This window comes from Haemaphysalis longicornis, unplaced genomic scaffold, assembly GCF_048455015.1.
Source record: "Haemaphysalis longicornis isolate Haplotype H1 unplaced genomic scaffold, Haemaphysalis longicornis Haplotype H1 scaffold_3, whole genome shotgun sequence".
In the NCBI taxonomy this organism is placed as follows: Eukaryota; Metazoa; Arthropoda; class Arachnida; order Ixodida; family Ixodidae; genus Haemaphysalis; species Haemaphysalis longicornis.
Window position 1 is genome coordinate 146,871,411 of NW_027526335.1, and position 72,089 is coordinate 146,943,499.

Sequence of the window (72,089 nt, forward strand, 5' to 3'; positions counted from 1 at the left end):
TCCCCAGGATCCTGTGGAGCTACTGTGGACTCCGGCCCACACTGGCTTAAGAGGCAATGAGGCAGTACATTCACATGTTCGAGAACTGATTACCCGGGCTCCTGCATCTTTTGTTCCTAACCACAGCATCCCAATTCCCCTCTACACATACACCGACATTACACTGCACCAAAGACTGAACCGTCAAACCCTCCCACCCCCCCACAGCTCCCTATCACCAGAGGAGGCCCGCATGTGGCGCATCATCCAAGCGCACGCGTTCCGTCACCGCAAGATCCTACAGCACTCCCACCCCCACCTGTTTCCCTCACCTCGCTGCCCGCACTGTGGTGCACTGGACACGCACTTTCATTCCCTCTGCCAGTGCCCCAATAATCCCTACCCACCCCTCGCCACCCCCCAGGCCTGGGTGCAGGCCATGCGGAGCTCCGAGGTTTCGGACCAGGTGCTAGCCACCTCCCGAGGCCGCCAGGTCGCTGCGGCCCTGTGGGCAGCCGCCACCGCCCCATAAGGGGGATCTCTTTGAATAAATGGTATTTCTCTCTTTCTCTCTCTCCGTCGCCGCTGGCTGTTCAGGAATCCGGAATCTTCACGCCACACCTCCTTCAATCTGTTTTCCTCCTCCTCTTCTTCTATCCACTTTGATCGGACGTCATTGCGGGAATATTCCTTGACTCATGACACCGATACAGTTCTGCAGAGTGATGGGTCGGTGAGAGGTATGTACGTGGGTACCCGTTAGGGCTTCAGAACAGGTTCTATGATACCCAATTTCCAGCTGCCCTATTAACAACCGGACTCCCAGGAACGGTTGAAAACGGTACGTGGAAATGTTTTAGACTTGTTGCCAAGCTGAGAGATTGATGCTCATGTATTGGCTTCAGGGCCAGGAGCAGATTCTCGGTTAACTGACCTAAGTGCAGATAAAAATTCGGCCATTGTGAAAGCAACGTCTCTGCTAGGAGCCTTAAATTGTGAAGTGTCGGTGCAACGTGGACCACCCGCCACGGTGGCTCAGTGGCTAAGGCGTTGCGCTGCTGAGCACGAGTTCGCGGGTTCGATTCCCTGCCACGGCGGCCGCTTTTCTGGTAGAGGCGAAAAGCAAAAACGCCCATGTGTACGAGATTTCGGCGCACGTTAAAGATCCCCAGGTGGTCAAAATTAATCCGGGGCCCTCCACTACGGCGCGCCTGATCACCTGCGTTGCGTCGGCGCGTCAAACCCTATAGTCAAACAATCAAGCAAGCAACGTGGACCAAGAGTTGAAGCGGTTGTTGGTTTCGAAGTGATTTTGACGCGACATTGTTCTGCTAAATTCACAATAATACGCAGATTGAGGGCTATAGACTCGAAGGGACGCTGCTGGCTCGGCTGTAAGCGAAGGGTTCGGATCAAACTTCATACGGCTTTCGAGAGTCTAGTTTGGAGCTGAATTTCTCCCATTCCCGTCTAGCAAATTTTTGTGGGTGTCTTTTAATATGCTTCTGCACACTCCGGGAAGCCCGTACGTCGTCTGATGACTTTGTTTTCCAAGCCCGCCATTCTGCTCTACGATGTAACGCGCGACGTTTTTCAAACTCAGCGTCAGCCAGAGTTCAGTTATGGCAGCAGTAGAATATTAGTGGAGGAACTTCGAACGCGTTTCATCTCGTTTATGAGTGCTTCACACGACGGGAGAGATGGTTTCGATTCATCAACAGCGGCAGCATACATCTCCTAATTAATTCAGCTGACTGCGCGCCTTCGACGGCTACCAGAGACACCATCAAGACAAATGTAGGCAAGTACATGATCGCTACCATGTGCCTCCACGTCTTGTTGCCAATGCGAACGGGCAGCAACTGGAGGGGAACAAACGCAACACCAAGAGTTGTTGATGTTTTGCCGCTATATAAGGGCGGCAATTACTGTTGTAATTACCGGCACTGTTGTAATTACCGCCAGTCCATTCTGATGGCAAAGATCAAAGATGGGCCTTCCTCTTACTGATATTTTAATGCTTCCCGAAGATGGATTGTGCCCGTTGAAATCACCAGCCAGGATACGTGTGGTCGGAGTAGTATGGATGATGCCGTGGAGGTGGTAAATGACAAAGCCTGCTCGATAGAGAACGTGCGCAGCGATGACGGTAAATGAAAGGCAATCGGTGTTAACAGTTACTGCCACTACTCCTTTGAGGCATCCAGAGGCACATTATGCTGTAAGAAGGTCAGGTCGTTTCTTACGGCGAGATGAAGTCTTGTGACTTCCGCAGCAGTGGATGGTCGATATACTGTGTAGCCGGAAATCCGAATGCCACCAAGCAGCCGTAATTCAAAATTTTCAATCACTGGGAAGCGGTGCCTGTACACAAAGTGCAGGAAGTCTGGAAGGCGCTGGCGGAGGCCACAAGCGTTCCACAGGAAAATAATGGCCTTATTTCATATCTCTTGCATTCTACCACCACTGGGGGAGCGGCAAAGCCCTGGATTTTCAATATGACCTGAGCGATAGGGGAAGAAAAAAAGGGGGTATAAAAACCACGCCGACTGTCCATAAGCGCGGTTACAACTGAACAGAGATTTCCGGAGTTTGTTGGTGGTGGGTTCTCACGATGCCGCTTCCCTGATGGCTGGGAACGTGAAGTGGCGGCTGAAGGTCCAGTTGCCGACAGGGGAATAGGTGCCGGCACTGGTTCTTGAGTATCTACCGCGGCTACTAGTGGTGGGAAGTCATTGTCCACATTCACACCCTGAGGAGACTTGACACGCGTTTCGGCATGCTTGCAAGCAGGCTTTTTTTACGATCATATGCCCTAGCCACAATAGACTGGTTCTCACGCTGTTCTTCGAAAGCAGCTTTACCAGATTTGTAATCAGTTTTATTGATTCTCTTCAGCTTGCAAATACCTTTTTCCTTCTGATGAACCCTACAGTGTGTGAACAGAGAATCGTGCGTCATGCCACAATTAGGATATTGGAGGTTTTCCGCTGTTCAGGCTGAACGCTCACGAAAACCAAAGCAGGGTGCCACCCGGGTAGGTTGCATGTGCTTGTCACGTGTCCTCATCGTTGGCACCTTGTGCACGGTCGCGGTTTTTCGACGTATGGAAAGACGTGGTATCGCCAATAAGCAAGGCTGACGTGGCCAGGGACTGTTTCCGTAGCGGAAACAATTCTCACATTCTCAGAGTTTACCCCTAGCTGTCCGGCAGATTTCACGGGTAACCTCTAAAGTAGGGCATCCGAAATATCCATATCGGTGAGAGCTACTGGTATTCGTTTTTTTAATGCCCACACCATACCCCTTAACCGGGAAGCCGGCAATACTGGACACTTTTATCAGGCACTTGGTGAAATCAATGGGCCGCGTGTACATGGCTAAGATTCGAGTGTACCTGAGAAACTCATAGGCCATGGACTCCAAAGCTTCTTTCATTGCAAGCAGATTGATTTTAGTTATGATTTGAGCTTCTTTGATGTGCTTGAAGATAACTGCAACGCCATACTTCGGAGGTTGTACTCTGGAGTGGCTATCTCTAGTCAAGTGTATCTTCTAGGATTCGTGGTGGCGCTTGCGTAGTAGCACAAGCTGGTAGCCTGGAGAGGCTTCCGCAGTCCCGTGGGCTTCTTCAGTAGACATGACTGGGGCCGCAGGCACGTCTGAAATGTCAGAGAATGCATCATCGCCATACGGCAGAGGGTGGTCAGGTGGTGAATCGGAATATACACGGGTCACCTGACCCGCAGGTATCGCCACTGACGGCGTATTACTGAGATCCAGGGCAGATCCGGGAGCATGTGCGATAATCAGCAGTGTAGGTGAAGCCGTTTCAGAGAAAATCACTGGCAGCGCACGCACTAGCGGCGCGGTACCGGGTAGGAGGCCGGTGGCGGCTGGCAGTATGCCAGGTGGTTGCCCAGTCGAAGAACCAGGAAGTTGCGCGTGCGGTGCCGAGCCCGTCTCGGATGTCTTGACTTTGCTTTTGCAAACTTCAGATTTAAGGACACTTCCTATAAACGCGAGAAAAGGGGAAACATTCAGACAGGCAGAACAGAATAACCACCGCCTGCTTTGTATTCTTATCCTGGCAAAGTCAAACTGGCCGTAGTGGAATTTTATTTGTTGTAAATAGAGCCATTACATGTCGATTGGGTTCAGAAAAGAGAGAGAACTTAAAAAATAAACAAAAATGTCCCTAAAAACAAAAATAAAGCCGTTACACCCAATGTGAAAGCTGTCAGAAGTGCAGAGCAGTGATTCGCCATAATGGGTAGTACCGCCGTTATCCGCTTACTGCTACCACCCCATGCAATTTAAATTTCCCGCCTTTGCAGTGCTAGCGCCCCCCCCCCTGCCTGAAACTGCGCCAGCGGGAGTACTGTTCACATTGTGCTTTTCTTCCCGAATGTGCCGGCGTTGCAGTGCAACATTTCGCGTTTATCGTAAAAACCAACCCAACGGACGTCCTTATTAAAAGAACGCAGGCGCTGCCGGTAAATAACGCATATTTTTCCTCAAATGTACCTATACTTTTCTTTGCGCTAAACAACGGGAAGATGTATGACACGCGCCAGCGTTTCCAGAGTTTCGAACGCTTCTGACTATATAAACCACTTCGCTTTCAAAGCCTCCGGGATACGCCGCGAACAACAGCGTTACCCTGGGACACCGCCTTGAGCTATATATACTTCCATCGTCCCTAGAAATATTTGCTAGTCTGCTGTCCCCGTGCCTTCTTTATGGCGAGGCATGTCCACGCCGCTGATGTACGCACGGCGCTGCGCAGAGGGCGCTGAGAGCAATCGGAGCGCCGGAGCGGCCGGAGCGAGAGCGGCCGCCGGCCGGCCTGTGCCGCGCGCTACAACCGCGGAGAGCTGGCGAGCATCGGGGTTTGTCAGCCAGTCAGAGCGGTGAAATCCAATGGCTCGAAGTAGATCAGCTCATATTAGAAGCTGCGATAGGACTACTATAACACCCTTTTATTTCGCCGTCCAAATTTTTCGTGAATAGGGCTACGGAGCCTATCTGCGACCGCTGACCTTCGCGAGTGAGACCCAAGCATGAAACTGCAGCAATGAGAGTAGCCGTTTGCCATCGCCGCTGGATCCATTCATTCGCGTAATGTTGAGACCGTGAGGTCACGTGCAAAGAGAGCCCAGCGGCACCAGACTCACTGTTTTTTTTTCAATTACTGTGAAAACTACTAAGTTGTCACCGAACATCATCCACTTACGGTGGTCGGCATGTAGCAGGCCAGGCTAGCCCGAGAAAAAGGGCAAAAAAAAGCTGTAGTGTAACGCTTTACCCAAAAAAACTGCAATTAAATACTTCGGGAAGGGGGGGGGGGAAAGCAAGGCATATGATCATCAGACAAAATAAACCTCAACAACTTTTCTTCTTAATTTCAAAGAGCCGCAAAGAAAATGATTGACCATAACGCATTCTCTCCCTTGTTGCTTTTCCCGCATGCATCGCGCGATTCCCTCCGAATATACCAATGACCAAAAAATAAAAAAGCCCTGTGCAATGAACAATGCATGCGCCGTTACTGTTTGGCAGCCGGATTTTATTAAAAATAATTTTCGCGTGCCCCTCAATTACCGAATTTTCCAAAGCGTGGAATTCACAAAAATGACAGGCACGCAAAATAAAAGGTTTCATAGTACCCCAGTGTCTGCCTGTTGAATGAAAGTGCCAAAAACATCGTATCAATGCGTACACACGTAATATTTTTATTCGACATTTATATTTACATATATTCCCAATTGAGGACGAAGACGTGCGATGGGGCATAATTACTGGACGATGCGATTTGGTGAGATCGCGTTCAAGCATATATTTGACTCGCAAACAGAGAGAAGTCAGGATGGTTCTAAAGGGCCCCAAAAGAACTTGCGGAGCGGTCACACAAACACAAATATTTTTACGCGTTTACATATCCGCGGCAGTGTACGGCGGAGTTATACAAAAAAAACGCTTCTTTCTAAGGCAAGGTAGTAGAAATTACGCGTGATGTGCCCTAGCTAGAAAAAGATGTCGTGCCGACAGTGTTTCCGACGGCACCGGGTATGTGTTGAAACCTTTTGCCCGGAAGAGGATAAAATTCCGTGGTTTGGCTCGATCGTTCATAGTGCACGAAAACGTACTGCCATAAATTCATGCTTCGGTAAAAAAAAAAACTCTTTGTATTCCTAGGGACAAATTGATTTGGCTGATTCGTTTTGTAGACAGAAATGAGGAGAGGACGAAAACTCACAGTCAAAATCGGCTGAAACCGCCCAGACCTACGAAGGCAGGACGGTGAAGCGCCGTCCGCCACACTGCTCCCCGCGCCGGCACTGGCCGGCCGCGCTCCGATTGCCTGCAACGACTTCGCTGCATGCATCACGGAAGCGCCCTCTTCGCGGCCGGCAGACGGCAGACTAGGAAATCTTTCTAGGGACGATAATACTTGAGTCGAGCGAGGGAGCCAGGACGGCAAGGCGAGCGCCTAAAGTGCTGTGCACTTAAAACTGTGCTCTCGGTAACCACAGAAACTTAACAAAACAGCGCGAAGCACGGGACAAAGGGAAGACGAAGACTACACAAGCGCTGACTAACAACTGTTGATTTGAAAGCAAAGAACAAAATCTATAGGCGAAATGTTATCAAAGAGTAGCCGCGCGCATGATCAGTTAATGAATTAGGTTATTTGCTAACAGAGGGAAAGTCACAATTAATGGAAGACGCTATCTTGACAAGTATGATTTTTCTTTTTCGAGGAGAGCTACTGAAGGGGTGCTTACACACGAGGTTCCTCTTTTGTGTATCGCAAACGCTTCGCAGATTTCGCGCGTGCGCTGACCCTTGTATCTTCGTAAGATACTACATTTGTCGAACTGTGGTGTACATCGGCAGGCCTTGACGTGTTGGGCAAGCATGCTGCCCGTGCCGGTCTTCAGTGTGTTGGCATGCTCCCTTAACCTGTCGTTGATGCACCGCCCGGTTTGTCCCACGTACGACTTGCCACAAGGCGCCAAGGGGATCTCGTAGACCGCCGCGTCCTGGCATTCGTCAAAGGGCTTGGTGTGATTTACCTGGCATCCTTTCTCCGCTGCTTTATCTACATTCACTCTCCTGCAGAGCCCGCCCAGTTTGTTGGGGGCAGAAAACAGCAGCTGTACACCCGACCGTCCTACTATATTTTTGAGTTTGTGGCTGACACCGTGAATGTATGGAATTACTGTTTTTTTCTTGTGGCTTTTTTGCGGCGTTTCCGGTGTGGCAATCTTCCTCGTGTCGCTCAAACGTTTGCTGGCTATGCTGCTAAGAAGGTGACCTGGGAATCCGGCGGCAGAAACTCGTCTCAACGGTGTGTCCGCAAGACCGGACCAGTGCATTCTTCATAACGGACGTGGCCACCCCCCGCTTCACAACCTTAGAATGAGCTGATGAGTACGGGAGCAGGTTCTTCTTGGAACGCGGAGAATATGTCCAACATAGGTGTTCAGGGCTCAGTTGAAAACAAAGGTCGAGGAATTGCAGCTTCTCACCCTCCGGCTCTTCCTTAGTGAGGACGAAGTCACAATACACTGTTGAAAAAATGTCGAACAGTTTTTCAACTTCCTGTGGATTGTGCCTTTGGGGTGCCTGGAAGATTATTAAGAAATCATCAACGAACCGGAACACCCTCACAACTGCGGTGTCCTGTAGAGCTTCAAGCAGTTTTCTATCCAGGTGTGCTAGCAGCAGGTCACTAAGGACCGGAGCTAGATAGGAGCCTATGCATACTCCCTTCTTCTGTATGTATAGGTCGCCTTCAAAAAGAACATACGTAGACCGCAGATAAAAGGCTAGCAACTGAAGGAAGCCATTAACACTCACCCCGAAGAATTTTGAAACCTGGCTGGACCGAAAGAATCTACTGCTTCTTGCACCACTTCGAAAATTGGTTCGTGTGGTAGAGAGTAGTAAAGATCTCGTACGTCTACCGAGAACGCACTGACCTTGTTTAGGTCCTCAGCCCTCAAGAAGTCCGACACATCTTGCGGTCTGCGGACGAGAAAAGGATCCTCGACAGCCAGCACTGAAAGGGACTTTTGTAGATAACTGCCAAGGCAAACGAACAATACGTCAACAGGTGCGTCAGCGAAGGCGTCGACATCCTCCCAGAGACTGTGAGGAGCAACGAAGCAGTTCGCTCTAAACGTGTGGTAAAAGCCTTGCGCGAAGCCGATCAAAAGTTGGTGCAGTCTGACAAGGAGGGACGTTTTGTGGTGGTACCTGCCGCTATCTACAGCCAGAAGGCAAAGGTTGCTATCCAGGGCAACTTCAAAGCTGCCCTTGAGGTTCGGCCACGTGAAGTAAAGTAAGAGGCAATGAAACTTTGTGAGGACATGGGGCTCCTTAAGTTGGCAGGCGTCGTGAAGAACAGCTGTGCCCTCAGTCTGAATGTGTTCTTCAGCGCGAAAACTCACAAGGCCGAGTATCCCTTGAGGGCCATTGTGTCGGAGCGAGGAACCTGGCAACGTTGCCTTGCAGTTATCTACAGAAGTCCCTTTCAGCGCTGGCTGTCGAGGATCCTTTGCTCGTTCGCAGACCGCAAGATGTGTCGGACTTCTTGAAGGCTGAGGACCTAAACAAGGTCAGTGCGTTCTCGGTAGACGTACGAGATCTTTACTACTCTCTACCACACGAACCAATTTTCGAAGTGGTGCAAGAAGCAATAGATTCTTTCGGTCCAACCAGGTTTCAAAATTCCTGCGGGGGGAGCGTTGATGGCTTCCCTCAGTTGCTGGCCTTTTATCTGCTGTCTACGTATGTTCTTTTTGAAGGCGACCTGTACATACAGAAGAAGGGAGTATGCATAGGCTCCTGTCTAGCTCCGGTCCTTAGTGACCTGCTGCTAGCACACCTGCATAGAAAACTGCTTGAAGCTTTGCAGGACACCGCAGTTGTGAGGGTGTTCCGGTTCGTTGATGATTTCTTAATAATCTTCCAGGCACCCCAAAGGCACAATCCACAGGAAGTTGAAAAACTGTTCGACATTTTTTCAACAGTGTATTGCGACTTCGACCTCACTAAGGAAGAGCCCGAGGGTGAGAAGCTACAATTCCTCGACCTTTGTTTTCAACTCAGCCCTGAACACCTATGTTGGACATATTCTCCGCGTTCCAAGAAGAACCTGCTCCCGTACTCATCAGCTCATTCTAAGGTTGTCAAGCGGGGGGTCGCCACGTCCGTTATCAAAAATGCACTGGTCCGGTCTTGCGGACACACCGTTTCACCGTGCAAGTCCAGCGTCTTTCTGCTGCCGGTTTCCCAGGTCACCTTCTTAGCAGCATAGCCAGCAAACTTTTGAGCGTCACGAGGAAGATTGCCACAACGGAAACGCCGCAAGAAAGCCACAAGAAAAAAGAAGTAATTCCATATATTCACGGTGTCAGCCACAAACTCAAAAAGAAAGTAGTACGGTCGGGTGTACAGCTGCTGTTTTCTGCCAACAACAAACTGGGCGGGCTCTGCAGGAGAGTGAATGTAGATCAAGCAGCGGAGAAAGGATGCCAGGTAAATCACACCAAGCCCTTTGTCGAATTCCAGGACGCGGTGGTCCCCTTGGCGCCTTGTGGCAAGTCGTACGTGGGACAAACCGGGCGGTGCATCAACGACAGGTAAAGGGAGCATGCCAACACACTAAAGACCGGTACGGGCAGCATGCTTGCCCAACACATCAAGGCCTGCCGATGTACACAACAGTTCGACAAATGCAGTATCTTACGAAGATGCAAGGGCCAGCACACGTGCGAAATTTGCGAAGCGTTTGCGATACACAAAAGAGGAACCTCGTGTGTAAGCACCCCTTCAGTAGCTCTCCTGGAAAAAGAAAAATCATACTTGTCAAGATAGCGTCTTCCATTAATTGTGACTTTCCCCCTGTTAGCAAATAACCTAATTCATTCACTGATCATGCGCGCGGCTACTCTTTGATAACATTTCGCCTATATATTTCGTTCTTTGCTTGCAAATAAACAGTTGTTAGTCAGTGCTTGTGTAGTCTTCGTCTTCCCTTTGTCCCGTGCTTCGCGCTGTTTTGTTAAAGTTAGGTACCAACTTGCCCAACTACAATCCCAACCACAGAAGCTCCGGACAATATTGGCGGCGTTTACTTTGAGCCGTGTCCTGTATATTCCGCCCTTATCATTTCGGTGTACGCACGTCGCTGAAGTATCCGGATGCGAGTTCCTCTTGAAAAGCCTATACGCATCCAGCGCTGCCTGTAGAGGCAACACTGAAATCCCCCTAGCGGCCTGCTTAGAAGGAAGCCGTGGTGCGCTCCGCCCGGCTCACCAATGTCGCCGCTGCTTAGTGATTAGTGACACGGAATTTCAAAGCCGGGATAACTATGTAAAATGCTTCCTTATAATCAGGAAGTATCTCCCAGCAACGTTAAACCGTAACCGTTCAGTATAACATATTTTATATTCATTTTAATCTTTGCCCGCAGAAGAAAGGCCAGAGCGGGCCAGGATGACATCTGCTTGATGCCCCAAACTGCCGACGTCGCGGCTCTCGTGACGAAGCCAACGCACTTGCTCAGGTTGGCGCGCACTGCTACGCCGTAATACACGTCATGGTTTTGGACGGACGTCATGCTCCCGGGCGCTTGGCGATGGTGAAAACCTCGGCCGGTCTGGGCGAGCTCTCTCTCTCTCGCGTGCGCGTCCAGGGCAACAGTGGTGCGATAAGTATGATGACGTCATGAGCGCCGTCCTGTCATGGCGGACGCTCGGCATTCATTTCGTCGAAACCAAAACTGACATGAATAAACGAAGCTGTTAATGATTTTTTACGCTGCGATCGACCGTCTAATGTGCCATTCCATGATTAGTGCGCTGGTAGGCACCCAAACCCGCGAGAAAAAAAAACGCGACACACACATTTCGTGTCAGTACTTCTTTAAGGCACGTTCACGACTGAGAGTTAGCGTTTGTATGCGTAAGAAATGCATATTAGCGTGTAGCAGTCACTGTTTTAGCAAATCTGATGTATTTAAGAGAGTGTAAACGTTTCTGACGAGATCCTAATTGGGTACATTTGGTCTGCATGAGCGCCAGGTGGGTGCCACACACGAGCGTAGCGAAGCCGGCTTATACATGGAGCTGATTGTCATTCCACTGCCCTGAAGTTTGCTAACAGTGTCTCCGTAAGCAGCGTTTCCTTAGAAGGTCATGATACGGCTATAGGTTATACTGTAAAACGGTTTTGTGCGCTTACATACTCTAGTGGAATGCATCTTACCTCTGATATTGATCACTACCCTCGACACGCAATGGGCATAAATATCACGAACATTCTGCGAAGAAATTACGGTAGATAATACAACTTTATACCCGGGGATCGGCACACGACAAATTATGTAATGATGGGTAGTGTTGTTAGGTGACCGTCGGCACTCTTTGTGTGCTATATATACTTGGCGAGCAGCGCGGCTACGGTCTTATAACGTAAGATACACCCGCGACTGAATTCTTTTTGTAGCCATCAACATATGACACAGGGAGCTTGCAGAAAATAGCATAAACTAAAATAAGAGAGCCATAATAGATACCACATTTTTCCAACGGCACCTTCCATCATTCCTTGACTTCGTTCCGCTTCCATACACAACGATAGTTAAACGTACACTTTCTTACCCATATTCCTTGAAAGATGAGTGAATTTCGCATCTATTTGAGTCTGGTTAGCCCTTACGGATTAACTTTATACGAACGTCTTTTGCATATCTTAAGCAGCAGTGGATTTTTTCCTCCCACTATTCGGCTTCTTTTCTGTTTTATTCCCGACTTGCCGACAATTTATTATAACATGGTTTCATTACCTGTCGTGGTTCCTGCTATAGGGCGGGAGTGGGCACAAATGTAACGACGTCGAGCCTTGGACATGCTTAACATCCCTATTACAGGCGGAGTGGTTGTCAGGTATTGGGTAATCAGATCCCAGAAACATTGTATTCTACGACGTCTATATTCGAAACAGAGCCACATTCGTTGTCAGCGCTGCAAGACGATACCAGCTTCTCGCTGTTACGTACCTACACTAAACTAGGCAAAAATAGAATTCACTTGTGCCTGACGTACTCGGAGATGACAGTGGTGATATGCAGCTGCCATCACTGACGCGCGAAAGCACGGTCAGAAAGCTAGCAAAACCGCGTTACGGGATAGCTTTTGTTTGTGTTTTAGCCCAATGCCAAGCAGAAGTTTTTTTAATTGCCCTAACCACACTGTTTTCTTGCAGACGGAACTGTAACTTAGGGCACTGAAAGGCAAAAAGAAGCGAAAGAGAAGCAAAACACTGCAAGTACCCCAATCGGCAACGAAGATCTTATTTCGTACACGCCGCGGAGAAGCGGCGGCAGCTGGCGCAGCCATCGCAAAGCTCGAGCTGTACAGAAGTTTTCAGCTGTTATTTCGAAGTAAACATATACTTCCAAGACCTAGCCGCCCAGTTATGAAACCGTAGTGTTTTTTAATCTTTTGCTAGGTTTGGAGGGGCTGCTTCTGCTTCTGCGGCTGCTTAATAGTCAGGCGCAGCCTTGGATTTTATCACACACCCTACAACGGTAGCTAGATTCCGCTTATCGCACAATACGGGGCCCGGAAAGCGACTCGCAGGGGGATGAGCCTGCGAGATTAAACGACATAATGCTGGCTTCCTGGTACTTGTCAAGGGGCATGCCAGTGAAGCCTTTGTAGCTGCTTCTATTACATTCTCTGCGCTTGGAGCTGGTGGTGCCGTCGCCAGGGGGGCTGAAACTTTGAAATTTCCTATTTCTTGACGCACACGCCCCGCTCACCGCTCTGTAAAATCAACAACTGCACTAAGCCCAATTCCACTAAACAATCCACGTGCCAGTTCATTTCAACTTAGCTATTAACAATCAAAGTATCGCGTTACGTCGATTATACGGTGTTGAGAAAATATTACAATGTGGTGGATCCCCATGTCTCTGAGGTGTCCCATTTTTTTCTCTGACGTTATTGCTAACATCCTACTCGCAAGCAGCGGGTTTCATTGCCAAATCACTGTGTAGCAACCACGGACGACCGCACTATCCAAACATCTAGCAAACGGACCAGCAGCCTATCAACCCAGCACTGTGGGATAGGCTGGTCACGCGCGTCGCTTCTGGCAGAACAAAGTAGAACATAATCCAGCCGCTGTTTACCTAAGTTCAAATACTGCCCGTAGGGCCTGAAGTAAATTTCCGCGTTGTGACTACTGCACTGCTACGGGCCATCGTGTTTGTACCCCAGATACGACACTTTTGTGAAGCACGATATATTGGAGTGCGTATCTAGTTACGGTGGCAGTAATCCTTGTTAGAAACTCCAGCAACTGTTGGGGTGACCTACGAGATTCAAATCCCGCAATTGCAGTTGGATGAAAAACGGCCTGAAAGGCGTTTCGAGCACACTGAATCAACTGGCGCAATCGCTAGGCTGGGTGGACAACGTCGTCTGTACAAATTATAACATTTTTACGTACAGCGGAAAGCTCACACTTTCGTTGCCAAAGTTTGTTTCCGTGTTCCCACCCGTTCCTAAGTGTTTTCGGGCTCCGCCATCGTCCCGTGTGTACATCTTCGATTTTCCCACGCGCGCCCCGAAGCAAAAAACTTGCAAATGGAGGGATTTTTTCTCTTCCGGCGAAGAAAAACGAGTTTGCTCAGCCTCAACGGGTCACGGCGGCGCCTTTGTTTAGTTAGTGCTTCCTCCTGTACGCTTACAGGAGCACTGACAAGATAATTTCATGGTACACTTTTATTGCTTTTATCGACGCTTTATGGCCTGGCGAACCTGAAACAGCACTTCAAATACTTCAGTGCGTGATAGTTATTTATATTGAACGGCCTGAAAATCGTTTGTTTCAAATTCCAGCGCTTTCATCCCGAACGGCGCATATGACAGATTCCCAGACTGACCTCACGGTTTTGTGCGGACGTCACCGGCGCCCGCTTGAGAGGGTTGTTGCGCCCGCTCGCCGCTCGTGGGGCCGCGTCAATGAAGTGACGTGACGAGTTTTTGACGAGCGCTGCGCGTCACTTCTTTTGGCTTTCACTGGATGATGTCACGCCGATGTCCATTTCCTGAGTGCCGCTCCGCGCCCTGCTCTGTCGGCGCTATAAATGAGATCCAATTAAACTATGTTCTTCGCGTCGCAGGCCGCTCATATTTCCGCCAGGGTATTCCGTTCAGTGAAGGAAGCGAACTGTGCATTAATAATAACGCCGAAAATTGTTGGCAGTGCTCCATTAACGCTATCGTGTTCCTCCATATTTATCTTTTTTGTTCTATTACCACGATTCCAGTTAAGGTGCCTTGGCTAGGCCGAAACGACGACGACACGACGGCGACGCTGAATTCCGAGTTGTCAGGCCGCCTTGCCACACGGCGCCGACGGCGGCACGAACACTCTGCAGATGGAAAGTCCGCGTAGTGCAATGTTACTTCTTGAATAGCTTATTGGCGTGCCTTGTTGAACGAAGACGCCAACAGTACCGATCGAACCAACGGTCGCCGGGAAACGATCGAAAAGCGAAAACTGCGCCCCGACAATATTTGTGCTGTAATAAATGTGTCTCTGTTCTGTTAGTTCTTAGAGTGTAATGAACATGGTAAGGTTAATTCTGTTCATACAACTCAACAAATGCAATACACATTTCGGATTACGGCGCTGCAGCCTTTCGCTTTGGCGGCAATTGGTTTCCCGGAGTTGCAACCGGCATATTCGTGTGGAGCAGCAACGCTTGTAGAAAATATGAAAATATAGGCTCAGTTAGGAGCAGAAGAGGAGTTACTGGACGTTTAGTAGGTAATGAGTAATCAATAAAGATAGATGGTCCTAACGTAAAGCGTAAAAGCAAAGCACGGAGAGCACGTATCCCGTTTGCGAAATCGCAGTGGCAGCCGAAACAGGGCTGTTGCTGCAGGTCAGCTTTGGCGGGGCCTTTAGGAAACCTTATTGCGCAAGTGTTATTCTGGAAATGTTCATTTAACCAACCAGGAATCTGGAAATCATGTAGAAAACAATGGTCACACAAAGGGGGTCACAATGTAGGATACACGTTGTTTCCGCGTAAACGTCGCTTATTCTGTGGTGCAGTGGGCTAAAGCCTCGCGGCAGATTGAATAATGGCGTGAGTTCGAATCTCTGCAGGTTCTTGCTTTTACTTTTTTTCTTCCTTTCTTCTAAGTGCCACGGTTTGAGAATTGTATTCGCAAATGCAAAACAAAACTTTTTGGTTTAACTGTGGAACTACCATATCAAACGTGAAGCAACACGCGCGATATCTTCCGTTTAAAGCTCGAGCTCGAGAATAAAAATTAAAGTTCATCATCGTCCGTAGAAAGGTTTTAAGCGAACCACGTGGACGACTTCGGGCCGCGTGTGTCGTCGTGCTGTGCCGGAGTCACCATCGGGGATGACTTCGTCGGTGAGTTGGCCAACACGTCGTAGAATCTTGTAGGGCCCGAAATACCGTCGCAGAAGTTTCTCACTCAGTCCGCGTCGTCGGATGGGAGTCCAAACCCACACACGATCCCCTGGGTGGTAGTCGGCGGCTCGGCGTCGGAGGTTGTAGCGGCCGGCATCCACCAGCTGCTGGCCCCTTATACGAACTCGAGCGAGCTGGCGGGCCTCCTCCGCATGCTGAAGGCATCCTTGGACGTCGGCGTTCAGGTCGTCGTCTTCTACGTGCGGCAGCATGGCGTCAAGCATTGTAGTCGGCCGTCTTCCGTAGACGAGCTCGAACTGTGTCATCTGCGTGGTTTCTTGGATAGCCGTGTTGTGCGCAAACGTGACATGCGGGAGCATTTCGTCCCAAGTCTTATGTTCAACGTCGACGTACATGGACAGCATACCCGCAATCGTCTTGTTCAAACGTTCCGTTATACCGTTCGTTTGTGGGTGGTACGCCGTCGTTCTTCGGTGATCCGTGTTGCTGTAGCGTAAGATTCCTTGCATGAGCTCCGCAGTAAAGGCCGTTCCGCGGTCCGTGATGAGGACTTCGGGGGCTCCATGTCGCAGCAAAACTTGTCTTATGAAAAACTTGGCGACTTCTTGTGCAGTCACCCTCGGAAGAGCGGCGGTCTCCGCGTAGCGTGTCATGTAGTCCGTTGCTACGACAATCCACTTGTTCTCCGATAGTGACGTAGGGAACTGGCCCAGAAGGTCCATTCCAATCTGTTGGAAGGGCCTTGATGGGACGGCGATCGGCTGCAGAAGTCCGGCAGGTCTCGTCGGTGGCGTTTTTCGCCGCTGACAGTCACGGCAGCTGCGGACGTAGTGGGTGACGTCGAATGTAAGGCGGGGCCAGTAGTACTTCGCCTTGATTTTTCCAATTGTGCGGGCTATGCCGAGATGTCCCAAAGACGGGTCGTCGTGGCACGCTTCCAAAATTTCGTCACGAAGGTCTGCGGGGATGACAAGAAGGTAATTCGTTCTCGTTCCGGGGCTGAAATTCTTCTTCACGAGGACGGAGTTTCTCAGGCTGAATGCTGGTAAGCTGCGTTTGAAGGTCCTACGTACGGCGACGTTGCGTCCCTCGAGGTAGTCTATTATGACGCGTAAGTCGGGGTCGGCACGCTGCTGGGCGGCTAGGTCGCTCTCCGTCACGATCCCGAAGAACGCGCTGTCTTCATCAGAGTCTTGTGGTGGTGGGTCGACGGGGGCGCGGGACAGGCAGTCGGCGTCGGAGTGTTTCCTGCCGGATTTATAAACGACTGTAACGTCGAACTCCTGCAGGCGCAGGCTTCACCGTCCAAGACGGCCAGAGGGGTCCTTCAAATTGGCGAGCCAACACAGCGCGTGGTGGTCTGTCACAACCTTGAATGGTCTTCCATACACGTATGGGCGAAATTTTGAAATCGCCCATGTAATTGCCAGGCACTCTTTCTCAGAGGCAGAGTAGTTTTTCTCCTCCTTCGACAGACCAGGGCTGGCATAGGCGATTACCTTTTCGCACCCGCTTTGTTTTTGGACGAGGACGGCAACCAAGCCTATGTCACTGGCGTCCGTGTGTATTTCGGTTTCGGCGTTTTCGTCGAAATGAGCGAGCACGGGCGGGCTTTGCAGGCGTTTTTGCAGCTCGCAGAATGCTTTTTCTTGGTCGTTGTCCCAGCTGAAAGGAGTGCTATCTTTCGTCAAGCGCGTGAGCGGCTCTGCAATGCGTGCGAAGTTTCCGACGAAGCGCCGGTAGTATGCGCACAGTCCGAGAAATCTTCGCACGCCCTTCTTGTCTTTCGGCCTTGGGAAGTTCGCAATGGCTGAAGTTTTTGCTGGGTCAGGTAGCACTCCCGCGGCGTTGACGACGTGGCCCAATAACTTCAGTTCCTCGTACGCGAAACGGCACTTTTCAGGCTTTAGAGTTAACCCCGACGTACGAATGGCCTCGAGTGCAGACTCCAACCTTGCGAGGTGTTCGTCGAAAGTCCGGGCGAATACGACAACGTCGTCGAGGTATACGAGGCAGGTGTGCCACTTCAGGCCAGCTAGCACCGTGTCCATGACTCGTTGAAACGTTGCTGGCGCCGTGCACAGCCCGAAAGGCATCACCTTGAACTCGTATAGGCCATCCGGGGTTATAAATGCAGTCTTCTCTCGGTCTCTCTCATCCACTTCAATTTGCCAGTAGCCGGTCTTCAAATCCATCGATGAGGAGTACTTCGCATGGCAGAGGTGGTCGAGGGCGTCGTTAATTCGTGGCAAGGGGTACACGTCCTTTTTGGTGATTTTGTTCAGTCGCCGGTAGTCAACACAGAACCTTAATGTGCCGTCTTTTTTCTTCACGAGTACGACTGGCGCAGCCCACGGACTTTTCGATGGCTCTATTATGTCGTCGCTGAGCATGTCGTCGACTTGACTCTGGATGGCTTCTCGCTCGTGTGAAGAGACGCGGTACGGTGACTGTCGGGTGCGTCGGGCTCCATCTCCGGTTTTAATTCGGTGCTTCGCTAGGGGTGTCTGACGTAATTTTGAGTTTGTCGAAAAACACTCGCTGTAGCGATGGAGCAAATCCAGCAATCTGTCCCGATTTTCTTGCGGCAGCGCCGGGTTCACCTCGAAAGGTTGCGGCGGCTTGAAAGCATCTGCGCGTGCGTATTCAAAGTTAGCGACCGCGATCACTTGACTTGCTTCTTGCGTTGCTTCGAGGAACGCAATTGCAGCGCCCTTGTTTAGATGCTGGTACTCCTTGGTGAAATTGGTGACCAAAACATGGGATTTGCATTGCTTAAAGCGCGCAATGCCTCTTGCGACGGAGACACCGCGGTTGAGAAGCAACCTTTGGTCACCCTCTACGATAGCGTCGATGTCAGGAGCATCATCATCACAGTAGACGGCAATCATCAAGCTTGCGCGGGGTGGCAGGGTGATGTGATCGTCGGCGATCCTGACAGCACCACGATAATCGGGGTTCGATTCCGGCGTCATGGAGTGATCGGAGGAAAAAGTTATCGACTTCGTCTGCAGATCGATTATTGCGCCGTTGTCCGTCAAAAAGTCCATTCCGAAAATTACGTCGCGGGAGCAGTTAGGCAAAATGACGAACGCCGCTGGGTACGTCGTGCCGTCTATGGTGACGCGCGATGCGCACGTTCCACTTGGCGTCACGAGGTGGCCTCCTGCTGTGCGTATATGTGGACCGTCCCATCTTGTCGTAACTTTCTTCAGCTTAGACGCGAATGACCCGCTCATTACCGAGTAGTCGGCTCCCGTGTCGATGAGGGCGACTACGTCAAAGCCGTCGATGGACAACTGGACGTCGGACCCCGCCTTCCTCGAGTTCCGGGTGCGTCGGGGCGTCGCGTCTCGGCTTGTGCGTGTTGACGGTCGGGCACTGTGCGTCGTTGTTGTCTTCTCAGTGGCAGCCTCGGTCATGTCGGGTACGCGTCGCGCCGTGTAGCTGTCGTCGTGTTCGGGAGTCTCGTCAGGGTTCGGTCGGGTCGTCGGGATGAGGGAATGTCGTGAATCGGTGTCTCCGGCGCTTCCTCGCGTCGTTGGAGGGTTTCTAGTTTTTCGCCGTAGAGCAACTTCACCTCCAGAAGTTGTTTCCTTTAGTTTCCCCCGCGTGGCCTCGGGGACCTTCCACGTGAGAACTCAGCATTGCTACGGTGGTTCGGCGACTGGTATGGGTAGGGTGGCGGCGAACGGTTGAAACGGGCTGGTCGACGGCTGGTGTTGGACAGGTACTCTTCGATCTCCGATGGCGCTGGCCAGTTCGGGGGCGGGGTGCGTCGACGGAGAACCCTCGCAAACCGAGCCTCCTGTAGGGGCAGCGACGGCAGACATGGTCGGCCTCTCCGCATTGGTAGCACAGCGGACGATTGTCGGACGTTCGCCACACGTCGGTCTTCCTTGGGGCAGGGGGTTGCGCCGCAGGTGGTCGGGCCGGCAAGAGGGGACGACGGTACGGAGCCTCGTGACGATAGGGTGCAGGTGGGCGAGGGCGATGTACAGCAGCCGCGTAGGTCATGGCTTGCGGCTCGCGAGGGGCTACTGGCGTCGTTGAAGTTCCCAGCGCTTGCTGCACTTCTTCTCTAATGACGTCGATAAGAGAAGCGACTTGTGGTTGCGGCGGCGTCGGGAGCAGTTTCCGCAGCTCCTCCCTCACTATTTCGTGGATGGTCTCCCGTAGGCTATCTTCGGGGATGCGCACGTTGTCGACGCAATTCGCATTGGCCATGCCAACATATTTCCGGTCGTACTGCTTAGCACGCATTTCGAGTGCTTTCTCGATGGTGCTGGCTTCGGTCACGAATTCGGCGACGGTCTTTGGCGGATTTCGGACAAGTCCAGCAAACAGTTCCTCCTTCACACCGCGCATCAAGAAGCGTAACTTCTTTTCTTCCGTCATTTCGGGGTTCGCGCGGCGAAATAGTTGCTTCATCTCCTCAACGAAGATCACGACCCCTTCGTTGGGGTGTTGTGTCCGAGTTTCAAGCAAAAGCGCAGCGCGCTCTTTTCTCACAACGGTAGTAAATGTCTTAAGAAACTCCCTTTTGAAGTGAGTCCAGTCGGTCAAAAAACTCTCATGGTTTTTGAACCAAGTTCGAGCAGCATCTTCTAAGTAAAAGAAGACATGCCGAAAACTTTCTTCGTCGTCCCACCTGTTGAAGATGCGGACGCGCTCCAGCTTCTCCAACCATTCTTGATGATGATGATGATGATGATAGTTGGGTTTTATTGGCGCAAGGCCGACTATGGGCAAAGAGCGCCAAAGAAGAAGTTACTGAATTGTGATGAGACCGTACAAACTAAGACATGCAACTAAATGTAAAGGTGATGCAAAACAAAAGACAATGGAGATGGCTGGTGTATAGGGCCAGGGTGATTACACGTGATATGACAAGAGCTGTAGAAAGTTTACCTCAGCTAAAAACTTAAAAACACGTTGACTAGAAAACATTGGTTCGTCGGCTAAAAAGTATGATGGGTGCAAAGGAATGTGTCGTCTGTATAATTCAGGGAAATGTTTGTGTCGTGTTGTGTCAAGTGCCTTGCATGTGATTAGTATGTGGACTACGGATAGGCCCTTTCCACACCTGCTACACGTGGGTCCCGAGGTTCCAGTGAGCAGGTGGGAGTGCGTAACATGTGTGTGGCCTATCCGCAGCCTAGCCAGGGCAACTTCATTGTATCTGTTGTGTGAGTCAGTTATGTAGCGTCCCAGTTGTGGTTTTATTACGTGTAGTTTGTTGTCTGTTTGTTGACTGCAGCGTAATTGCCATGAGTTACGAAGCTGTCGTCTGATGTGTGTCTTTAGGTCGGTGTAAGGTACTGTTGTTATGTCAACTTTGGTCATGAGAGCAGCAGCACCAGCCAGTTGATCAGCGGTCTCATTGCCAGGGATCCCACAGTGACCTGGTACCCAGCATAGGGTTATTTCTAGATCTGAAGCATATGCAGTCATTATGACCTTTAAAAGAACATTGATTACATAGTTTTTTGACGACCTTCCTGATGACAATGCCTGCACAACGCTTAAAGAATCTGTGTAGACGATGGACTTTGGAATCCTATGTTCGTGGATGTGATTTGACACGAGTAAAATGCCATACGCTTCTGCCGTGTAAATACTGCTGTGAAAATTCATTGTTTTGATAACTCTAAAATTTGGTCCGTGCGCTGCACAAGAGACAGTAGAATTAGTTTTGGACGCGTCGGTATAGAATTCTGCGCACCTGTACTTGTCCTGCAGGAACAGGAAGTGCTGCAGAATTGCATTCCTAGGTACCCTATTTTTTTCTACACGAATGAATAACAGGTCACATGTAACAGGACGAAGATGCCAGGGTGCGATAAAATTATGAATGGGTGTTTTGTGCGTGTCGGAAAGGGGGACATGGAGTGCAGAAGCCTCTTCCCTAACCCTGAGAGACAACGGTAAGGCCTGTTTAAAAAGAGTTGTAAATTTGATGTATTGTTCATGATAGGATTAAAAGGATGATTGGTCAGAGACACGATCTTGGATGCATACAACAGGTCAACATACTCCCGCTGATGCCCTAGGCACCATTTGTCGCACTCGACATAAAGACTTTCGACAGGGCTAGTGCGGAATGCGCCACATGAGAGGCGAAGGCCAAGATGCAGCACTGGGTCGAGCATTCTCAGTGCGGTCTTTGTCGCCGACCCATACACGACACTGCCGTAGTCGAGCCGAGACCCCACCAACACTGTGTACAGGCGCAGCAGGAGTTGTTTGTCGGCCCCATAAGATTGATGTGAGAGGACCTTAAGAATATTCATTGTTTTTAAGCATTTGCATTTGAGCTGTCTGATATGTGGGATGAATGTAAGTTTTTCGTCAAATAAAATACCTAAAAACTTGTGTTCCTTGTTCACATGAATTGGCAAATTCGCAAGAGTGATGTCTGGGTCCGGGTGGACCCCACGCCTCCTGGCGAATAGAACACAAGAGCTCTTCGCGGGATTAAGATTAAAGCCGTTCTTTTCAGCCTAGCCGGCAAGTTTCTTCACGCCGAGCTGGACTTGACGTTCGCAGATGGACAGGTTACACGATTTAAAGGATATCTGCACGTCATCTACATACATGGAATAAGAGATTGTAGGTGGCAGTGCCTTTCCAAGAGAGTTCATTTTTACTATGAAAAGTATGCAGCTCAACACTCCACCTTGCGGCACGCCATTTTCTTGCACGTGAACATTTGAGAGTGCACGACCAACTCTGACGCGAAAGGTTCTCTCCGACATATAACTACAAAGAATGTTCAACATGTTGCCCGCAACACCGATTGACTTTAGGTCACTGAGGATACCGTACCGCCAAGCGGTGTCATAGGCTTTCTCTATGTCGAAAAACACCGTCAGACAAAATTGTTTATGCACAAAGGCATCCTTTATATATGTTTCAAGAGCTACGAGTTGATCGTTCGTTGATCGCCCCACCCTGAAGCCTGCCTGGCAGCTCTCGAGAAGACCGTTGTACTTAAGTAAGTACACGAGCCTGCGATTTATCATCTTCTCGAGAAGCTTGCACAGGCAGCTGGTCAGGGCAATGGGTCGATAGCTAGCAGGAGAGGAAGGGTCCTTCCCTTCTTTCAAGAATGCTACAACTATGGCCTCCCTCCAAGACTTTGGAATGTGCCCCGAAAGAAATATCTTGTTGTAAAGGTGAAGGAGTGTTACAAGAGTGTCTGCGTGTAAGTGCTGTATCATTGAATATGTAATTTTGTCTGGGCCTGGAGCTGAGGGTTTACACGTGCTTAGAGCAGCCCTCAGCTCATGTAGTGAAAACAGGGAGTTGTAAGAAGTCTGTGATTTGTTGCTGTCGCGTAGGGAGTTCTTTTCACAACAGGCTTTATGTTTCAGGACAGTGTTTGTGTAGTGTGCTGAACTGGACACGTGTTGGAAGTGTTGTGCGAGTGTGTCAGCCTGGTCTTCGAGTGTGTACCCTGTAGTGCTGACCAGAGGCAGGCTGTGTGTTTGTTGTCCCTTGAGTTTACGTATTCGTGTCCGTACTTTCCTTGTGTCTGTGTAGGAGTTTATTGATGTTATGAATGTACGCCAACTCTCTCGTTTTGCCTCACGGCGCACACGTTTTCCTAACGCCTTGGCCCGTTTGAACAAGAGGAGGTTTCCCGACGTGGGGTACCGACGAAGGACACCCCACGCCTTGTTCTGGGCCTCTCGCGCCCGCCTACAGTCCGCATTCCACCACGGCCTCCGCTGGTTGCGCGGGGCACCAGAGGCGTGGGGAATGGACTTTTCGGCGGCGTCGAGGATGTGCGCCGTGAGGAGTTGGGTAGATTCTTCAACGTGTAGGTGTCCTATGGATGTGTGGTGTAGTTTGGATGTCTCTGTAAATGTATTCCAGTTAGCTCGTGTTTCATTGAACCTATTATGGGAAGATGGACTGCATGGGCCTTTACCTATGTATGTAAGTGAGGTGGGGAAGTGGTCACTGCCATATGGGTCAGTTCCCACACCCCACTCGAGAAGAGGAAAGAGAACTGCGGAGCCAATAGCCAAGTCAAGACATGAGTATGTGTTGTGTCCTATGTTATGATATGTAGGCTGTTTATTGTTGAAAAGGCATGCTCCAGAGGATGTAAGAAACCTCTCTATCAGGCGACCCCAGGCATCCGTACGAGAAGAGCCCCAAAGAGAATTGTGAGCATTAAGGTCGCCTGTTAGAATGTATGGTTCGGGCAGCTGGTCAACCAGCGCCTCTAAGTCAGAGCTCAAAAGTGTGACATCAGGAGGAATGTATATGGAGCATACCGTTATCAACCTATTAAATATTATTAAGCGTATTGCTACAGCCTCAAGGATAGTGTTCAAAGTGACAGGGTGGCATGCTAAAGATTTCCGGGCGATTATGGCCACAACCCCAGAAGAGTGTGTGCAGCCATCCCTGTCCTTTCTGTATACCAGGTAACTATTCAAGAAATTTGTGTGCTTGGAATTCAAATGTGTTTCCTGAACACACATTACACTTGGCTGATTAGCATGCAGTATTTCATTTACATCGTCAAGATTTTTAAAGAGGCCTCTGCAGTTCCATTGTACTATGTTCTCTCTTCCCATTATGAAGTGTTCGGAGCTACTGGACTGTGTTGTTTATGTGTCATGTGTCGTCTTTCGGGGCTGTGATTCTCGTCTTTTTTGGCTTGTCGGGAGGCTTTGGCGTCGGTACGCGTTCCTTGCGGTGCACCGCAGACAAGAACGGACCGACGTCCATTTCATCCTCGGATGTCCTCGGAGCGCCTGAGGGATCAGGCTCCTTGGACCGCGAACCCTCTGGGGTGCGCTTTTCCTTGCCCGCAACCACCGAGGGATTCAGGAACGCCTCGAATGGCGCAGGCGGTGCGGTGGTGGTGGGAGCTGCCGCTGGCTCCCCCAAGTCCATCTCCTCTGCGCCCTCGCCCGTGGTTTGGGACGCTGGAGTGGAAGTGGAGGATGTAGCATCGCTTCCACCAGACGTGGTTGCCCCCACAGCCGCTGCTGGCTCAGCGAGCAGTGCGGAGGCGGGTTGGGCTGCCTGAGGCAACCCAGGGGCGGGCGGGGGCGGGACCAAGTCCGACTCGCGGTACTGGGTCCCCGCCGAAACCTGACGCCGCTCCGCCCCCCGGCGAGCTGCGTCGGCGTACCTCCCCAGGGGGAAAGAGGCGAACCTCTTTCGCGCCTCTGGGAAGGTGATGTTTTCCGTGACCTTGATGTTTATTATTTTTTTCTCAAGCTTGAACCGCTCGCAGGTTCGCGAATATGCAGCGTGAGGTCCTTGACAATTGGCACAGAGCAGTTGATTGGATGAACAGTCATCAGTGAGATGGTGTTGGGCACATTTAGCGCAGGTTGGCTGGCCCCGGCACGAGTTGGTACCATGCCCGAACCGCTGGCACTTGTCGCAGCGACGCGGATTCGGGATGTACGCTCGAACGGAGCACGAGATAAAGCCTGTCTTAATGGATTCAGGAAGTGTGGAGCGGTTAAAAGTCAGGATTATATGTTTTGTGGGGATTTCCTTCTTGTCTCGTCTGATGGTTATACGCCTCACTGCAGTTACACCCTGATCTTTCAGGCCTTCTAACAGATCAGCTTCGGTCTCATTCAACAAATCAGTCTCCGAAATCACACCCTGAGAGCTGTTGAGGCTACGATGGGGAGTGACTCTGATGGCCAGATCTGCCATGCAGGTTTGCGACAGGAGGTTAGTGGCTTGTTGCTGCGTCTTGACATTGACTAGAACTTTACCGGTACGGAGTTTCTTAGCATCGAACGATTTTCCGAGGATGCCTTCCAGGAACTTAGTGATCAAGAATACGGACATGGAAGAAACAGTGTTTGTTTTGTCAACTGCCTCGATAACCAAGAATCGAGGATAGTTGTCAGGTTTCGGAATGGGGATTGTTGGAAGGGATGGAAAGGAAACATCGGTGCGGCCCCTTTTCGGGGGCCGATCACGTTTGGGGGGGGGGGTTTGATTTATCCATATAGCATTGGAAAAAAGTAGGGGACGGGGGTACTTTCGTCTCAAACCTTACCCTAATAGCTTGAGAGGTCCCGGAGCTCCCTGCCTGGAGAACAGACAGGGAGCCCATCCGCCGAAGCTTGACCTGGGCTCCGACGGCCACCGTTCGTGGTTTCTAACCCTCCACCTATAAACACATTGCCACGGTTGGATCCAGCGTATGTTTGGGGGCTCGGGGTCCGCGGTATCGCCAGTACCGTCACCAAGATTGCTCAAGGTGCCCCGTGCGGGGTCTCCAACCATTCTTCGGGGTCTTCAGCGGGGCTGCCTGGAACGATGGCGGTTCCCGGGGCTGCTGCAGGACGATTGGCGACGTTGTTTCTTGCACCATGGTGTTGGTTGCAGCGTTCCTTTTCTTCTTCGTCTTCTCCGGTAGTAGACCGGACTCGGGTGGTAAATCTTGCAGGCGGAGGCTGGCTCTTGTTGGACTGGCTTGGCGGCTTCCCGAGGTTGTAGTGGGCATGAAGGGTGCGTACCCAGCACCTCCACCAGATGTCACGAAGACAAGGACGATGCAGTTGTCTTGAATGAGAGACACGTTTATTGGAGCGAACTTGTGCTCCCCTAACAACTCAAAAGAATACACGGCCGCGGCGGCCGCTTTTCTGATGGAGGCGAAAAGCAAAAACGCGCGTGTGTACGAGATTTCGGCGCACGTTAAAGATCCCCAGGTGGTCAAAATTAATCCGGAGCCCTCCACTACGGCGCGCCTCATCGCCTGCGTTGCGTCGGCGCGTTAAACCCTACAATCAATCAATCAATCAATCAATCAATCAATCAAAAGAATACCGAGGCGGCGAAGCAGCGGTCAACAAAGTGACTTGCGTCGGCGAGCGTCGCAGAATCGAATGCCCCGGCGTCTGCTCTGCAGGCTTTTTATCTTTCGGCGCGCGTGGTTCTCGAACCGTCGATTCGCATCGAGAACATTGTAGATCCAAGAAGATTATTCCAGGCTGTTCACGTTAGATCGGAATGCTCTCCCTATCAGAACAGATACACACATGCGGCAAAGAAAGAAAGAATGGAACACGCGCTTCCCTTGGCACAGAGATAACACAGACCCGCGCAGCCGGGCGGTAAAAGCAAAAGACAAATAAACAAACCCAATGCATGGTCCGCGGCAATATCTATGACGGTGTACCTGTCCAGAAGTGGATAAGCAAAGGGTCACGTAGGAGTTTCCCGGAAACTAATGAAGGAGAGAGGGGACAAGGAACGCACGACACACTATAAAAATGTCTCTGTGGCGTACCGTGCGACCCTTCGACAGCATTTGTTTACGGTTATAAATGTTTACAACAGATAAGAATAACGGCTGTAATTCTACAACTGCCTGTGTACGCGCGTGTATGCCGTCACCACAACACTCCCAAGTTCGACATTCACGCGAACGAGCTGCCAGTAAGCAATATATCAACCGTCGTCGGTTCGGAACGCATGGAGGTGCTCCCTCTAACAAATTCTGAGTCGACTGTTTAGTCATTCGATCACATATATTAGAATTCCATAGGTACCACAACCTGTCGTTGCACCGAACGCGTGGCGACAGGGTCGCTCTCTTCGGCGCCGTATTTCGTCGTGGTGTGGAAGCGTAAATGCCTCTTTCGGTTCCTTCCGTCAGCTTTTCCAGCTGTACGCGGAGTGCAGGATTCATAAGAATTGTAAAACCGCTATCGCCTTTAAAAACGGCCTAAACGGTACTCGGAAAGTTAGATGGCTCCGTACTAGAGCGAAGCGACGGGGCATTGTATTACAGTAGAGTTCTTGTATATAGCTCGCCTAGGGGAGCAGAGTTGCGTGTCCAAACGCCATCTGGAGTTCCAGGTCGTGCGGGAAAGCCACCGGTCTCGCATGAAGGATCTGCCACCGGGCCGCCGCGCAGAGGCAGCACCGAGGAGGAGTGGCGAGTAGTAGCGCGGGCAAAAACGCGCATGATAGTCGGCTGCTTATCAGCTGACCGGCGGCCGCGGCCCGCGCTTCCGCAACCGCGGGTGCTCAGTGGAGCACATGCAGGGAAGATAAGCTAAGGAAAGTCCCTGACGTCACTTCTACAGCAGCCGGAAAGGCCATATTGGTCACCCGCCTTTTCTTCCTTTTATTACAGTGAACTAGAATATTCTAGTTAACTCTTCTTGTATTTTGCGCGCGAGCGCTTCCTCCTCTGACGTCGCTCGCTCCACTGTCGTCTGGTTCTTCTTTGCCCGCCGACCATTGGCTACGGGCTGTACAGTGCAGTGACGCCGTGCCTCAGTGGGCCGGCCTTCGGCGCGGTTGCTAGGACGCGGCACGGCCGGACTCGACTCTGGTCCTCCACACTCCACTTACGGCCTTCGCCACGGCCGGGCTAGAGCAGTGACGCCGCTCTAGCCAGGCCGTGCCTTGGCATTGAGGCGTCTTGTTGCCTGCCGCCGCAAGTTGGGGGTGGTGCTGCTGGCCCACTGTTGCTCCGCCGCCACGAAGCGCGTTCACAGGCGCAATGTGTGCGCCACAGCGCCGGTTACAGCCACATGTGTGACAATTTATGACACGGACAGTGCATGGTTGCACATCCTGCGATGAATATGCACTGTTTTCCAGCAAGCTGCCTGAATTCAACCTAGTAACGCTTGCCTGCATACATAGCGGCGAAAAATGTTCGTGAGGCTATGAAAAGGTGTACTGAAGATCGACCACAATGTGAAGAAATGGCTTTGTGTTCTGCAGGTTCAATTCAAGGAACCAAAATCGCTACATTCACATAGTGACCGCTGTATGGTAGTGTTGTTTCCTTCAAACAAGCTAACACTATTTGGTCAGTTGTAGCCTCATTGTTGAACTGCTATCCCCTCAACCATCGGATTTATAATTTGTCAAGGAGAATTCCTAAGCTGAATATAAATATCCAGGCCGGACCAATTTTTCCAAAAAATATCAACCGGAAAAACTCGCACAGCGGGGTAGGAACACGACAGCTCACAAGGAATAGATATTTCATATATACACTGCAACTCAGTGCACCTTGCTGGAAATGCGAATGCACGCCTCTCTTTAAAGGAGTACTGACAAGAAATTCCTCGCTTTCAGTTTTTATGCTGAAAAGAATACCTATTGGCCCAGTAATTACGATAATCGAACCGAAAGCCGTCAGCCGCCAACACAGAAATAATTATAGCACGTTTATTGCAACCAGTTTGAAATTTGGTGGCCTCGCGGGAAAATGGCCGTTCGAAGGCCAGCCTGCAAGCGGGCCAGCCTTACGTCACGGTCTCACCCGTTACGTCAGGGACGTTCGCCGCATCGTCTGCTACGATTGCACATGATCCGCACTCGCCCGCGCAGTCGACATGTCGTCTGAATCGTCAGACTCCGATGAGTCGCTGCCACCCGAAACACAGAACAACTTTATTTAGCCAGGCGGTTAGGCCGGCGATGTCTTCGCCGTCGTCCGTTTTTTAATATCACTGCGGCTCGAACCAGCGCAGACCGTGATAGCAACAGCTTGTCGCCGCTCTTCTAATCAATCTGATCGCAAAAAAATAAGTTCCACATGCGAGACAGTAGATGTTAGTGTGTTGAAAACTTGTGCTAGGGGTTGTTATCAGCGCTTAATTTAAAAGCGGCGTTCAGATATTTGCCGCGATGGTAAGCCTACGCTAACCGGCAGCGGGTCGGAGCGACCCAGCACTGCCGGCACCGTGGTGCGGCGAGCGGCCGAAAGATGGCGCCACCTGCACGATAGAATCAAAAACAGGCCACGGCAGATGTCTTGATCACCGATCGCCAAAACGGAAATTATCGCCAAAATATAGCTCCATATGCGAAATAGGGGATGATAGTGTGGTGAAAAGTTGTGTAAGGGATGGTCACTCGCAGTTGTAGATATACCAGTGATCAAATAGTCGCCACGATAATACGCCTAAAGTTCCACACACCCAAGCTGACCAGAGCAACGCCGAGCCCACTGGCTTGAGATGCTTGGGCGACAGTTCTTGCGGCCTCCGCCGCGCATGAACACAGTCCACGTTTAGCGCTACATGTCGTTGTGTGGAAAATAATGCATCTTGGCGTCGTCGTCGATTTGCTCGGAGGGGCTTCCACGAGCAGTACTTCGCATTCCGCGAGCTTGCCATAGCACAACTTGGGCGAGCTCGGCGACGCGCACCGCCGCGTTGCGCGTCGACATCGCGCACCGCGCGGTGCCGGCACCGCACAGTTTTCAGCACAAGTGCAAGGGAACACCATGCGCCGGCCACGAACTGAAGATCAAAGACGTCGAACACGCAAAGTTTACAAGCGTTGCTCACACAGCTACGCCCACGTCTCCTGCCCAAACGAATACCACCGACAACAGCAGCGCAGGATATCGTTTCCGGTTCCGAAAACGACTATATGACGTCACCCCGAACCGGCCAGACACGCAGGCCGATGTTTCGTCACGCCGAAAGCGATTGCCCTAGTGCTGCCGATTTGTGGAAGCTCGCGGCCGGGACAATCAAAATCGATTTTAGATGTGATTCCGGCCTCGGATCGCTGCAAAAATTTCTGTGAGGCATCTGTACAAACTACTGAAGCCAATTATATCGTTTTTTAGGAGTCAAAATTTCGTGTCAGTACTCCTTTATAACAGTGTAGGGATACCAAAAGCAGAAAAACCTGCTCGCAAGGGAATCCATTCGGACGGTTTAGATGACTCGCCTTCGTCCCACTCACATATGTATGCCGTCATTGGGTTTATCGGCCAAATAAATTGCGTATCTTGCTCTTGAATAATTTTAAACGCCCGCACCCTGCTTTATCTGCTTGTTTTCTTTTTCTTTTTGTGTGGTACTGGGTGTCACACAGTGGTCGGTTCTTGCTAGTCGTTATCTGTACTTAAGAACACGAGCTGCGTCAGAACATATTGCCATTTTGTTGCCTGACAGAAGGTGATATACGCTGCGGAATCTAAGTTCTCGCTGATGTGCGCATTTTTGTGTAAAATATGAGCCTTTTTACGAATAAATGCTGACTGATTGATATGGGAATAAATGCACCGACGCTACACAGGCGATTAGGCGCACCGTAGTGGAAAAATCCGGATTAATTTTGACCGTCTGGGTATGTTAAGCGTCCGCCGAAATCTCAATCACACAGGAATTTTCGCTTTTCGCCTTTATGATAGAGCAGCCGCCATGGCCGGGTATCAAACACGCCTCCCTGAGCTACGAATAAATTCCAGTCGGAAGTAGCGCTTGTGCCGGTCGTCCTTTTTCGTCCTTGGTGTAATTTTTTGAGTTTTACACGTCTACATTTGGCAGATCTTAAAGGGTGTGTTGCATTTTTATTCAGGTATAATCATACGGGATATCTTAATTTCCCAAAACTGTATAAAGCTGGGAATAAAATAAAATTTTTGTGTCACGGTGCGCCTCACATCAGGAATGTTGCAAGCAAATATAGTATATACTCGAAAAACGTTTACTCTGGTCTTATTGAGTAAACAAGTGCCTTGTATGTAAATCGCTTATATACCAGAAAAAAAATCTGGGCCATATGAGTTACACCAACTGCTCCGTTTCATGTGAAATTGCCACCGGGAAAGCTCGCTGGTTACGTTGTCGACGCTCAAGCAGCCCTGCTCTGGCCTTGCGGGGAGATGCGGTGACGCGAACCTTGCGGTGGGGTGGGGCTGCCCTCGTGCGGGCCGTCCCCACAACTACGCTTCAGAGAAAATCTCATGCGCCGAGCCGGTTTTGCGAGGGCCGTTAGGGGAGCGAGGGAGTTGGAGAGTCGAGTCCGGCCGTGGACCCCGTTGCCGTCGGCCGACGATGGCCGAAAAAAAAATTAAAATTACGTCACTTCTCCCACACTCCCCCCAATGAGCCGGTGGCTAGCGGGGCCTCTGGGCCTCTCCTGAGCTTTGTTTCTCCGGAGCAGAACCGACTGAATACAGCATGGACAAAACCTCCATGGAATACGGGGTCTTGTGGGCAGCACTGGAAGCGGGCTTGCCTGTCGATCTGGAACCGCGGCATGAGGCAACCAGACACGCAACTCTTACGCTAAGCTACAGGAACTCTATATTACAGTAGGAGACGACACCCCCGACTGGATGTTTTTGCAGACGTCATCGAGAAGAGAGCATCATGGACAGTCACGCTCGCGTGGTGCGAAGAGGTGAACGAAATGAGGGAGAATCGCTGCCCGTGCGAAAATGCGATTCGGCGAAAATCCGACAAATAGACTTCGCTTCAACAAACTTCTTGAAGGAGGTAATTAGTAGGACGTTGATTATCCTGAAATTGCGAGCACGCATGTATCGGTAAAAGCTGTTTCAGGGGCCCTTGAACACTTATTTTTTTCTCTTCACCCGGCTTACATGTCGGGCTTTTGCTGCCAATTTCTCCCGCAGTCTAATTCTGTTAAACGATGGCCGTCACATTACATAGACAAAGTATCGACATGCGAATGCATGTATTCCTCGGTGTCTCAATCGTTTGTTTCGTGTCGTCTTCTGACACCGGTTGCCTTCCCTGCACAGGGATCAAAATCCGAGAATACACGTCACTACCGCGTTATTCCAAAGTGACCGCTGTCGTCTTGGAGAATTTGGCCCCTTTCTGGGACGTCAAACTACCTCCAAAATACTATGGCACCTTCGACGTCATGAAACGTTCATCACTTCTGAATTACTTCGTTGTATTACGCTCCTTCCTGTGATTCCTTCAACTCCCAAACACCGCCATGGCACCAAACAACTTTGGTTTGTTTATGAGCCCTTAAGTCTTAAAGCAATGCTGTATTAGGTGCGGAGTACCTTAGGACCACACGATGTCCGTCCGCGTCCGTGCGCATAGCATTTACAATCGCGAAAACTCACAAGGCACGGGAGGATTCTAGCCTGTGCCTGGTAGACCAGAGAGTTATACTTGCTTACAACTCAAGAACGGCACCACCTCATGTAGTGTATCACTCCGCCAAAGCGCCGGACCCGTGACGTCAGTGCGCGCGCGTTTTGAAAGGGGTTTGATATGAATGCGTGACATCGGCTGCCTTGTCTCACGCAGTTTGTTTCTCGTCACTGGAGTAGTTTATAAGCATATTAAGTCGAAAAAATCACGGGAACGGCTCACGCCATGTTCAAAATATTCCCAGTAACGCCCTACTTGCGCCGCGCGGAGAAACATTCGGCTACGGTGATAAGGCACAGCGGCAACTTCCGGTGCCGTTCTTAAAGGGACACTGAAGGGAATTTGTCAAGCTCCCGTTTTTGCTTGCACTGCGTAGGCTGGCTCAAATTAGCACACTTTTCATCGTTTATCCGGTTGACAAATCGGTAATTATTTTACAAAGCGCGAAAGAAGAAAAACTACCATGCGCGGTTTGCGGCGGCCGCAGCAACTAAGGCTGTGACGTTGGGAGAAGGGGCGCCGTGATTGGACGATGCCCAAGGTTAGCAATCACACAAGTTTCGGTTTTGGTTTCGGTTCTGTAAAACATAACCAATGGCGTTGCTAGATGGGCATTCTCAATATCTCAGTAATCATCTTACCGCGCTTCTGCCATGTTTTCGGCTGTAAAATGCACAAGATAAGCCTCCCATGACGGCTTGTAGTCGTAGCATTCACTAACCGAGACCTACGCAGTGCATGAACGCCCTCCGCGTACCCGCAGACGACCAAATGTCATGCGCTTTTCCCCCATATTTGGAGCTTGCCTCCCTTATGCCTGTATCGTAAAAAGCGTGTTCGCACCAGGCCAAGGGTCTGTTCATTCTGGCCTGTGCCCACTGCCTGCAAGCAGTCGGTGCTTATGGCAACAGCACGCCAACGAGAACTCGCTAGCGCGCCAGTGCCAGCCTGCGTGCGTTTTGTGAACTAGTTCGTGTAGGCATGAACGTTGCGGCCCAAAAAAAGGTGAACTCAATATAGAAAACATCGGCGGAAAACAAAAAGTTAACTTACAAAAAAAAAGCACGTATCCGCGGGGATTCGAACTCGTGACTTGCAAAACATTTGCGGTGACATACCCAGCGCCCCGGACCACTGAGCCACGGAGCGGGGCGCGGAGGCCTTGCTAATATAGGGTATATATTGTACAACAGATTTACACTTTTATTTAGTTTTGGCATTTCAAGCAGGTTAGGTGACTATTTGTTGTACTGCGATCGTGCAGTAAGCGTCGCCCGAGTTTCCACAGTAGCTCACGTCTAGCAATTGCATTTCGTAGACAGAAAAGCGTTCGCAGATGCGTAGTCGTGCTGCTGACCGCTGTGCTTGTTCGCCCAGCGCAAAAAAGTGCTTCCCGCGCCCTAGTTTTACGCTGTACGGTAAAAATATCAGTTGATTTTATTTCCTTAGTACCTATATTGACTTCGCTGACTCTTCTCCCGCCTTCAAGAGGCCTTATATTTTCCTACTGGCATACCAGTCAGCGAAGCGTCGCATGTGCGCTTGTGCAGCGCTTGTGTGAAGCGACCTTGACTTGGAGCTAGATACAGTGTACAAACAAACCAAGTAAAGAAAGGCACATTCTTCCATTCACAAACGTGTCCTGGCTTCGTTTCTACTAAGCGAACGAATTGCGACCAAGAATTTTTTTTTAACCTCCTTGATTGCGACGACCCGCCGGCGGCCGGCGGACGAACGAAACGCTGGGCCGACTGACTCTGTCGGCCGGGGAGCCGTGCAGTAGCGCAGCCGTGGCGCAGCCAATTGCCAGCTCATCCCCTCCTGACGTCACACGAAAACGCCACAGAAAATGGGCGAGCGTAAAGAGAGGAGGACAGCATTTTCGAATTAGTTTTTCTACTAAATAAAATCGCGTAAACGCGCCTAGAGTGGTCGAAACATGGCCTGGGGACTCCGCACTACAATTTGCGCTAGTAATCCCGCAATGTTTACATATCACTTCAGTGTCCCTTTAAGTTGTCACCGAGTATAGTATCAGTCGTCTTACGCAATCGGCTACAACCGTGAGTTAATACACGAGAGTCAAGCGGCTTACTTCCTCGCCTGCAACGGTGCGGAGCACCTTATGACCTCGCACTGTCCGTCGGCGTCCATCCGTGCGCACACCACTATCAAGCAAAAATCAAGAGAAGTTCTAGTTGAACCGTGAATTACGGTTTCATTTAGGGAATAATCAAGGTGCAACTCCAGGCTCATATCGAATGGCGGTCGGGGCTCAACTTTGATGTCACTCGGGGCGCAACTTAGATGTCATTTTGAGTCCCCGTACTCCGCACCATCGCCATCATCCACGGAGTGGAGATGCTGCCATAGTTTTTTTTTGTTTTTCCTCCGTTTGTCACAAGTGTAGCCTGTAATTTTGTAGTGAAGTCAGGCCAGTTTTTGCCACTGAGCTTGTTGAGCCATCAGTGACCATTAGGGGTTGTGTTTTTATGAGACACTACAAAGAAACTGCATTCCGCCACCATTATTTGCTTCAAGTAATATTCGCCTTGGAAATAATAATAGCGACATAAAAACAAAGAAAGAAAAAAGACTCGAAATTGAGCCCACAAAAGTTCCTGCAAGCACAAAGCACAAATTGTCTCAAACATGTCACGTTGTTTGCTCACTGATGTTAGTCGCCACATGAGTACACAACCTCACTCATTCAAAATTATTCCTGTACTGAAAGAAAGAGATGCAGACAACACTAATTTTGCCTGGCGCACCTAATAATAACTGTGTAAATATTAACTGCGTAATACTTACCAGCATAAAAATGGTGACGTTGTGTTGAAGTCCTATTTTAATTGGTGTATTTCTAAATTCCTCTTGTATAGTTGTTTTGTTGTTTATGTCAAAGGAAACTCTCTTTTTGTCTGGTTTCCCACTGAATTTCGTTGATGAAACGGGAATTTCTACTGTAACGGGAAGGCTTACGGGGCTCTCTATGCCTTCTGTAAAATTCCACGTTGCGGCTTCCTGACAACGGAAACCCGGCCCACCTAATAAGGGTACTGGCAAGCGGTTTCTGCAACCCACGTAGTTTACGCTTGCTGTAACCCAGTTCCTGAAAAAAAACAGAAATAGGTGTAAATTCCAATTTTTTTCGTAAAATTACTCGACTCAGCTTTACAAAGAATTTTGGTGAGAATAATTACTTTCATAAATTATGACTTAACTGTTACAGTTCAATATAGCACAGTGTATATTTGCAGAAGTTTTTGGTGAGACTTTTTATGTTTTGGTTGTCCTGTAAAAGATAACACCCAAAGTCAGTTTCAGACTTTTACACATCAGAGAATTGTAGTTGCATCGACGGGTGAGTGGTGCATCTTTGAATTCCACGTTACGCCCTCGAAACTCCTCCGAATTTTACAGTCTATAACTCCCTATCACAAAGCGTGACGTGTATCAAAGAGAAAGGGGCGCCACAGGCAGGATGTCTAACCGGAATTTTGTACGATTCCGTTCGGGTTCGGGTTGAAGACTTGCGGGTTCAGTTCCGAGTTTGATTCCGGAGCACCATTTTGTTCCTGTTCAAACCGGTTCTACTTGGTTCAAACGGGTTCGGATAAAGTAATAGGGTGTGTTTTGTGTGTTCGATTTTTTGAATTCTGCGTGTCGGTTTCTCTGTTACGTCAGTAGAAAAACACATTCATACTTGTGAAAATGTTCTGATTTTGCCAACCTAAAGGGGCCTGCAGCACTTTTTTCCACTTGTTTTCCAAATCTCCAATGTTTGCAGAACGTAGTCAAAAAACACATTTACTACTCAGATTGGAGGGTCGCAAAGTGCTTCAGCCAAAAACTACGGCTTTATGACCATGTGATAACTTGGAAATGCTCAAAAGATTTTTGTCTTTTTTCTGGCCTTGCATTCTTCTACCGTTAAATTACATTATTACTGCTGTGTCGAGCCTATTGGCCGGCTTTTCGTCAGCTGCAGTAATGAATGCTTTCTATATGCTCTCTAAAATGGATATAGTCAGAGACAGAGTTTCGCAAGAAGACCTTTATTTAGTCGTCGAGCCCAGACGTTCGCCCAGAGTCGAAGCGAGGGGATGAGGATGATCATTTACGGAAGATAATTGTGATGGGTGCACGGATATGACTAACAAGGAAACACACCTCTTAATTTCCACAGTGGAAGTGATGATGGTTATGTTGCGTTGGGGCGTAATGTCCGGCAATAACGTCCCTACGCCCACATGTTCCCCTCTCAGTCAAGGCGGCCTCCCGGCCGGGAAGGATTACAGCTGTCGACGTTCAAAGGTTTTAAAGTGGGATACGTGGAATATCTCTGTTCCACGACGCCTACAATTGGTTGAAGTGTCCCCTGGGGTGATACAATAGTTGAGTGGAGAAGGTTGTCGGATGACAACGTAAGGACCATTGTAACGGTGTAGAAACTTTTCAGAAAGCCCAGGCGTGTGTACAGGCATCTACAGGAGCACCTCGTATCCTTTAGAGAATTGGATGGAGCGATGGGTTTAATCATACCGCGCTTTCCATTCTTGCTGGCGATATTCCGTGCGGTTTCTGGCCATGCGTCGGCAGTGCGCTATGCGCAAACTGAACTGTTCATGAAAAGGCGAAGTAACAGGAGCAGGAACAGAGAAAAAAAATGCGTGTATGGCAAAAACAGGGCTGACCATCAATAAGCAGGAAGAAGGGCGGGTAGCCGCTGGTGCGCTGGACTACAGAGGTATAGGCGAAAGTGACTAATAATAGAATGACGTTCCAATTGGTGTGGTTGCGGTTGATGTACATGGACATCATAACGGACAGAGCGCGTTGGGAACGTTTGGTGATATCATTTGTTTGTGGATGGTGACGGGAACAGGTTTTGTAGACAGTATTGGCGGCTCGAAGAACTTTAGCGAGTATGTGCGAAAGAAAGGTTCTGCCATGGTCGCTCAACAGAGCTCGAGGCGCTCTATGCTGCATGATGATGTTGTGCAACACGAAGTCAACAATAACTTCTTCAGCACAACCACATCGGTGCGCAGCGGTGTCCGCATATCTATCCAATTGGTCTACAGCGGTTATAATCCAATGGCAGCCATCTAATGTTGTCGGTAAAGCCCGTATAAATCAATCCCGACGGCTGGAAATGGAGCAGAAGGACACGGAGGTGGTTGAAGCATACCGGCTAGGGGGACGTAGTAATTGTTTTCGGTGCTGACAAGAAGGGCAGGATGCCACGTACTTGGCGATGCTAGGGGACAGACCTGGCCATAAAAAGCGACTGAGAACACGATCGCAAGTTTTTTTCAAAGGCAAGATGACCAGCGGTGGCGTCATGATGAACTGCTTGGAGTATGTGAAGATGGAGTCGACAAGAAACGACAGGCACCCAGTTATAACCGGCAGGATGATCGTTTGCACGGTATAACACACCGTCAATAACTTCAAAGAGGCGAAGTTTGTGTCGCAATCGGCTGTTGGGCGGCTAAGCAGATACATTGAGTCGGTCAATCAAAGTCCGGAAGCAGGCATCTTCCCGCTGCAACGTTGGCAGTTCGGGGCACTGAAGAATAGTTGATAGGGGCTAATGGCAAGCTTGTGTGCCGGGATTCAAAGTTGGCAGGGGGCGTTGACGAGGATAAAGGACAACGCGAAAGGGCATCAGCATAGAAATGCTTTTGCAGGACATCCCTTAGCGAAAAGTAATACGTTTGAAATACGTACGAATATGCTTGAAGGGCACTTCAAATATGATTTGTATGTGTAAATGTATTTCAAGTGCATTAAAAATTGCATTTTCTCAATTTTTAGTAAATATTGAAAATACATTATTAAAAATACGGGAAAAATACAGTGCTTTTAGGTACCCTCCAAATAGATTAAAAATGCACTGAACCTCACGAATGTGCGCTTAAGGCATTCAGAATATATTGAAAATGTATTTCTTCCCGCCAAACGATCATGGTGTAAATGCTCTGTAAATATTAAAAAAATACACTTACCTAACTACATTTAGAGCAGCACTCTAAGTATACTTTAAAAGTGTGCTGAAGCATGGAAATATACTCCGAATATATTCGAAATACATTTCAAATGCCTTTTACGTTTGTCGAACGAACATGGTAGAAATACAATCTCAATGCATGAAAAATACTTATAGAAAATACATTTTAAATGTATTCATAAAGCTTTACGAAATAAATTTCGAGTACACTACAGGCGCTGCTTCAGTTGCTGAATTGTAAGATACACGTAAAGCATATCTGAAGTTCCGGATGAAATACATCTCAAATGAATAAACGTACTGAGAATTTCTCCTCGATGTTTACGTAAAATAAAAGAAACTGAGGGAGATACTTTCACTTACTACGCTGTCTAAAGCAGACATAACTCTGCGTATTAGAGAGAAACTTGGCGTACTAATATGTAAGCGGCGGTGTTCCAACGCAATCGGCAAAGAAAAAAACATCGAATTCGACGAGTATATATATGTACGAAAACACTTGCACTTTGCCAGCGTTGTTACGACGGTATCGCTGTGGAGGCTTTGAAAATTTTCTTTTTCTGAAAAATATTCGCCTTAGATGGACAACCCTGGCTATGCTTGCGAGGGCGAGCAGCTCGGCGCCTCTCACTGCCGCTCATTACCTCCTCCTCTGTGCCAGGCACCTGCGGCGCGAGTTGAGCGGCTCACCCCTCCTTCACGTTTTGTCTGCCTTCGCTGCGTTTCTTTTGCCTGTCCTGTTTCGGACTCCTCAACGCGCGGTCGTCGGGTGGACGCAGTCTCTGCTTGGACGGCGCGTTGCAGCGGCGTTGGCCGTCTAGCCAAGGTAAGCACGATATACCGGCTATTTGCGCGTACGGTGTCGCACTACAATTAATGGACGTATGTTTGCCTTGCAATCGAAGAGTGCTAATGCCCTTTATAAAATCCGCACGTGGTTGTTAAGCTTACCTCCACCTGCGAGCAAGATTTCCTACCGTAACTACGCCGTGCAAAGGAATGTACTCCCAAATCAACGACATCAAGAAGACATAAAAAAATGGATTTTAGTGCTTTCCTTTTAGCGCCTAATTTTTAGCTCGGGCCCTGCTGAGTTGGCGGGGGACTGTTGCTACGAGTTTCCTTGTAGATCGAGTACTCATTGAGGACTAACACTTGCATTAAACACATAACAGTCAGGAACGTTTTTAGCACAGCCTGTTCACAGAAAGTCCGCCGTCCATGTTTACGCGCTTGAGAAATTTGTGAAGTGTATCCAGGGGGCAGCTTTCTTTTGTTTTCTGTTCGCAGCAGCCGCTCACAGCTGCGCATGTTCCCAGCAGCCGCCGTACGGGGAAGGAAGCCAGTTTGTTGCATACATTCATCCGACTAATGCGCGTGGCCGGGCCATACGGCGAGAATCCGAGCAGCCTTCGCGATTTTTGTCTGTCGCATGTCGCCATTCTGTCAACTAAAGCCATGAAAGAGTTTATGCCGTCTGTTTCGAAGTGACCAAAAGTCTTAAAAGCCACACACGTAATCTTCGGTGCAAGTGGCTGTAGCGAAGGTGCTTCATGCCCAGGGACTACAAATTATTTGTCCATCTAAGAGTAGCCGCTAAGTTACAATCAGTTTCCTACCGCCACCCAGAACCAAGAACCAGCAAAGGAAGGAAGGAGAAGGAATGCAGGTGGGGAGGGGGACTTCGAGGGAGGCAACCAGTTCCCCGTGCTTGACCCCTCGGTTCCTGGAACGGGTCCCCCGGGCGGGTTCGTCTCTTTTTGTTCCTTGGATTGCTCCCCCAAAACTTCGCGAAACTTCAGGACGTTGGCCCCTTCCTCTTTTGTGTTTCCTTGCAACTTTTTCCCTCCTTGCTGTATTCATTTCGTAGCGCATTCACGAACACGTGTGCGCGTTCCGAGAGGCCCTTCGGCCGCTCGTGGTCGAGTGACAGACACGCGGAACCCAACGCGCTAACGCTGGACCACGCCACCGGAGAATTTCAGAAATGTGTCCAAAGGCACCGAAAACAGCATCGGCAGCTTGGCGGTTGTGTGTGTTTAGAAGCCGCAATTTCCCATTTGCGTCTAAAGGGTGCACTTAAACGAGTTTTTTTTAGGTGTCACGAGTATTTATGAAGCAACTATTTTTACTTTATGGTCCTTGAAGCTAACAGGTGTTTATCTTTTTTTTGTATGTTAAAGACGCGAGCATTCACAATTATTTTCCGCGTTGCTCCCTAATTAAATGATGATGTTGTCTGTGTACAGCAAAAAGTATAAAATTTCCTGCCGGTGATGTGCGGCGGAGAGCAAAAAAATTACATGTGTGTGCAAACACAAATACACGTTTTCTGGCGTTGCTTGTTTTAATCGCTTCGGTTAGGTGCCTACGATATAAGAGCTTGTTATTTAAAAGACAGCGTGAAATTTTTCGTGTTTTTCGAAATAACCTTACTTTGCCGTTCCATTGAAAGCATTGGTGAGTGCACACGCCAATCTAATGACATTTATGTAAGCTTTCTACTGCAATCCTGCCCATGCATTTTTAAATTGTTTCGCTGCGCACTATTTTTTTAGAACGTAATCTCCGAAGAATGTGACGCCGAAATATGGAACACGTAACAATAATTGTAGTTAATAAGATTACTGCCTATCTTATTTTATTAGCGTCCTGTGAGGTCACAGACCAGTTTTGTCCAAGTTAGTTGGAAAACTAGAATTGCCACCGTTTCAAGTTAATTCAAGCGCCTAAGAAAGAGAAGTAGCATAACTCTAAGAACTCCGTTGCATGTTTGGTAACGTTGTTATCTTAGCTCTGTCTCTTTTTTTTTTCCTAATTTTCGCTCATTTTTATCCCTAGACAATTTCCAAACATAAGCCTCCCGCCCCACCTCCCCCGCAACTATTCTTTCTTAAAATTTGTATTGAAGATCCGATGCCGCATGGCAATATAAACTATGCTTATCATTACATAAATTGTCAGACGTCCTTCAAAGGGGCATTGTTTTCACGCCGGGTTTTTTTTTCTGAAGGAGAAACTAAAACATCCTTGCTCGCGAGGGGCGTTGGCACGGCTAGATAAAAGGCCTGATTGATTTGACATTTATTTGCCTCTAAAAAAAGTGTTTCACTCATATTTTCCCATTTTCTTTTCACTGCAGGTGCTGGTGAAATTTCCCGCGTGGAGAATCGGAAGTACGAAGACTCTGATGCACAACGCTTCATCTGCGCTGGCTACCGAGGTGACTGAAAGGCATTCATTCCTGCTACTTAGTAATGGCGAAATTGGCCACTCGACTGAGGTGTACAATAAACAACTTTAAAACTGCCAATTTGTGCGCATACATGCTGTTCTTTTCAGTCATTTGCTGGCCCGCATTCCGAGCATGGCCGGTTTACATTTTCACAATGGAGCCTAGTGCCTATTAAACTTTTTGAAACCACAATATGATAGTTTCTAGTTGAACGTTAACAATTCCACCGAAGACACATTGCAATGGTATCTCTCAATGTATTTAGGTTTTATTTAGTATACACTAGTAACACATTTTGAGTATATTTGAACCAGTATTTTCTGTGCATTTAAAATGCATTACTAATACCTTTTGCACGTATTTAAAATTACATTTTCTGAGCATTTTTAATGCATTTAAAATGCATTAAATATATATTTTTCATGCACTGCTTAAGTATTTCTGAGGTACAATTTAAATACATTGTAACTGTATTCGAAATGCAGTTTTAATGCGGACAAAATAATGCACAATAAATACAAAGTTTATATATGTATTAAATGCATTCAAAATGCATTAAAAATACGGCATCTTTTCGCTAAGGGATGTACGTAATCGTAAAATGCGCTTGCTGCAAACGCACGACCAACCGGCCTAAGAGCCCAGACAATTTTTTTGGCGTTGATGGCCAACACAGAGCGTGATTATTGGTGACAATGCTGAAATGTCGGCCGATGGCAGAACTTGATAATAGACAAAACACCAGCTACACACTCCTGTTCCGTGGCAGTGTTGCCATCGCTGGGCGTCAGACGTACGCTAAAAATCAATGAGAAATCCGCCAGATTCCGCTAGATTCTAAAACATATCCGCTAAATTTCCTAACCCTATGTCGAGAAAAAATGCGCCGTTTCCCGCTTCGGGAAAAAACGGCGCATTTTTTCTCGACTTGAATTTTCGATTATTTATTCCTGCATAAAAAAAAAGAAGGCAATCATATCTCATTCGGCACTATCAAACACTGTTAAAAAACGCCAAACAGCACTGGCAATAAGGACTGCAACTTTGATATATATATATATATATAAGGGTTGGCAGTCAAGAAAACCTCAGAAAGCAAAGGGGAGGTTGTGGTGGGTCATAGAAAGAGATGAAGAATTTTTTTAGTCGAAAAGAAGGTGGTGAAAAAATGCCCATTTCCCAATTTTCTGATTCGCTACATGCTTAGCGAGGGCCTCTGTTCTGGCAGTGTTGGTGCCAAAGGGAGCTTAAGAGGGTTCAACGCTGGTCGACCACTCTCGACATGTCGTAGACACTCGAGTCACGGCCCGGGGGTTAAAAAGAAGGTCCCCTTCACCCCGAGTAGTCCGAGTGGCGCTGGCTACCAGTCCCAGGTGCAGGAAACAAAATTACCTTAACATAAATACCCGAGAAAGTGCTGGGGAAACAGCCCCGCCGGTAGCGTAGTGGTTATCGCACCAGACCGGTATTCTGGAGGTCGTGGGTTCGGATCCCACCCGGCGGGCATTTTTTCACCACTTTCTTTTCGACTAAAAAAATTCTTCATCTCTTTCTATGACCCACCACAACCTCCCCTTTGCTTTCTGAGGTTTTCTTGACTGCCAACCCTTATGTTCTGTCTTATTTCACGGAGCCCCCCATTTCCCATTTTTCTGATTCGCTAGATATATATATATATATAACACAGAAATAAGAGTTGGCAGTCAAGAAAACCTCGTAAAGCAAGGGGGAGGTTGTGGTAGGTCATTGAAACAGATAAAGAAATTTGAAAGAAAGAAAGAAAGTGGAGAAAAAATGCCCGCCAGGTGGGATCCCAACCCACGACCTCCTGAATACCGGTCTGGGGCGATAACCACTGCGCTACCGGGCTACCGGCGGGGAAATGTTCCCCGCCACTTTCTGGGGTATTTATGTTTTAGGTATTTTTTATTCTGTGCTTGGGGTTAGTAGCCAGCGCCACTCGGACTACTCGGGGTGAAGGGGACCTTATTTTTAACCCCCGGGACGTGACTCGAGTGTCTATGACATGTGGAGAGTGGTCCACTAGCGTTGAACCCTCTTAAGCTTCCTATGGCACCAAGACTGCCAAATTGTTTATCTGTTTCAATGACTTACCACGTCCTCCATTTTGCTTTCCAAGATTTTCTTGACTGCCAACTCTTATTTCGGTGTGATTTTCAACGAGCCCCTCATTTGTTTTTCTGATTGGCTATATATATATATATATATATATATATATATATATATATATATATATATATATATATATATATATATATATATATATATACACAAAGTAGAAGTACGCTCTTCGGAGACTTTATTTCCAACGTTTCGACCTGAGACAGGTCTTCCTCAGGAATGAAGGTAAAATCGTACGGACTCAGAGTGGGGGCGGCGCCCCGAAACACAAGCCACATGGGAACCAAACACACAAACGACCACGTTTGGTTCCCATGTGGCTTGTGTTTCGGGGCGCCGCCCCCACTCTGAGTCCGTACGATTTTACCTTCATTCCTGAGGAAGACCTGTCTCAGGTCGAAACGTTGGAAATAAAGTCTCCGAAGAGCGTACTTCTCCTTTGTGCGTATTCCTGCAGCAACTAAGGACTCCACTTCACGACTATATATATATATATATATATTGTCACGAAGACAAGGACGATGCAGTTGTGTTGAATGAGAAACACGTTTATTGGAGCGAACTTGTGCTCCCCTAACAACTCAAAAGAATACAGAGGCGGCGAAGCAGCGGTCAACAAAGTGACTTGCACAGGCGAGTGTCGTCGAATCGAATGCCCCGGCGTCCGCACTGCAGGCTTTTTATCTTTTGGCGCGCGTGGTTCTCGAAACGTCGATTCGCATCGAGAACATAGTAGATCCAAGAAGATTATTCTGGGCTGTTCACGTTAGATCGGAATGCTCTCCCTATCACAACAGATAAAACATGCGGCACAGAAAGAAAGAATGGAACACGCGCTTCCCTTGGCGCAGAGATAACACAAACCGGCGCAGCCGGGCGGTAAAAGCAAAACACAAATAAACAAACCCAATGTATGGTTCGCGGCATTACCCCCCCCTCAAGAGTGTATCGACCCGATGCTAACATAAGCGACAGTCCGAACAAATGAAAATAAAAGTTCGTCATCGTCCGTAGAAAGGTTTTAAGCGAACCACGTGGACGACTTCAGGCCGCGTGCGTCGTCGTGATGTGCCGGAGTCACCATCGGGGATCACTTCGTAGGTAAGTTGGCCAACACGTCGTAGAATCTGGTAGGGTCCGAAATACCGTCGCAGGAGCTTCTCACTGAGTCCGCGTCGTCGGATGGGAGTCCAAACCCACACACGATCCCCTGGTTGGTACTCGGCGTCTCGGCGTCGGAGGTTGTAGCGGCCCGCATCCACCAGCTGCTGCTCCGTTATACGAACTCGAGCGAGCTGGCGGGCCTCCTCCGCACGTTGAAGATATCCGTGGACGTCGGCGTTGAGGTCGTCGTCTTCTACGTGCGGAAGCATGGCGTCGAGCATCGTAGTCGGCCTTCTACCGTAGACAAGCTCGAACGGCGTCAGCTGTGTCGTCTCCTGGATAGCCGTGTTGTACGCAAACGTGACATACGGGAGCACTTCGTCCCAAGTCTTATGTTCAACGTCAACGTACATTGACAGCATATCTGCGATTGTCTTGTTCAGACGTTCTGTTAGTCCGTTCGTTTGGGGGTGGTACTCCGTCGTTCTTCGGTGATCCGTGTTGCTGTAGCGTAATACTCCTTGCATCAGCTCCGCAGTAAATGCCGTTCCGCGGTCTGTGATTAGGACTTCCGGGGCTCCATGTCGCAGCACAACTTGGCTTATAAAGAACTTCGCCACTTCTTGTGCAGTCCCCCTCGGAAGAGCGGCGGTCTCTGCGTAGCGCGTCATGTAGTCTGTCGCTACGACAATCCACTTGTTCTGTGATCGTGTCGTAGGGAACGGGCCTAAAAGGTCCATTCCAATCTGTTGAAATGGTCTCGATGGGACGGCGATCGGTTGCAGAAGTCCGGCGGGTCTTGTCGGCGGCGTTTTTCGTCGCTGGCAGTCACGGCAGCTCCGGACGTAGTGGGTGACGTCAGAGGTAAGGCCGGGCCAGTAGTACCTCGCCTTGATTTTTCCAATAGTGCGGGCTGTGCCCAGATGTCCGGAAGACGGGTCGTCGTGGCACGCTTCCAAAATTTCGTCACGAAGGTCCGCGGGGATGACGAGAAGGTAATTCGCTCTTGTTCCGGGGCTGAAATTCTTCTTCACAAGGACGGAGTTTCTCAGGCTGAATGCTGGTAAGCTGCGTTTGAAGGTCCTAGGAACGGCAACGTTGCATCCCTCGAGGTACTCGATTATGACGCGTAAGTCGGGGTCGGCACGCTGCTGGGCGGCTAGGTCGCTCTCCGTCACGATCCCGAAGAACGCGCTGTCTTCATCAGCGTCTTGTGGTGGTGGGTCGACGGGGGCGCGGGACAGGCAGTCGGCGTCGGAGTGTTTCCTGCCGGATTTATAAACGACTGTAACGTCGAACTCCCGCAGGCGCAAGCTCCACCGCCCAAGACGGCCAGAGGGGTCCTTCAAATTAGCGAGCCAACACAGCGCATGGTGGTCTGTTACAACCTTGAATGGCCTTCCATACACGTATGGGCGAAATTTTGAAATCGCCCATATAATAGCCAGGCACTCTTTCTCAGAGGCAGAATAGTTTTTCTCCTCCTTCGACAGACCACGGCTGGCATAGGCGATTACCCTTTCGCAGCCGCTTTGCTTTTGGACAAGGACGGCACCCAAGCCTATATCACTGGCGTCCGTGTGCATTTCCGTTTCGGCATTTTCGTCGAAATGAGCGAGCACGGGCGGGCTTTGCAGGCGTTTTTGCAACTCGCAGAATGCTTTTTCTTGGTCGTTTTCCCAGCTGAAAGGGGTGCTATCTTTCGTCAAGCGCGTGAGTGGCTCTGCAATGCGTGCGAAGTTTGCGACGAAGCGCCGGTAGTATGCGCACAGCCCGAGAAATCTGCGCACGCCCTTCTTGTCTTTCGGCCTTGGGAAGTTCGCAATGGCTGAAGTTTTTGCCGGGTCGGGTAGGACTCCCGCGGCGTTGACGACGTGGCCTAAGAACTTGAGTTCCCCGTATGCGAAACGGCACTTTTCGGGCTTCAGCGTCAACCCCGACGTACGAATGGCCTCGAGTACAGACTCCAACCTTGCAAGGTGTTCGTCGAAAGTCCGGGCGAATACCACTACGTCGTCGAGGTATACGAGGCAGGTGTGCCACTTAAGGCCAGCTAGCACAGTGTCCATGACTCTTTGAAACGTCGCTGGTGCTGTGCACAGCCCAAACGGCATCACCTTGAACTCGTATAGGCCGTCTGGGGTTATAAATGCAGTCTTCTCTCGGTCTCTCTCGTCCACTTCAATTTGCCAGTAGCCGGTCTTCAGGTCCATCGATGAGAAGTACTTCGCGTGGCAGAGGTGGTCGAGGGCGTCGTCGATTCGGGGGAGGGGGTACACGTCCTTTTTCGTGATTTTGTTCAGTCGCCGGTAGTCAACACAAAACCTTAATGTGCCGTCTTTTTTCTTTACGAGTACGACGGGCGCAGCCCAGGGGCTTTTCGATGACTGTATAATGTCGTCGCTGAGCATGTCGTCGACTTGAGTCCGGATGGCTTCCCGTTCGTGTGAAGAGACGCGGTACGGTGACTGTCGGGTAGGTCGGGCTCCATCTTCGGTTATTATTCGGTGCTTCGCTAGAGGGGTCTGACGTAGTTTTGCGCTCGACGAAAAACATTCGCTATAGCGACGCAGCAAAGCCAATAATTTGTTCCGTTGTTCTTGCGGTAGCGCCGGATTCACGTCGAAGGGCTGCGGGAGCTTGAAGGTTTCTACGGGTGTGCGTTCAAAGTCGGCGACCGCGATCACATCACTTGCTTCTTGCGTTTCTTCGAGGAACGCAATTGCAGCTCCCTTGTTTAAATGCTGGTACTCTTCGGTGAAATTAGTGACCAAAACGTGAGATTGGCGTTGCTTAAAGTGCGCAATGCCTCTTGCGACGGAGACACCGCGGTCGAGAAGCAACCTTCGATCACTCTCTACGATAGCGTCGATGTCAGAAGCAGCATCCTCACAGTAGACGGCGATCATCAAGCTTGCGCGGGGTGGCAGGGTGATGTGATCGTCGGCGATCCTGACAGCAGCACGGTGATCGGGGATCGGCTGCGGCGTCGTGAAGTGATTGGAGGAAAATGTTATCGACTTGGTCGGCAGATCAATTATTGCGCCGTTGTCCGTCAAAAAGTCTATTCCGAGAATCACGTCGCGGGAGCAGTTAGGCAGAACGACGAACGCCGCAGGGTACGTTGTGCCGTCTATGGTGACGCGCGATGTGCACGTTCCACTTGGCGTCACGAGGTGGCCTCCTGCTGTGCGTATGTGCGGACCGTCCCATCTGGTCATAACTTTCTTCAGTTTAGACGCAAATGGTCCGCTCATTACCGAATAGTCAGCTCCCGTGTCTACGAGGGCGACTACGTCAAAGCCGTCGATGGACACCTTGACGTGAGATGCAGTCGTCCTCGAGTTCCGGGTTCGTCGGGGCGTCGTATCTCTGCTTGTACGTGTTGATGGTCGGGCACTGTGCATCGTCGTTGTCGTCGTCTTCTCAACGGACGTCTCGGTCAGGTCGGGTACGCGTCGCGCCGTGTAGCTGTCGTCGTGTTCGGGAGTCTCGTCAGGGTTAGGTCGGGTCGTCGGGATGGGGGCATGTCGTGAATCACTGTCTTCAGCGCGTCCTTGCGTCGTTGGAGGGTTTCTAGTTTTTCGCCGTAGAGCAACTTCACCTCCAGAAGTTGCCGCCTATAGTTTCCCCCGCGTGGGCTGGGGGACCTTCCACGGGCGAAGTCAGCGTTGCTACGGCGGTTCGGCGATTGGTAGGGGTAGGGCGACGGCGAACGGTTGAAACGCGCTGGGCCACGGCTGGTTTCAGATAGATACTCGTCGATCTCACGTGGTCGTTGGCCAGGGAGAGGGCGAGGTGCGTCGACGGAGAAACCACGCAGTCCGAGTCTTTTGTATGGGCAGCGACGGTAAATGTGGTCGGCCTCTCCGCAGTGGTAGCACAGAGGACGGTTATCGGGAGTTCGCCATACGTCCGTCTTCCTCGGCGTCTGGTTTCGGGCTACCGGGGGTCGGGCGGGTGACAGTGGGCGGCGGTACGGCGGGGCCTCTTGACGGCGTGTTGGAGCAGGGCGGGGTCGACGAACAACCGCGGAGTATGTCATAGCTTGTGGCTCTCGGGGTACCTCGGATGGCGTAGACGTTCCCAACGCTTGTTGCACTTCTTCTCTAATCACGTCGGTGAGGGAAGCGACTTGGGGCTGCGGCGGCGTTGGGAGAAGTTTCCGCAGCTCCTCTCTCACTATTGCACGGATAGTCTCGCGTAGGCTGTCGGCCGGGATCCGCGTGCTGCCAAAGTCGTTCGCATTGGCCGCGCCAACAAAGTTCCGGTCATACTGCTTAGCACGCATTTCGAGGGCTTTCTCAATGGTGCTGGCTTCGGTCACGAATTCGGCGACGGTTTTGGGCGGATTTCGGACAAGTCCAGCAAACAGTTCCTCCTTCACTCCGCGCATTAAGAATCGCAACTTCTTTTCTTCCGTCATTTCGGGGTCCGCGCGGCGAAATAGCTGCTTCATCTCCTCAACGAAGATCACGACACCTTCGTTGGGGTGTTGCGTGCGCGTTTCCAACAAAAGGGCGGCTCTTTCTTTCCGCACGACGGTAGTGAAGGTCTTAGTAAACTCGCTTTTGAACTGAGCCCAGTTTGTCAAGGAGCTCTCGTGGTTCTCGAACCAAGTGCGAGCCGAATCTTCCAAGTAAAAGAAAACGTGCCGGAACGTTTCTGCGTCGTCCCACCTGTTGAATTTCCGGACGCGCTCCAGTTTCTCCAACCATTCTTCTGGGTCTTCTGCGGGGGCTCCTCGGAACGATGGCGGTTCCCGGGGCTGCTGCAGGACGACTGGCGACGTTGTTTCTTGCACCATGGTGTTGGTTGCAGCGTTCCTTTTCTTGGGCCCTTCTGGCATCAAACCGAACTCGGGCGGTAAGTCTTGCAGGCGGGGGCTGGCTCTTGTTGGACTGGCTTGGCGGCTTTTCGAGGTTGTAGAGGGCATGAAGGGTGCGTACCCAGCACCTCCACCAGATGTCACGAAGACAAGGACGATGCAGTTGTGTTGAATGAGAAACACGTTTATTGGAGCGAACTTGTGCTCCCCTAACAACTCAAAAGAATACAGAGGCGGCGAAGCAGCGGTCAACAAAGTGACTTGCACAGGCGAGTGTCGTCGAATCGAATGCCCCGGCGTCCGCACTGCAGGCTTTTTATCTTTTGGCGCGCGTGGTTCTCGAAACGTCGATTCGCATCGAGAACATAGTAGATCCAAGAAGATTATTCTGGGCTGTTCACGTTAGATCGGAATGCTCTCCCTATCACAACAGATAAAACATGCGGCACAGAAAGAAAGAATGGAACACGCGCTTCCCTTGGCGCAGAGATAACACAAACCGGCGCAGCCGGGCGGTAAAAGCAAAACACAAATAAACAAACCCAATGTATGGTTCGCGGCAATATATATATATATATATATTGTCACGAAGACAAGGACGATGCAGTGGTGTTGAATGACAAACACGTTTATTGGAGCGAACTTGTGCTCCCCTAACAACTCAAAAGAATACAGAGGCGGCGAAGCAGCGGTCAACAAAGTGACTTGCACAGGCGAGTGACGTCGAATCGAATGCCCCGGCGTCCGCACTGCAGGCTTTTTATCTTTTGGCGCGCGTGGTTCTCGAAACGTCGATTCGCATCGAGAACATAGTAGATCCAAGAAGATTATTCTGGGCTGTTCACGTTAGATCGGAATGCTCTCCCAATCACAACAGATAACACATGCGGCACAGAAAGAAAGAATGGAACACGCGCTTCCCTTGGCGCAGAGATAACACCCTTTCGCAGCCGCTTTGCTTTTGGACAAGGACGGCACCCAAGCCTATATCACTGGCGTCCGTATGCATTTCCGTTTCGGCATTTCCGTCGAAATGAGCGAGCACGGGCGGGCTTTGCAGGCGTTTTTGCAGCTCGCCGAATGCTTTTTCTTGGTCGTTTTCCCAGCTGAAAGGGGTGCTATCTTTCGTCAAGCGCGTGAGTGGCTCTGCAATGCGTGCGAAGTTTGCGACGAAGCGCCGGTAGTATGCGCACAGCCCGAGAAATCTCCGCACGCCCTTCTTGTCTTTCGGCCTAGGGAAGTTCGCGATAGCTGAAGTTTTTGCCGGGTCAGGTAGGACTCCCGCGGCGTTGACGACGTGGCCCAAGAACTTGAGTTCCCCGTATGCGAAACGGCACTTTTCAGGCTTCAGCGTCAACCCCGACGTACGAATGGCCTCGAGTACAGACTCCAACCTTGCAAGGTGTTCGTCGAAAGTCCGGGCGAATACCACTACGTCGTCGAGGTATACGAGGCAGGTGTGCCACTTAAGGACAGCTAGCACAGTGTCCATGACTCTTTGAAATGTCGCTGGTGCTGTGCACAGCCCAAACGGCATCACCTTGAACTCGTATAGGCCGTCTGGGGTTATAAATGCAGTCTTCTCTCGGTCTCTCTCGTCCACTTCAATTTGCCAGTAGCCGGTCTTCAGGTCCATCGATGAGAAGTACTTCGCGTGGCAGAGGTGGTCGAGGGCGTCGTCGATTCGGGGGAGGGGGTACACGTCCTTTTTCGTGATTTTGTTCAGTCGCCGGTAGTCAACGCAAAACCTTAATGTGCCGTCTTTTTTCTTTACGAGTACGACGGGCGCAGCCCAGGGGCTTTTCGATGGCTGTATAATGTCATCGCTCAGCATGTCGTCGACTTGAGTCCGGATGGCTTCCCGTTCGTGTGAAGAGACGCGGTACGGTGACTGTCGGGTAGGTCGGGCTCCATCTTCGGTTATTATTCGGTGCTTCGCTAGAGGGGTCTGACGTAGTTTTGCGCTCGACGAAAAACATTCGCTATAGCGACGCAGCAAAGCCAATAATTTTTTCCGTTGTTCTTGCGGTAGTGCCGGATTCACGTCGAATGGCTGCGGGAGCTTGAATGTTTCTACGGGTGTGCGTTCAAAGTCGGCGACTGCGATCACATCACTTGCTTCTTGCGTTTCTTCGAGGAACGCAATTGCAGCTCCCTTGTTTAAATGCTGGTACTCTTCGGTGAAATTAGTGACCAAAACGTGAGATTGGCGTTGCTTAAAGTGCGCAATGCCTCTTGCGACGGAGACACCGCGGTCGAGAAGCAACCTTCGATCACTCTCTACGATAGCGTCGATGTCAGAAGCAGCATCCTCACAGTAGACGGCGATCATCAAGCTTGCGCGGGGTGGCAGGGTGATGTGATCGTCGGCGATCCTGACAGCAGCACGGTGATCGGGGTTCGGCTGCGGCGTCGTGGAGTGATTGGAGGAAAATGTTATCGACTTGGTCTGCAGATCAATTATTGCGCCGTTGTCCGTCAAAAAGTCCATTCCGAGAATCACGTCGCGGGAGCAGTTAGGCAGAACGACGAACGCCGCAGGGTACGTTGTGCCGTCTATGGTGACGCGCGATGTGCACGTTCCACTTGGCGTCACGAGGTGGCCTCCTGCTGTGCGTATGTGCGGACCGTCCCATCTGGTCATAACTTTCTTCAGTTTAGACGCAAATGGTCCGCTCATTACCGAATAGTCAGCTCCCGTGTCTACGAGGGCGACTACGTCAAAGCCGTCGATGGACACCTTGACGTCAGATGCAGTCGTCCTCGAGTTGCGGGTTCGTCGGGGCGTCGTATCTCTGCTTGTACGTGTTGATGGTCGGGCACTGTGCATCGTCGTTGTCGTCGTCTTCTCAACGGACGTCTTGGTCAGGTCGGGTACGCGTCGCGCCGTGTAGCTGTCGTCGTGTTCAGGAGTCTCGTTAGGGCTAGGTCGGGTCGTCGGGATGAGGGCATGTCGTGAATGATGGTCTTCAGCTAGTCGCTGCGTCGTTGGAGGGTTTTCATTTTTCCGCCGTTGTGCAACTTTACCTCCCGAAGTTGCTGCTTTTAGTTTCCCCCGCGTGGGCTGGGGGACCTTCCACGTGAGAAGTCAGCAGTGCTGCGGCGGTTTGGTGACTGAGACGGGTAGGGCGACGGTGAACGGTTGAAGCGGGCTGGTCCTCGGTTGGTGTTGGAGAGGTATTCTTCGATCTCAGCAGGGCGCTGGCCGTATCGGGGGCGTGGGGCGTCGACGGAGAACCCTCGCAAACCGAGCCTCTTGTAGGGACAGCGACGGTAGATGTGGTCGGCCTCTCCGCAGTGGTAGCACAGCGGGCGATTGTCGGGCGTTCGCCACACGTCGGTCTTCCTTGGCGTCTGGTATTGGTCTACAGGGCGTCGGGCGGGCGGCGTTGGACGGCGGTATGGCTCAGCCTCTTGACGACGGGTTGGAGCAGGGCGGGGTTGACGAACAGCCGAGGAGTAGGTCATGGCTTGTGGTTCGCGGGGTGCTTCCGACGGCGTAGAAGTTCCCAGTGCGTTTTGGACTTCTTCTCGGATTACGTCGGTCAGGGAAGCCACTTGAGGTTGCGGCGTCGTTGGAAAAAGCTTCCGAAGCTCCTCCCTGACCACTGCTCGGATGGTCTCTCGCAATGTATCGGAGCTTCCATTTGCAGCACCGATGGTCTCCGAGAACAGCGCGTTGACGGGGCGGTCGTACTGCCTGGTTCGAATTTCTAGCGTCTTCTCCATCGCGGCCGCCTCAGACGCGAATTCGGCCACTGTCTTCGGAGGGTTACGGACTAGACAAGCAAAAAGCTCTTGCTTCACTCCTCGCATTAGAAACCTGAGCTTCTTTTCCTCGGTCATTTCAGGGTCCGCACGACGAAAAAGTCGCTTCATCTCCTCAACGAAAATCACGACTCCTTCGTTGGGGTGCTGCGTTCGAGTTTCAAGCAAAAGCGCGGCTCGCTCTTTTCTCACCACGGTAGTGAAGGTCTTAAGGAACTCCCTCTTGAATTGAGTCCAGTCGGTCAAAGAGCTCTCATGGTTCTCGAACCAAGTTCGAGCAGCATCTTCTAAGTAAAAGAAGACATGCCGGAACGTTTCTTCATCGTCCCACCTGTTGAAGATGCGGACGCGCTCCAACTTCTCCAACCATTCTTCGGGGTCTTCAGCGGGGGCTCCCCGGAACGATGGCGGTTCTCGGGGCTGCTGCAGGATGATTGGCGACGTTGTTTCTTGCACCATGGTGTTGGTTGCAGCGTTCCTTCTCTTGGGCCCTTCTGGCAGAAGACCGAACTCGGGCGGTAAATCTTGCAGGCGGGGGCTGGCTCTTGTTGGACTGGCTTGGCGGCTTTTCGAGGTTGTAGTGGGCATGAAGGGTGCGTACCCAGCACCTCCACCAGATGTCACGAAGACAAGGACGATGCAGTGGTGTTGAATGACAAACACGTTTATTGGAGCGAACTTGTGCTCCCCTAACAACTCAAAAGAATACAGAGGCGGCGAAGCAGCGGTCAACAAAGTGACTTGCACAGGCGAGTGACGTCGAATCGAATGCCCCGGCGTCCGCACTGCAGGCTTTTTATCTTTTGGCGCGCGTGGTTCTCGAAACGTCGATTCGCATCGAGAACATAGTAGATCCAAGAAGATTATTCTGGGCTGTTCACGTTAGATCGGAATGCTCTCCCAATCACAACAGATAACACATGCGGCACAGAAAGAAAGAATGGAACACGCGCTTCCCTTGGCGCAGAGATAACACAGACCGGCGCAGCCGGGCGGTAAAAGCAAAACACAAATAAACAAACCCAAGGTATGGTTCGCGGCAATATATATAAGCGTTGGCAGTCAAGAAAACCTCCGGAAACAAAGGGGAGCTTGTGGAGAGTCATAGAAACAGATAAAAAAATTTTTAAGAGAGAAAGAAAGTGGTTAAAAAATGCCCGCCGGGTGGGATCCCAACTCACGACCTCCAGAATACCGGTCTCGTGCGATATCCACGACGCTACCGGCGGGGCTGTTTGCCCACCACCTTCTCGGGTATTTTTGTTAAGATATTTTTTGTTTTCTGCACTTGGAGGTGGTATCCAGCGCCACTCGGACTACTCACCCTTAAAGCTTTATTTACGATATAAAAGTAAGCGCATTGTAAATTCAAACTGTAATCTTCAACTGGTGCATGTCAGTGGTGTGATTAAAACTGCAGCAAGAATTTGTCAATGTAAAAAGGCATGTAACTATGTTGATAATGTAGCTGAAGAAAATTGACTTCACTTGCAGCCGCATTAATATGTCTGGAAATATAATTTTGTGGAAGTCTTTTGTAAACTGAGAAGAAAGCAAAAATGTACTCACTCTCTCCCATACAACTTTGACCAGTAAGGGTAGCTGTTTGTCATCCCTGCGGACGATACTACTCGGCCATATTCCTCAAGTCGGTGTAGATACCTTGTTAATGAAGCATTCAGGCTGACCATCCGCCCGCAACCTTGCGCCGAAAAGAAGGAAAAACATTGGTGCGCTCAACAGTTACTCCAAGAAATTGATTTTTGTGCCCGTAACTTCACACGTTAAAGAACCCGGTATTCCTTCCGTGTCGTGCGGTTGCGCTAGAGTCTAACGAAGCGTTGCAAGAAAATTAGATGTTGATTTGCGGTATAGATTTTAAGGGCATTTTTTAGCAAAGCCTACTGCTTACTCAGCGGATGTTATGGTGGGTTGGCGAAGGGTCGAAGGCACTCACAAATATTTTAAAATAACACCCAGACAAGAAAATATAGGACATTTATTTATTCAATTTATGACGCGGCGACTTCCTCGCAGTCCGAAGGCAGAGGATCGGCAGGGGACGTGACAGGCAGTCGGCGTACAAATGTTTTATGCCGGACTTAAAAACGTTGGTCACGTCGATTTCCGGTAGGCTCTGGCTCCACCACCCATGCCGCGAAGAACGGTTCTTCAAATTTGCGAGCCAACCGAGCGCATGGTGGGTTATCATCACTTTAAAAGGAGGGCCTGCGGTTCACGTGCGAGCGAAGCTCTGAAATGGCCATATTATGGCGAGGCACCCTTTCTGAGAGGCGCTATTTTTCATAAACTGCCGCTGGCAGAGGCTATTACACTTTCACAGCAGTTGTGCATTTGTACAAGGACAACACTCAAACCTTCGGCAATGGCGTCTGCATTATTTTGTCGGCGTACTCGTTGAAATGAGCAAGCACAGGCGGGCACTTTAAGCAATATTGAAGCTCGCAGAAAGTATCCTGGTTCTTTCTGGTGGAGGAGATCTGATTGCTCTCTTTGTTCAGTTGCGTGAAGGTGTTAGGAGATTTTTAAGTTTTCAACCATGCACCGATAGTATGTGCACAGTCCGAGGAACCTTCGCACGCCTTCGTCGTACTTCGCCCTAGGAAATTTGGCGATGGCTAAAGTTCTCGCTTGGTCAGGTGGGACTCCCTCGACGTTGACGACGTGGCCCAAAAACCTCAGTTCCATGTATGGAAAGCTACACTTTTCAGATTTGAGCGTTACTGGTGATGGTATGATTGCTTCATTAGCCGACTCCAACCAACATCATCGAGGTAGGCAATGCAGCTGTGCTGTTTGAGGCCGGTTAGGACAGTACCCACCGGTTAGGACAGTACCCAACAGCCGAAATGGCATGATCTTGGACTCCTACAATCAATTCAGCGTTAAAAAGTTGTTTTCTCGCGGTCCCTCGCATCCAATTCGATTTTTCAGTACCAGGTTTTCAGGTACATCGAAGACAAGTACTTTACAAGGCAGAGGTGGTCAAGGGCGTCCTCTATTTCTGAAAGGTGGCATACGTCTTTTTTCGTGACTTTGTTCAATTGCAGGCATTCAATAAAAAACCTCAAAGTGCCGTCTTTTTTCTTCGCGAGCGCAAGTGGGGCAGCCCGGAGGCTTTTGGACGGTTGTACAATGTCTTCATCTAGCACGTCTTCAACTTGAGTGCGGATAGCTTCACGCTCATGGCCAATGACGCGGTACGGTAACAGTCGCGTTGTTCGGGCACAATCTTCGGTGATTTCTGACAGGTGTCTGACAGAGCTTCGGGGTGTCTGACAGAGCTTCGGAGTCGACGAAAAACTGTCTTTGTAAAGGCGTAGGAAAGCTAACATTTTCTCGTGCGTCCTGCATAAGCGCCGTGTTTACATCAAAGAACAGGTGAGGATCGATAGATGTGGGTTTAACTACACATGCCAAGGCGTATTAAGGCCACTAAATGCGTGCTAAAAAGAAACTCAGCACTGAATTTGCGCGACAAGTTTGCACTTCACTTTTTTAGCCGTTTTCCGTCATCGGTTGCTATGATTCAGCTAGCGGGCGCATTTGCACTGCCAAGCAAGCGGTACTCAGTGTTAACCTAGTAAGCCACCCGGATAATTGCACCTGTTGTAATCACCGTGCTCAGACTACTTAACTAGGCTTTAGTGCGTGTCTCAAACACATATTTTAAAGTCAAAGGTATAAGGTCACAATGCCTCTGGTGAGTCTTCAGGCTTGTCAACAGTGAAGGATTGCTAGTTAAGTCCCTGCTGGGTGGCCATTGTCCCGGAAGATGAGGAAGTGCGTATTGTCCTCGGGCTTCTGGGCCATCTCGGTGACGTGAATATTTGCACGGCTTGAATGTAACATATGCTGGTTTTCCGAATGCAGCACATGCGGACACTGAATCATGATGTCGTTTTGAAGCTCGATGCGGGTAATAACTCCAATCATTTGCCTGATCTGCTCTTTGTATGCAGAATTCCAAGTCCTCCGGTGATTACAGGTTGGTAACCGCTGTGTCTGCGCTTTGAGGGCATGGGAGATACTGCGCGTTATTCTGTTTAAAGGAGCCATGAAGAGAAAACACAAGTTTGGTTCATTCGAAAGATTGCCTCGTTAGAACCATAACGACACCACTTATAACGCAAACTTCGCTCAAATAAGCTACATAATTAGGAAAAACGGGAATGGTCATGCGACCCACCAGCTCATTTCCCGCAACAGAACCTATGCCGTCACATGGGCTAAGCTCTGCGATTGGCGGAGGCCGGCAAATGCAAACGCATGTTAGGCAGGGCTTACAGTTTGCATAGCGAGCTAAATGCCCGTGAAACATACTGCACATTCTTTTTATGACAAAGAACGGTGGAGTAAACGGTTGAAGTTCCGAACGAACACGCAAGCGTGTGCGCCAATGCATACGAAACAACCGCCTGGCCGAGCTCGACATCTCGCCGTCGCGCAGACGAATTTTCGGGTTCGAGGCGCTCTGACCTTGGAGGAAAAATGCCGTAAACACCGCGCATTAACGCTCGTATCTTTCTGGTCGAAGCAGAGAGCTCGCGCGAACGGCTTTCCATACACGACACCGGCTAACTGGCATAAGCGATACTGCTACTGAAGTTGAACTATTATTAACCGTAATAAAAATACGGCACATACGTACCAGTCTGTATTCGTCCGTGGCGACGGCGCTGACGAGGCAGCGGTGCCGACGGCAGGGCGTTCGTCTGTTGTGGCTATCGCGGAATGGTCGCTTTCCCGTCCACCGCGTATCCCACAACTCTTGCCGCTCGTGCACTTAGAAGCGTTGAGCGTTCAAGTGGTGTGAGGTTGTTAAATGCAAGCCCGAGCTCCTCGGCGAGAGTTTTGTTCTCCGGATCAGGCGATTCCATGACTAGGGCTGCGGGTGCACTAGGTTTTACTAGCATTTTTAAAATGGCCGCCGTCTCGGTCGACTCCCGCGTGTGGGTGCTATATGGAGTCGACATACTAAGTATCTGTTTCATGGACCGGCCCGTGTGACACCATTGCTCACGTCACCAAATGTGCAATTTTAGCGGGAGATTTAAAATTTTGGCTTAAATTGCCTTATTTCTCAGTGAATAAAGCATCATTTGCTTCCGGGAAAGCGCTTGGGGTACTATGAAACACCTAATCTTTCGAATAAAACAAACTTTTGTTTTCTCTTCATGGCTCCTTTAAGGAGTTGTAACACCATCTCAAGCTTGTACATGTTCGCAAGCGTCGCCTTAAACCACTGCCCTAGTTGATACCTTACCGGAACACATTTTGACACTACAGTTCTCCTGGATACAGCTTCCGCATGCTCCTGCAGCAAAGGCCATGCGACATAGTTTAAAAAATGGCCGCGTAACGGCACCGCCCCACGTCTCATCCCGACCGCACAAGGATGAGCCTCGAGAAAGGCGATCTGCAAAGAATGTTTGGACTTAGCGTACAGGCACCAGCCCCTTCCGACATCACAAACCTGGAAACGTGGCAGATTTGGCTGAGGCGTTAGAAGTTCTGCCCTGGCTCATGCACCCGGGGACATGCATAAACCCAATATGCTATACTGCATGTGGCCGGAGGCTTGCCTTTTCCTCCAGAAATTCTCGCTCGGCGCCCCGTCGCTCTCAATATGATGAGCTGTGTATCGGTGCGATAAGATAGACGCGAATGCAAGCCTTATGTTTGCTAGCCACGAGGCGTGCCCTTTACGCTTTTCCCCTTTCCCCCAACCCACGCTATATAAGCATATATTCTACGGCTTAATAAACAGATTGGCATTGCGTTCCAGAAGGCTGCCTTGTCTCGTTCGTCGTTCGTCCTTCATCGTCGCGAGACGATACATGGTGTCAGAAGCAGCTACCATACGAAATGGAACTTCTGAAGCCACCAGACCGACTACGCACGACCGGCGATACAAGCCAAAACTGGCAGCTTTTCAAGCAGAAACTGGAACTATACCTCACAGTGGTGCAGCCGCATGACAAGCCCTTATCGGATGCTGCAAAAACGGCGATGCTGCTGAGCCTTGCCGTGGAGGAGGCCATCGAAATCTACAACAACATTGCATTCCAAGAAGGGGAGAACAACCAGAACTACGCGGCCATTGTGAAGAAGTTTGACGACTACTGGGATGCTCAGAGAAATGAAGTGTACGAGCGCTACATCTTCAGGAAAAGAACACAGTTGGAGGGAGAAACCTTCGAGCACTTCTTGCGAGATGTGAAGAAGCAAGCGCGGTTCTGCAACTTCGGGACCTTGACCGACTCCATGATTCGCGACCAAATCGTCATTGGCATAAGCAGCGACAGCCTCCGTGCAAAACTGCTACGTGACAACCAAAAGGCTGCCTTGTCTCGTTCGTCGTTCGTCGTTCATCGTCGCGAGACGATACATGGTGTCAGAAGTGGATCCTGGGATGCAAAAGCGGAGGTCGTCACAGAGGTTCATCCGAGGTCCTACCAGGTTGTTACGGAAGACAACAGATTTCTCCGCAGGAACAGGCAGCATCTGCTACCGACGAATGAACCTTTCAACCAAGGCAGTTTATCAGACGACGAAGACGACGGCAGAATACATGAAGACACTGCATCAGGTTTTCCTCTAGCGTCGTGCCAAACTTCACAGCAGAGCGCAGGCCTGACTACTACGCAAAATTGCACACTTCCGCTACGAAGATCGGCCAGAGGCAGCCCCCACAGCGTCTTCGATATGATTCGCAATTCAATCAAATACCCTACACCATCGGTGTCCCGCTTGTTTTCCTTTAAGGAGAAGGATGTATCGGTGCGATAAGATAGACGCGAATGCGCGCCTTATGTTTGCTAGGCACGAGGCGTGCCTTTCTGCTTTTCTCCTTTCCCCCAACCCACGCTATATAAGCATATATTCTACGGCTGAATAAACGGATTGGCATTGCGTTCCAGAAGGCTGCCTTGTCTCGTTCGTCCTTCATCGTCGCGAGACGATACAAGCTGTTGCCGCCCTCTCACCGACCACGTCTTCCCCAGCTGCACGAGCTTTAGGAGTCATCTCGCTTCGACGGGCGTGTTAAATGTCCAACAAAAGTCTTGACACAGGCTATATCGGCTTAGTGTGAAATGTGGTGGAACCGAGCAATCAGCCACCTGCTTAGGTGAAGCTGAGGCTTGTACGGGATCAATTCGTCATTGGTCTCCGCTAATCGTGTTTTTGGGGTTAGTTCTCTCTTGGAAGGCGAAGTTGACACTCAAAGAGGCGTAGATGCAGGCCTGTCACACGGAAGATAGAGACAGGGAAAAATTTCTTCAAACCACATCGAGCACACTGACCAGGCACACCTCGACTCTGCACGAGATAAGTTAGTATTTTGTGGCCGCACCATGAAACGTTGCCGGAAACTTCTGCAAGAGAGGTCACTCTGCTTAGTTCCGGGAAGTTCAGGCCCACGCTAAGTTCCATTTAACTGCATGCAATCGGCCCGCCCGACCACAAAAATTTCGCCGATTTCGCCGTTCATTTCACTCCGCAGTTCAACGTCGATTATGTAGCCGGGGTATCGGCCGTCCCACGCAATGTCCCGGCGTTGCCGGTCAAGCTCTACTACGTTCACACAATGCTCACCACACCCGGCACTTGGATGGCGCGCATGCTATGCTGGTATTCGGCCCCACTTCCATGGGAGAAAAAAGCAAGCGTTCAGTGCCTGTACTTATTCCAGTCATACTGTGGCCCTTCTGGGGCTGTCAGCGCTGATAATCATTGATAACCATCATCAGCGATATAATCCCTGAACGTTATGAAGTTTCTCGACAAAAACTTGGCTTCAAAAGCAACGTTGCGAGAGTAGCTCTACACGGAATTGCGTGCTTTTAAAGACGACCACACCAGTCGGCTGAGACCTGATGCTAAGAACTTCCACTTAGCGTCTCTCACTGAACGTGCAACCGGCTCTGCGAGATAGTTCGCCATAAACTTGACAAATTCAAGAAACCGGAGGCTTAATTCGCAGAGTCCACAAGCATATACTGTGATACTCAGGTCTCGTCGTTGTCCGAATGAGGATGGTCCGTCAAAATTTGTGTTGACTTGACTGTACTAAACAGGGCCACGCTTTGGGAGCGTTACATTCTGCCAACCCTTGAGCAAGTCTATAGTCTTCTGGCGACGAAAGAATTTTCTAAAGGCTGGATGCGACTGCCAGCTTTACCCAGGTTAATCTCTCCCTGCCGACCTCCAAGACCTCACAACGATCGTCTCCCCATTTTACCGATGCTACTTTTTGCGGATCAGTATTTTCATAAAGAAACGACCAGGATCCCGGAGGGGCCGAGGGCTCGTGAATATCATAGATGACATTGCTGAGTTTGGACACACCTGCGACAAGGACCATGACAAACTGCTGCAGGTGCTGTCTCACCTTACAGGAGCACACATCACGTCGAACCAAGAAAAGTTTATTTAGGGTTTGGGGAATATACTTCCTTGTAGTAGCCGTTTCAGAGTAAGGTAGCAGACGTTGTCCAGACAAGGTCGAAGCACTGAAAGTCATTACAGCTTCTGCTAACATACCACGTTTCAGACGACTGCTTGGGACGGTGACTTGTCTCGCCAGGTCCCCACCATACGCCTCAGTGCTCATTAGAGCCCTTCTAAACAAGGCTTCCAGTCGGTTGTTGCAGCAGAAAGGAAATGCTGCATTCTAGATAATGAAGAAACTGTGGACTTCAATTCGGTGCCTTGCAAAGTACCCCGAGTCACCACAAAACCACAAAAAAAAGAAGACACAAAAAGAAATAAAAAAACCAGCATCGCTAGCGCTGCAACAAACGGCACCGTCAGCATAAAACACGTCCAGCAAATTTTTCATGAAAAGTAAGCCCAGCCCATACAAACATGTGGGTGCATTTCTCAAATGTTATGAAACAACGCACGAAAAGTAAACGGCTATATATTTTCCGGAACGTGTTTTTTTGAAGTCCTACGACTGAAGTCGTACGCATGCTCTCGAGAAAAAGGCCTAATAGCTCAGGAGAGAGAGAGAGAAAAAATATTTTTTGCCTAGTCACTGACCTAAGTCCAGTTCAGCTAAACGATGGACCCTGAGGCGTCACTCTCTTCATAGTAGTCCAGAATGTCCTTGAGGATCTTCTGGGTATGAAGGCAGAGAGCCTCCTAGGCGGCCCTTCCGTCTGTTGCAGGCGGGAGAGCCAGCCAAGTGTCTTATGAGGTGATACGTGATAGGGAAAGGTGAAGCTTCGGGGGGTGGAAGTCCCAGTAGAAGTGGGAGATAGAGGGGTATGCGCCGGAAGAAGGGGTGGTTGGGGGACCGGAGCACTTGTATATGCGATGTAGAATGTGATGAGATGGGAGGAAGCTGGTATGAGCCTAACGGAGAATAACTGCTTGGGCGCGAGTGAGGCCCGGGTCTGGAGAAGGGTAGACTCGGCGGGCGAGGCGACAGGAAAGCAAAATGAATTTCCAGGTGTCGCCATCTTGAAGATGAGTCGAATAAGGATGGTTAGAGGTTTTTTTATTTATTTGTTTTACCCTCAGGGCATACAAGCATTGTTGAGGGGAGGGGCTCACATAAAAGAGCAAAAATGATGTCAGAAGCACGCGACAAGTGTTTAATCATTGTACACACACAAAAAACTCAGTAGAAAGAGTAAAGCAAATGCCCTAAAGGCAGCCACAAATGCAATCACTCTTGGAGCAAAAGAAAAGCAAATGGTAAACGCACATCATTCACCGTAAAAGAACACTGAAATGGCCGATCGACACAAGCATATAATACACTAATAAAGAAACAATACACAACGAAAAAAACACTCCTTAATAGGAAATAGAAGACAAAAAAAGAAGAAAAAAACTTACAACAAATTTGAATTTACAATGCTTCCCGGAAATGGTCAGGGTTAGTAATGCAAGCTAATTAAGCAGGCAGGTGGTTCCACGCACGGCACATTTTTGGTAAAAAATATTGGGAGTGGGTGACAGTGTTTTGGTGCGGGATATGAACTTTGTGACGATGGCCAAGACATTCAGATATGAAACGTGCGGGTTGTATCCAGCGTGGTTTGAGTACATGGTTACTATGATACACTTTCTGAAATAGGCACAGACGGGACAGTTTTCTACGTGTAGCGAGAGGAGTTAGGTTCAGGCTGGATTTCATAGAAATTACACTGGCGGCACGATGATGGTTAGAAAGTATGAATCTCGCAGAACGGTTTTGTAGAGCTTCAAGTTGGTTAGCGAGATTAGTATATCCAGGGTCACAAGTTGAAGAAGCATACTTGACCAGAGCATAGACAGATCCGGGGATAGATCTCGGGAATGCGCTTTCACTATTGCGCTGCCGTCTATATTAGGGTGGCAAGGAACCCATACCACGGCAATGAGGTGAGAAGGATGTTTTTTGAGTGTCAGTCACTAGGTTAGAAGAAAAGGGGTTGACGGTGTAGCGTAAATAATTTCGGATGCCGGATTTCTAATCTGTGAACCCATAAGTGGGCTGTTCGGTGGAGGGTGTCAGAGCTGCATGCTCTATAGCGAGAGCGATGGAGTGATCTTTAGGGACGTGGCATCTAGAGGGCAGAAAAAAGGCGTTTTTGCGGAATCGACCGACGAGTGGCGTAAAAAGGCTACGGTTCCTGTTTGAGTACATGAAAAATTACTGGCGCCTGTAGAATATAGCGCCGATCCCGGCTTTTCTAAAGGAGACAATTTTCGTGAGAGCTTTAAAGCGTAGAAAGCGGCGTGTGGCATTCCTAGAAGGGTTCATATTCTTAGGCATGGGGTTCTGTGCGGATACGAAGAAATGTGCCCTAACATGGGAAGTTGTGGGGATGGAAGGAAGTGACGCAGTAGGGTAGATAATCGTCTGCAAAAGTATCCGACCCTGGTGAGATATCTGAAGACGCTGCAATTGAAGTTTTTTGCGTATCTGATGGAATATCAGTCCACGTTTTGGAGGAAGGTGGCGTTGTGCCACCGGATTTGGCGCATTTAAATAGTGTCATGTCTAGCCACATTGTGAAAAATGCGTCAACTATTGGAACAAATATAATCTCCCACAAGTTCACAGCAACGAGACGGGAATGTGAAACCGAAATCCCGACAGGTTCTTTTTAGTAAGCGTATTTGCGTGCATGCGCCCTCCCCAGCAAAGGACAGAAAACGGTTAACTTTTTACCAATTTGTTGTGTAGTGCACTTCAAATTGCTTTGGCGAGGCTGTTAAGCATACCGTACCTACTACTTCTCAGAACCATAGTGTGGAGTGGTCATCGTCCCTTCTTGCAAATACTCGCCGTATTAATACTGGAATGCCACGGCTGGATCCCTGCTCCTGCACGCACCTTAAAGGAAGGTCACATTCCTGTGGCGATAGGATATACTTTTGTAAGCGCTTATATTCCGCAGCACCCTCCAGAACGAAGCTCCTTTATATGTCGTACCTCTCTCTTGTTGCCTTAAAGCTTGGTTGCCGCCCTCGTTCCACCTTTTTAATGAAGGCGGCGCTTCACAAACTGAATTCAGTTTATAAAGCACAAAATTTTGTGTAGTAATGTACTCGAAGTGCTGAAATATTGCCTCTAAACAGTACTGCCTGTATCTGGGCCTGTGAAATAATCGAGCAGGAAGTTCAAGGAGCAAGAACTGAGATTTACTGCAAGAACTTCGGCCAGCTATGCTCAAACAGGATCGACTGTCGGATGCAAGTGCAAGTCGGATGCAAGTTGGAATGCAAGTGCCATGTACATGTCGTGAAGAAACTGCTGCTGTGATGTCCCAGCTTCAAGAGTATACGTTGGGCAGTTGAGGCGCTGGTATCATCTTGAAATAATCATGACATTCATTCCGTGTGTACGACTCGTCACACTGTGCTTGATAAGGGCTACTGTGTGCCATGCATGCCCAATGCGCAGAAAAAAAATCGATTAAGATATTCGCCGCAGAGAAGTAGCTCTACGTACCTTTTGTAATTCTACGCTATCACTTGTAGCACCACATTATGCGGCCGGACTAATACATTTTCACCTATTCTGCACCCCTTAGGCTTGGTACGCCTTTAACAGATGGGGCTGCTCATGCTGGAGTAGCGCTCTAGCATTTAAAAAAGTAGAAACTTCTGTTGAATAACTTCATATTTTGAAGTACCGTGTTCATGATATGTTTCGGCCATTTTATTAACTGGTCTGAAACTTCTGCGCTCCATCTTCCACACAAACTCTCCCACAGTAATTCAAGCAGAGTGACAGTTTTACTTCTGTAGACAACCTAGTTCAAAAACAAAATCGTATCATTTGGCGGCTGCATGTGAATCGTTCTGTCTGGCGGACGCTACAAGGTTTGTTCAGTATTTTGTCGAGGCGGCTTTAATTTTCAATCATACGCGTCACCAAAAAGGGACTTGCGTGGACGCTGAATAAGTATATGCCTGAAGTTCTGTATTGATAGTTACGGGCAGCTTGCCCTATTTCATCTTAACCTTTCTAAAACGTCTAAGCGCGTGCACCCCTTGTTGCTTTTTACTCCTGGAACATGCAATATCGGTTACGTTGTGCTGAACTGCGTCCGCATTCATTGTGACCACGGGTAAACTAGAATACGTTTAGTTGGTAGCTCTACACTCCTGCGGCTATTAACGCGTGCGTATATCCGGATTGTCCACTATCCGCGTCGCTTGTTTGCTGTATTTAGTACCACTATGCTTCTGAAGTTTTCGCAGCCGCAGCCTTCCTAGCTTTAGTACTATAAACAAGGGTTTATGTTTCATGCAACCCCTGACATCACATTTTTTATAGCAATACGCAGTCACCTACATCAAAGCATTGCGCGGGCTTAGGATATTGGTAATGCAATTTATAACCCCGGTGCTTCCAATCTTGCCTAATCTTTGCGCGCCTGAGATGCAGACACCATTTCGATGGTTTTTTGTGCATTTCGTAATTTTGCACGTGTGCTGCACAAATATGGAAGAAACACGAAACAAATTTACATCAAGGCTCACACCAGGGAAGAGACCCTTCCTGTGTCGGTTATAAATATGCGACGAAACAAATTGTATGCAAGAAAAGCAACAAGTGCTACCATCTAGTAGAAACAAAATACGCAAGCCGCAAGGAACACCACCCAATAAGCACTCGAACTTTTCAGTCGCATTTGTTACCACAGTGCTCATGATAATACGGAGGCTCACCTCAATAAAGTGAACAAAAAATTAAGATACCAAGGAGTTCAACTTCGGCACAAACACACCAAAGGTTTTCATGTATCCGGCACAAGTGGCCATTTTAGAGCAAGGACGACATGAACAGCTGCAGCTGCCTGATGTGTTGAGAAAAAGTTCTTCCAGAAGCTTGCATGCACTTCTCGTCTGCAATTTCTCAAACAAACACTACTAAACTGCCTTATCCAACATCTTTAATCGAAAAATTGGGCACTAAAGAGTCCACGAATACAAAAGTTCTATTCATTCGAAAGATGGCGACATCAGAACTCAGAATAACAACATCCTAATTCTATCCTAATTCTAACACCAACTTTAAACAGTCAATCTAGAGAATAAGGTCCACAGATGACATAGTTGAGACTCGCTAGCAACTCGAACTGTCCTTGTGGCATCGCTGACACTAGACTAGAGGTGCACTACACGGTCGACTAAAGCCATCATGAATTAGAATAACTGTACCATTGAATTGGGCCCTAGGTTCAATTCGATTCTGCCGCCTGAATCCTAGCGTGCTGTTAACACATTGACTACGCCGTTTTGTTATATCAGAAATGACCTTACTGATTACGCTGTAAAATGATACATTTCGAGCTGCAATAACTCTTTGTGCCTGTGAGAGCATCCTTGGGGCCAGAATAGAGTTGGGTCCTGCAGACCAGTCCTTTCAAACAAAAAAAAAATATATATAAGTTGCCTTCACGCTCCCCTCAAAGGATAAACGTGCGCAATACCCGCCCATCTTTTTTTCGCTTTATTCACTGTGTTTACCAAAACCACTGTTAACAATCATACATTGTTGCAACATAAAAGGAATAAAAAATCGTCGGAAAACGTTCGAAGTAACCACGTGAAGCCAGTTTGGCGGGAGATGCCACAAGGTATACCCGGTGGGACGTTTAGGTGATACCGAAGTGCAAAAGCATGTTGGATTATATCAGTTATCAGAGTGTCGTGAATGGTAACAATACCACTTGCAGCACTACCTCTACCCGTCCAGGAGGTTCACCAGGCGCTCAAACAGTTGGCTTTTTCCATACTGCTCTGTCACCTTCCTTACGGTGCGGCACACAGTACGTTGTGGAACCTTCACCAGGTCTCCCGCCACAGGTTGCAATGAGCCGGCGTAACAAAAACTGGCAAAAACGGAGGGTGAGCATTAACTGTTGCAGTGTAAAAAGTGCCAGTCCCCGGCTCTCATCGTACGTGGGATTGGGCGGTCGCTCATCGATGACCTCGGTATTTTCGGCTCTTCGGTGCCGTATACGCGTCATGGAACACAAGATCAGTCGCACGACACTGCCTCGAAGCCGGCGGTCCGTCACGCAACGTCATGCCACAGCACGGAACAAAGCAACCATGTTGGACTAATGAAGTTGTCTTCAAGCCAGCTGTGAAGCTGGCTTGAAGTTCGGCCGACAAAGATAACTTGAAGTACGATTGAACTACAGTTTGAGGGCACGTTGGGTCAATGAAATAAGGAAAGCCGACTTGGACGGCGGCAAGTTTAGTTCTGTTTAAATTGAGAAGAAGATGCATTGATGAATTTGAGTTAACTGACGAGGTAACATCTACAAGCCCGTTTTTTGTGGGGTACTGAGCATACTCAGCTGTAAAGGTAGCAACAAGTGTCAGCTGTTAGGCTTTGGGACCCATCTAATCACTTTTGGGCCGCATTTTGACAAGTAAACGTAGTAGATAGTTTTTCCGGTATTACGGTCTTTCTTTTCTACGACATCCTGTTTGTGGGGTATATGACCAATTTCTGCTTTATTTTATTAGTTGATTTTATTGGTTTTGCACCGAGCAATTATTTTGTGACCCGTAATTCCGTTGTAAAGGTAATAAATAATAATGCTATTTTCTGTAGCCATCGCCCTATTGCTTTATGATGGTTTACGCTGGTAAGGTGCGCTTACAAGAGTTTATTAGTGGCCAGCGTCCCACTGAAGCCTTGCTGACTACGACACGGTGAAATTTTTAGAGCGTTTTTATATCTGTCCTGAATGGTCAGTCTTGTGATAGCATGATGCCAAACTTTTTCGACATGTCCGTGCAAAAATACACCAAGAATACTTTGAGTTCAGACCCCACAATGTAAGATGCCTTGCAGCCCTACACTTGTGCCATGTGAAATCTTGGATCCTGAAAGAGAATACAATGTTTGTGTACTGCACACGCGTATGGAAGTCACGTTGAAGAGCTGTTATTCTTTAACTCGCACTTCATTCAGATGGTAATATGCCTATGGGTACAGCTGACGAAAGGGATTTCACATGGTATCTTCTCCTCCTCTGGCATACATCGATGCCCTTAGTTGTCTTTTTTCACCAAATTTCGTATTACGAATTCTGCTTCCGAGTTTAGGCAAGATGATTTGTAGATATTTCTTGTACATATTTCTAATGCGCGTAATAAAGACCACAAAGTCAAATAATAGCTTTCCATTATCCAGGATGCGTGCTAGACTGGCGTTTTGTTGGTCTCTTGTAAAATGTCTGGAGACTCATGAATAAAGATTTTTTGAAACTGAATTATGATGTTTCTATTGTTCCAAATGTAGGCCTTTTTATCATTCGTCAGCCATTTTGCGTGTGGCATGTGTCACGGAGGCCATATTTTGGACCTAGCAACTTACAAATGCTTACGGATTAAAAAAAAGGAAGTAGTATAACAGATATAATTCTCACTTTCTAGAGAAGAAATCACCCATCTCTTGAAAGGCTACAAAGTGACGCGCCCAGGGAAACAATTTTTTTTGCAGCAAACAGAAGCTAAACACAGATAATTCTGAGAGACCAATTTCTACCCATATAAATTTATAAAAAGCTATCAGGTATATAATATAAAGAAATTAAGGTGAATCATATGGTTTTGGGGTATCACAATCGTCACCGTTCGGATTCGTAAACGGAAATAAATTCAAGTGGATTCTAATTCCACGTTTAGGTCCTGCTGTTTAGTTTTGAACATGAGACGCGTTCAGTTGCTCCAAATGTGTTGTGCTTCTTATTCTAACCGGCTAGCATGGGTGCTGATGGGCAAAATTTGCGCGTGCATTTCCGTTTAAGGAACCACACGCCATGTTACCAGATGGTAGTTTGTTTACACATATAGGCGGCAGAAAAAAAGTTTTGGGCACAAGTATTTGCGAATGACTGCATCGCTGAAGGCCCTACGTGCTGACAAAGGATGCAAAGCCAGCGTCATTCGAATACGCCAAAATATGCGCAATCCGAGTAAACGCTAACATTTTGTCCAGAACCTCACGCTTGGACAATATTCAGCTAGAGAAGATGTACAAGAGCAATGTTCGTGTCTTATCGAATTATAATATCGCTAGCTTGCGAATGTTTACTCAGCGGTGGCGTTTGCATCCTGCACGAAAAACTCTAGGAAGTATGGCGTTAAATACGCTGGAACTGTATCTGGGGCATAAGGCGGGCCGTTCTGAAGGGCTCTATTATAATTTTGTACACCTGGGGATATTTTACTTTCCCCAAAACCTCATAAATTGCGGCCGTAAAAGTCGCCTAATTGCTTTGGCACGTGCACCGAGTGTTGGTGTATTCTGCCGCGCTTTTTGTTGGCTTGCACTAGCTTGGCTAAACTTGTTAATAATAGGTGGCAAGAACTGCTCATTTAAAATCTGCATAAATTATCAACACGTCATCCCTTCTTGCTTTGAGTGATACTTTGTCCTCCAGTTTAACTGCATACGCCTATGCATATGCATGCCTACTCCAGTACAAAACCATATACCAGTTATCTGTAACTCTGGCTGATGTTGTAGTCCTTTCTTTCCCTGTGGTTTCTCACATTTCTCACCAGGGTAGCAACCTTCGTCTTCCTGTCCCCTCTGCCGGTAGCCAATCTTACCTTCGTGACGAAATTGATGTTATTTTTTCGCATTAGATGCATAGTGATTCTTCCTTATGAGAGCCTGATGTCTTTCTCCTGAATTCTGTTGGTGGTCGAAGGCACCCGTCACGGTGCCGTACGGTACGCTACGACAAGTTTATTGATAGGGCCTGCAGAAGGCTTGCCGCCCTTGTCTTGTTAGGGTACTTCGCCGCGACGCGGCCTCGATGTCGTCTTGGTTTGTGTCGCCTCTACTTCGTCCGCGGCCCCGCTACTTCCTCGGGTCGACCACGACTGCCGTTGGTCTGGAGCAGCAGTCTGCTTTGGTTCCGCTGGGTTGCTGCGTTTCCAGTGTGGCCTAGACCTGCTGGACGGCCTGGGTCTGGGTCTCTCTGTGTCTCTCTGTGGTAGCTCCTCGTCGCTGCTTCTAACAGCGGCGGGATCGTCTTCCTTGAGGCAACCGTTATATATTTTTTGTCACTTGTGTCCTGCTTTGTTTTATTGCTTCTTTTATTGAGATGGGTTTTGCTTTTAAGTGTACCGCAAGGCGACCGGGGTTCGCCCAGCCATTCATCAGCGTGAGTCCACATGGGCCGGACACTTTTATTTTTAATAGGAGATGTAGCGAATTGTTCAAAACTGTAAATTATTTCTGAATGCCAATTAGGCTTGCCCGAATTCCTGGCTGGCTATTTTTCTAGCGGTTGAAGTCAGCAGTAAAATCGTGTCCGATGTAGTTGCATTTATTTATCCATTGAAGCCTTTGATCACCATGTTTAAACGGTGGCTTCATCTTGGCATTAAAAGAGTGGTTACCGAGGAATAAGATAATAACACAACGAAAAAGCAGTACATAACGCCTTCCTCAGGCCTTTCTTCTATGTCTTATTCTTTGGATCGCCTTTCAGGTATCTTTCACCCCAAGAATAAGCATTTTGATTACACTGCAGGGTCTGACACTAACCTTGCAACAGGTATCCACTCTCACTGAACCAAACATTTTAGCCAGAGAAGCTCCAGTGGCTCAAACATTTCCTTTTTGCTGGTACCTCATTTTTCTCCCATTGACTCTTCCCGAATATCCCTCTACACAGGCTTTACATAATTTCGGATACAGGCTCATTGTATGGCGCTCTGTTTAATCGGTATTTGTGTACTATGCCTGCGCGCAGGATAATCCTACGAGTGCATTCATTGGGTATGTCCTCCAAAAGTCTTGTGCAAATCTTTTTTTCTCTTGTATTTCAATCTTTCCTTCACTACGGTATTGTCCACATAATAACCCTCTTTTAAAGTGCAATATAACCTTAAAGTGGTTTATCAGGCACCTGCACATTTTAAACCTTGGGCGATAAAAATTTATTATGAACTGCTCATTCCTCTTTCATAAATTGAGCCCCTTTTCTCTTTTGTTCAACATACGCGTCGCCTATGCCGTATACATTACCCGAATAAATACTTGCAAACTCGAGTACAGCTGACGAGAAAAGCTCATCGGCAAGCTCCTTTTGTAAATT